At 49.7% G+C, this 60,948-nt stretch overlaps 3 protein-coding genes across 3 annotated transcripts; all 3 read left to right on the forward strand.

The window, feature by feature from the left end:
* The first annotated feature begins 7,982 nt into the window (after positions 1-7,982).
* RBBP8NL (RBBP8 N-terminal like) lies at positions 7,983-22,813 on the forward strand. Its single transcript, XM_059827359.1, has 13 exons — positions 7,983-8,049; positions 9,350-9,392; positions 9,907-10,002; positions 10,378-10,490; positions 11,577-11,649; positions 12,948-13,114; positions 13,617-13,699; positions 15,150-15,313; positions 16,378-17,191; positions 17,627-17,783; positions 19,822-19,883; positions 20,205-20,331; positions 22,695-22,813. Exons 1-13 carry the CDS (start codon positions 7,983-7,985, stop codon positions 22,811-22,813), a joined length of 2,085 nt encoding a protein of 694 aa, XP_059683342.1.
* An 8,771-nt stretch (positions 22,814-31,584) lies between these two features.
* Positions 31,585-56,295, forward strand: CABLES2 (Cdk5 and Abl enzyme substrate 2). The gene is made up of 10 exons (XM_059827071.1): positions 31,585-32,096; positions 46,270-46,341; positions 46,515-46,607; positions 47,316-47,393; positions 48,869-48,977; positions 49,623-49,788; positions 50,560-50,663; positions 51,065-51,171; positions 52,509-52,713; positions 53,170-56,295. The coding sequence occupies exons 1-10, from the start codon at positions 31,585-31,587 to the stop codon at positions 53,308-53,310; spliced, it is 1,587 nt and encodes a 528-aa protein (XP_059683054.1). The 3' UTR covers positions 53,311-56,295.
* Positions 56,296-56,672: 377 nt separating this feature from the next.
* RPS21 (ribosomal protein S21) lies at positions 56,673-60,716 on the forward strand. The gene is made up of 6 exons (XM_059827322.1): positions 56,673-56,701; positions 56,987-57,080; positions 58,042-58,105; positions 59,883-59,954; positions 60,421-60,476; positions 60,654-60,716. Exons 2-6 carry the CDS (start codon positions 57,031-57,033, stop codon positions 60,661-60,663), a joined length of 252 nt encoding a protein of 83 aa, XP_059683305.1. The 5' UTR covers positions 56,673-56,701; positions 56,987-57,030; the 3' UTR covers positions 60,664-60,716.
* Positions 60,717-60,948: the final 232 nt, after the last annotated feature.

Genomic DNA, 60,948 nt, shown 5'->3' on the forward strand with positions numbered 1-60,948 from the left:
TGGGACAAGCAGAGATGCCTTAGCCCATGAAAATGCCTGGCTGTGGCTGTCCCGCTTATTGGTCAGCACAGCGTGGGGCTGAGCTTGTAATAGAGGACCCATCCATGATGCCACAGTGGGCTAAAGCCCAGGTGGAGCAGAGCTGACCTGGAGAGGATCAAGTCACCACTTGATCTCGATCAGACGCAGGATGAAGTCGACAGAGATCTGCCCAGTAAGGTGGGGAAGCATGGTCCCGTGCAAGCCTGTCGAAGAAGCAGATATTTCCCAAATACGGCATCTCCTACTGAGCTTTGCCCTCGATCCACTCGGGAGCGGTGTGAGGGTGCACATGTCCCGGCTAGCCTGCAAATATGTGGTGCGTTAGGGGCTGTGCTCAGGAGCAGACTAGCTCTGCTTGGTAAACGCGCCTGCAGTTGGATGGACTGACGTATGGCTGCGAGGAAGGCAAAGCCATGCTGGGTGAGTTTTTCTTCCAAATTAGAGGTGTTGGGCACTTTCGCTCCCCAGAAGTGGGGAGGTAAGCAGAACCTCCCACCTGTTTTGATGTGAGCTGCAAGAATTCCCAAAGGATGGAGATTTGGTAGAATTAGTCCTTGGCATCTTTCGTCAAAGCTTCTCCGGGGCTTTTGGAGGCAGCTCATTTGTTCCAGCTGCCCAACACCATGAGCATGTTCCTGTACCACCTCAGCGATGGGAACCTGGCTCCCAAACCTCACCAGGAGCAGATGCCGAGGCTGGGAAGATAAAACACCCACCCTTCCAGGCGCCCCTGTGCTCAACCTGGGGATGCCTCAGCTGAATGATGCCTGAAACCCTGCCATTGCTCAAATTGCCCAAAAGGAGTCTTGAAACAGAGAAGCAGCATCCAGAGATTTGCTCCATCACTGCCTTAGAAGAGCCATGTGGGATGTTTGGGGAAACCCGAGGCACAAAGTCTTGCCCAAGACTGGAGCAGTGAGCGTAGTGAATGAAAGGGTCCCTCGCAGCCCCCCTGACCTCTTCTCACCCCAAACCAGGCACCACCATGGTCCCAGCAGCTCGCAGTAACCAATGGCCAAGGGGACTGTGTCCCATGCAGGTGTCTTGTGGGTGAGTGGGTGGGGAGCTTGTTTGGCAGAATAACAGCAAACACAGCAATGTTGCCCTGGGTCTTCAAAGCAAGAGGAGCCTTTCCTGCAGCTCCTGCTATTATAAAAGAGAAATATTTACTGACCACCGAGACTTCAGCCTTACATCAGTGGATAAAAGCCTGACGTGGTCTCCCAGCCCCCTGAAAACTGGGTCCCCAGGCATCCCCCATGGAGGCATCCCCATTGGCAGGGGGTCCCCAGGCATCCCCCATGGAGGCATCCCCATTGGCAGGGGGTCCCCAGGCATCCCCCATGGGGGCATCCCCATGGTCAGGGGGTCCCAACCCCCCAGTTCAGCTCTTGGACCTGCACCACCAGTGGCTTTAAACTGCCCTGGCCATGGGGGTAGGGCCAGATCCAGCACCCTGAGGCCCCGCGCGCTCCCACGGAGGAGAAGTGCCGCAGGCCATCCCACCCCCATCCGCCTGACCTGGTTCAACCAGTGGGGCCCAAGTACCCAGGATGGTTTTGCAGGACTGAATCTTCCTAGCACATAACCCCTTTTTTAAATAGTGCTGAAGAGAAAAGCTGATTCAGTTAATGACTTCATTACCTGCACTGTATCCAGGGGAGAGATTTATTCTTTTCATTTGCATGGCCATTAGCTTGACTCAGGATGCCCACGCACGCCCTAACACAGCAGGAACAGAGATGCCAGTTTGTGAGCGTGCCTACGATGGATCTTCATGCCCCTTACCCTACGTGAGACATTCTTGCCCATGCAAGACCACGAATGACGGATTCTCCATCCGTCAGGAGCAGCGTGGGCTCCGAGGCATGCTGCTGTCAAGGTCTTCTGCTATGGAGGAGGAGGCAGTGAGACCGAGATGCTCTCCAGGTGCCATGTGCAGCGTAACGGGATCACGACCGAAGCGTGAGGTGATACCGCCGTCTACCAGAGCTTCCCAGGGTATTTACCGCCCGCTTTTCCCAGCCACGGGCTCTGGGGATGCGGGAGGCAGAGGGACTGTGTTGGCTGGGCTGGGTGGAGGCGGCGACTGTGTGCCTCCGCTCCCGACGGGGCCTTGAGCTATTCCCTGAGCCTCACCACTTCTCAATTAAAACACCTGAAAAATGCGATAATGCTTCATTACCAACTTCCCAGAGCATTTTGAGGTGTTAATTAAGTAATGTTTATAGAAGCTGTGGTTACCCTGAGATGCACAGGCAGATAAGTGGCTACTTTCAATCATCTTCTGAATCCCCATGCGGGCACGCAGACCTGCCCGCACATCCAGCCAAAGCCCACCGCGCTCCAGGGAGCATCACGGCATGGCCAGCGGGTCCAAATGTGAGTGTGTCCCCCGAGCGCGGAACAGGACAAATATTTACCGCTAAACCTCAGCAAAGCAGCAGGGAGCTATTCATCGAAGGAACGGGGGAGCAGGAGGACAAAGCCTCTCTCCCAGCTGGGGACGGTGCAAGAACAGACCCTTAACTGCTCCCCCCGCTACATAAAAGCCGAACTCCGGTTCCCGGATATATTCAGGTGTTGCAGAGGACCAACTTCTCCTGCTTCAGTGGTCCTGCAACACCAGGGCAGCAAAGATTCTGTTCTGGGAGGATGGATGTCCCTGTGCCCAGGGGAGACAGGGACACTCTCCAGCTAGGGTCTCTTGAGCAGAAATAAGGTAATGGAAGAAAATCCCCGTTGCTTTGGTGATTGCCACGGCGGTTAGAGAAGCAGAAGCTGCCGCCAAAGGGCCAGGGTGGCGGGAGAGAAACTAAGATGCTGGTTTTGTGATAGCCGGGGCTGCGCCGTATTATGGCAACACACTTTGTAGGGTTGAAGTAAATAGGTGTGCAGGTTGGGACTTGAGGGTTGCGCTTTGTCTTGGAGGATTCGCTCTTGTTCTCCTCTCCCTGCAATGGGGCACGTCAGCACACACGTGAGCAGGGACAGCATCTCCCTGGTGCTGCTGGTCCTGTTTAGCTTGTTCAGGGGGCTGTGACCAACACCAGTCTCCAGCAAACCCAAAGGGCCATCAAGACAGCTCGTAGCCCCACTACGGCTCCGCACTGCCTGGGTGGGATCCCCATCCTAAGTCAGCAGAGGCAACCCAGGGGCAGCGAGGGCTCCTCAAACCAGCCCCCAGGCTGGCAGAGCAGCACAGAGCGGCTGCCCTGCTTCGGGGAGGATTTTCGGGTTGTGCGAGGTGGAGGAAGGCACCTTATCCTCCTCCCTGGCGAGGCGAGAGCCAAAGCTGCTCCTCCTGTCTCACCCGTTGGGGGGTAATTTTGCAATCTGCCAGCCCCTATCTAACACCCGGGTGCAACACCAGCGCGGTGGAGAGCAAGTGCTGGGCTCCATTTTGGGACAGCCTGTGCCGCATTAAGTCATACAAACAAATAAATGGCCAGCAAAAAAAGCCCACAACACACACAAAACACTCTCCGATCTGCCAAGTGCACAGTACATCAGCAAAACTGATCAGCTTCATGCTGGCCTGCAAAATACTCCTGGCACTGCAGATTTTCCATGAGTGATCAGGCAGCTTTTCTGGGTATAAATTTAATTTATAATTCTAAAATTAGACCAGGAACATAGTAGGGTAGCCAAGAAAAGAAAGTTTGGCTGGTGAAAGCAGCCCTGCCCGGCAATCACCCAGCGAAAGGTATATTACATAAATCCAGCCTGAAGCAGAACAACTCCAGTGCTGCTAATGGGGAAATATCTGGTTGTAAATCCATTAAGCTCCGCTGATCCGACAGCATCAGAACTTCAGAGTCCTGCCATTTTTATTTTTTTTTTAACGTCTTAAGCTTGTTTAGCTAATGAGCTGCTTTATTCTTCTGAAAGGAAGCAGTGCTGAGGGTGAGGATGTGCTGTGGCTGGATGCAAGCATGGCCAGCAGCACTGGGAATGGTAACGAGAGGCCAGAAACTCCCCAGGGACCGGGGAAGGGGGATGGCTGTGCTGTCCCAGCCAGCAGTCCGAGTCAGTCCCTTCCCAAGCCCCCTGGCATGGGATAGGAAATAACCTCCCTGCTGCTTTTGCTTTCCACAGCCGCGGTCAGGAGCATCCCGCCCCGAGGAGCAATGCCATCGGTACCCAGGCGATGCCGGCGGCTGTCCCAGCCCCGTGCGTGAGAGCCGACGTGCCGGGGACCCCGTGCCCCAACCTGGACCCCGTGTCCCGCTCTGAGCTGAGCATCGGGGGATGCGGAGAGCAGGTGAGCAAATCCACAGCCGTCAGCAACTGCCCTGCCTCAGGGGCTGGGGCTTTCCAAACACACCAGATTTAGGGGCTGGATGAGGAGTTTGCCTTTGGTCCCCGACACTGGGGCTCTGTTTGCAGAGAGCACCTGTCACTTTGAAATACGTCCGGCCCCGCTGGCACGCCAAAGGGCTGCTCCCGGCCCCGCTGCGGGGCTGCATCCGGCCCCGCCGGGTGTATATTACAGTGACAGCTCTGGAAAGGGCTCAGGGCTGTAAATGAAATCCCTGTCTCAGGGAGCGAGCTCCACACTGAGGGACTCTGTGGTCTGGTCTTCATCAATAAATCTCCCTCAATAAATCCTCTCAAGTGGGGCGGAGGAACAGGGGTCTGTGGCTTCACGCCTTAGCCAGTCCACACCGGGCGAGAAGGGAGCAAAGCCAAACCCCTCGGAGAGCCTGGGCTGTCTGCGGGGTTGCTCTGCTGCAGCAAAAAGCCGAATCCTGGGTACAGATATGGGGGGGGGGAATGCTCATGCAACATCTCTGTAACCGTGTGTGCACAGACCAGAGACCCAAAGTCCTTGCCAGGTTTGCCGCAGAGTGGCAATCCCGTCTGCAGGCAGGGACGAATGCTGCCGTCTCAAAAAGCACCGAAAATGGCAATAGCTTTTCCCCGCTGATCAGATCAGCAGGTCGCAGATCCCCGCTGACCTGGGGGCTCTGAGGAAAAGAAAACCAGGAGCGAGCCCCAACGCTGGTGGCACCGCAGCCACAGCCGTGCACGGAAGGCAAAGCTGCTGCCCACACCCCAACCCCAAATCCTGATCTGCTGGGCTCTGCCCGCAGCGCTGACTCACAGCAGCAGGGATCCGGATCCGGCACTGGGGACCTGGGCTGCCCCTGCGCCCGCCGCCTCCCACCACATCCAAGCCCAGCCCTGCCTTCCTGAACCGCGGGCTGGCACGAGTCCCAGCCTGGATGTCACCTTCCTGGGATGGCCCAGCTGGAGCACCATGGCCCAAAGTGCCAAGTGCTGCTCAGCCCTCCGAGACCCCAGCCTTGGGGAGAGGGCAGCACCAAGGTGGGCAGGGGCTGATCCAGCAACAGCGAGCATCGTAGGGAGCTCACGCAGCTGCCGCCAGCTCTGCTCCCAGTTGCAATCCCTTCCCAGTTTGCAGCACTGGGGAATGCAATGGGAATTAGTGCCTGAGCACTTCAAAACCTTCCCAGCCGGCACTCAGGGTTTCAGCCCTGTGGTGTGTCTCACAACATCCCTTCGGCCCTGGGGAGGTGCTTTGCCCAGGGCAGAGTCGAATTCAGGACTCAGCAATGCCGGGAAGTGCTTCCCGTTAACATCAGGGGTTTGGGTTTTTTCTTTTTTGGAGTAGATCCGGTTATTATTTCCCGTGGCTCGTTATTCAGCTATGGCTCTTGGGGCTGAGCAGCAGAGATTGGTTCCTAATCCCATTTCACGGCAGCCGATCCCAAGCTGCGCGAGCCGCAACAAGCCGCACCGTGCCTCAGGTGGCTTTTACTTGCTGGGAGAGATCTCCCAGCCCTGGGAAAGGGTGGGTTCTGCCCAGGGAAGTGGGAGCAATGAATATTTTTTTTAATTGTTTCTCCAGACAGCGAGATCTCTGCTTGTTTGCTCAGAAGGCAAGGAAGCTGTTTTGCTGATCCAAGCGTGCTAAGAGAACACAAGCCGAGCTCGCTGATTGTTCTTGCCGGCGCGTGCCTAATTTCTTTTGAAAATCAGACGCTTTAGGGGAAAGTTTCTTCTTCCAGCTCTGTGTGCCCACATCTTGCATATGCAGACGATCCGGCACACCTCTGCTCTGCATGCAGATAAAGGCACAGGCGGGCTGCCGGCAGGGAGCCGGGCTGGGAGCGTGCCGGAGCACAGCAGAATCCTCCCCATGCCGCCGTGGGGCTGCAAAACCCGGGTCCCACCCGGCCTTTCACCTTCGAACCACGGAGAGGAGATTTTCTCCCTGGTCACCTCTGCATGGTTGAAGGCTGAGTGCCCAGGTGCTTTGTTGGGATCGGGATTACTGACAGTGACTCAGTAACCCGGCGTGACTTTTAGGGGAGAAGCTCCCATGTGGCGGTGCTGAATGCCCTCACGTGGAAGTCCCTCTTCTCCCAGCATGGTTTTGGTGGTCCTGGAGGACACCCTGGGGAGGGCAGGGCTTTGCTGTCCTGCTCAGGGGGGCAGGGAGGTTGCACACCCCTCTTGCCCAAACCCCAGGGGACCCTCCACGATGCTCTGCATGGATGCTCGGACACACGCTCCTCCCCGGTACCACCATGGTCCAGGAGGGACCTGGGCCCACAGCTATGCCGGGGGATCTGAGACTCCCCGAGGCTTTGGCTGATGGAAAGGAAAGAGTTTATCCCAACATCAGCACCCATCAGGAATGAGGTCATCACTGATGTAATGAGCTTTCTCATCTCCAGAGTTGCTGCTTTCCATTCCTGCTAGTAATTTCAAAATTTATGATCACTGGGATTAGGGCAAAAGTCTTAAAATTAGGGCAAAACTCTTAAAAAACATAGATTTTACTTTCAGGCTGTTTGTTTACTTCCTGCCTTTCCCAGCTTACTGAGCTGGGGGTGTCATGGGCTGTTCTCCACCTCTCCTGTTTTTTGGGGGAGTTTTCAACCAAAAAAGGAAAAAGCAAGGGTTTTTTGGAAAGCAGAGCACTTTATCTGTTCTCGGGGATTATAGAACACTACTGCCAGCACTAAGTGATGGCACTCAGCATGATGGAGCATTAATAACCCCGTAACATCAATGGGGAAACTGAGGCAGGGGCAGGCTGAGCAGAGACCTGAGCCTGAGGCAGGAGCTGGGACACTGCTCCCAGTACGGAGGGGCTGGGGGCAGCCAGCACACCCCGGGGTGCCCCAGCTTACCTCCAGCCCCATGGGTGCTGTGCCTACACCCGCTCTGCACCCGCCAGGCTTCCTGCAGGGCTCGGCTCTGCGCATCACTCTCCAGGTTTCTCTGTAAAATGGGGTGAATAACACTCAGTTTGGTGTCTCCCAAGGGTTCAGAGAGGCCACGCAGGGAGCCTGGGCGATGACAGCAGGGTGGCTGGGTGGTACGCGTTGCCTCCATAGAAGCTGTGCATGGTGCCAAAGGGTGGAGGGGTGCACAGGAGCATCTCAGGACACAGCAGGAGATGGGTCTATCAGGCTCGAGCACCAAAACTGCTGCGAGTTTTCCCACCATCAGTCCCCAGCAATGAGGTCCCATCACGAGCCCTGCACTCCCTTCCTCAAGGGGATGCCCTGCCCCACGTCATCCCAGAGAAATGCAGTTTAATCAACTCAAAAAGTAGAGGAAAAGCCTGATTTTTCAGCTGGGCTTTCAGTTCTTCCATTTTCCGAGCCATCGCTCCCTGCTTTGCCCGTGCCCCCAGCCTGGGGCTGAGGCAGGGCGGACAGGTCTGAAAATGCCTCCCCGGATGAGCCTGCTGCTGTGTGCATGTCCGTGGTTTAGCAAATGATTTCACTTTCTAAGTTTGGGTTTTGTCCTGTTTCTAAGACTTTCCGGAACACCACGTACACAAGACACTTCTCTTTTATTGGACTTTTTGTTTCTATTTTAGGCTGAAACCTGAATAATTTGAAACGAAAGGACATCCTCGCGCTGCAAGCAGCCCGGCGTGCGGCACAGCCCTGAACATGACCACGGAGAGTTTTGCAGAGTTCCTGAATAAGCTCAAGGAAATCCATGAGAAAGAGGTCCAAGGTAAGGAGACACGAGAAGCCTTAGTAAAAATTAGCGGAGGTCCATTTCTTTGTGATGCCACCTTGATCTGTTTGGTTTGAAATAACCCGAAGGAAGGAGGAGCGGGTGTGGATTAGGGAGCTTTGGGAATTAGGGCTCAGCAAGGACAACTCACGGGGACAGATGGGGACGCAGGGTCACAGCCTGGCCCTCAGGGGACCACACCATCCGATGGCACCTTGATATGATTTATCCATCTTATCCTGATGGAGAAAATCAATAACTTCTCGGACGATGAGGAGGAGTGGGAGAGAGAGGGCATTTCTGCATCCGATATCCCTGGAGATATCCCACCTGCGGGAATCCCACTTGCTCCAAGCATTAAACATGGGGGATTTGGCTCTTTTCCTGCTCCTGCTGCTGTGGCCGATGATAAAGCTGAACTGGGAGGTTTGCAGCAGTGACATGCACACCCGCTGGGCATCTTCTCTGAGCGACGTGGATTGGAGTATATTTGGATACTGAGGGATCAAAGGGAAAGTGGAAAGATGCAATAATCTGTAAGGCTGAAGCAGCAGGACTATGAGGCTCTGTTAAAGAAAACCTTTGAGTCAGGTTAGATAGTTTATTCCTCTAGGGAATAAATTATTCCTTGGGTCATACATTATTAAAAAAAGAACCATTAGGTTAAGCAACCAAACGCCAAATCCAATTGTTTTCCTATTAGAATAATTCCCAGTATCAATATTACAAACAAAACAACAGCGCTTTTGGAGGATTCTGGCTTATGAATTCATTCTTCTCTTGTGTAATTTCAAGCCATGTGAGAGTTAGAGGAAACTCTTGAGCAATTTAAACCACATGTTTACATCTACTTTGCATAAAATGGATTTGACAAGATGTAATGTCTGCAGATCCATCAACGAAAGCCGTTCTTGCTGAGCTGTAAATATCCTCCAAGATGCTTTGCAGCCCTGAGAGTTATAAAATACTGCCCACCTGGGAAATGCGTGCTGTAACGAGAAATAAGTAGAAACAAAATGAAAACAGACTTTTTGGGGGTGGGGGGGAAATGCGGACTCATTAAATAGTGGAAGTACAAAAAGCGCTCACATTTTGTACAACTTTTCCAGCTATATTAAACTGTGATAATGTTTAACACAGGCAATGTGTTATTCTTTCTTGGAAATAACATTTGTAAATTGATGAGGTTTCTGCAAAGCCAGGCACCCTCCTGAAGTTCCATCATTGCATTTTGTTTCCTAAGTGCCGGGCAATTGGCAATAAATACCCACCTCTCCATCTCTGTTAATTATTCCAGGTCTGCAAAGCAAGCTGACGGAGCTGACGACAGAGAAGTGCCGGTGAGCAACACCACGTCTGCTCTACCCACGCTGTGGCGGGACGGGGGGCGGAGGAGAGGTTACGCCACTTCATTTTCAGACCTCCCGGGCACTCCTCTGAGGCTGTCTGACTTAGACAGCACAGTTCACCTTTCCGGCTCTGCCAAATTGAAACCTTTTGGTGACTTTTTCACCATGCAAGTCCCCAGCACAGGCAGGGCTTGGGGTGAGCCCAGCCCACCTCCAGTTTACCTTCCCACTGGCAAGTGATGCTCGTGCCGGCAGGCACTTGCTCTCCTGGGAAGCAATAAAACGGGATGAAACAAGCTGCTAATTCCAAGGGCGGGTGTCGCAGGGCAGCGTCTGGGCTCAAACACATTTGTTTCCCCTCCTGCCACACAAGCCATACCGGTGTGAGCAGAACGGCGGGCTCAGGACAGAAATCCTTCCCCTTGACAGGGCACTGCAGACAAAGGCATGGATTTTGGGGAGAAATCTAGTAAATCTCTTTTCTTTATTCTGTGTCTTCAATTAGTGATGCTCAGAGAATTGAAGAGTTGTTTGCTAAAAATCACCAATTAAGAGAACAACAGAAGGTCCTTAAAGAAAATGTAAAGGTGTTGGAAAATAGGTAAGCTTTATTTTTCAATAGGGTGCTGTTCGGTGGCAGCGAGTACACCCTCCTAGGGGGAGAGTTTGGGGTTTGCTCTCTTCCCAGGAGTGGGCTGTAGCACATGAACCTCTTTTTCGCTCACACTCGGCTGCTGGGAGAGCTGGGGGAGCCCGGGCAAGCACAGAGGAGCTTTCCTAAGTTGACGGTGGCGGGACTGGATCCGGGGGGGGGTGGAAGGGCTGGGGCTGGGGCTGGGCTGCAGAGGTGATAACCCCTCTCATCAATTCTGGGTGATGGGCTGGGTGCTCACGCTTCTCTGTGGAGAGGGCAGGAGCTTATTTTCCCTATGGGAACCGTGTGGTAACAAGCTGTCGGCCGGGGGTTTTCCTCCAGGCTGCGAGCGGGTCTCTGTGACAGATGCATGGTCACCCAGGAGCTGGCGAAAAAGAAGCAGAATGAGTATGAGACCTCCCATTTCCAGAGCCTGCAGCACATCTTCATCCTCAGTACGTACTGCTGCCTGCTGTAAGCTTGGCTTTGGCTGGCTGGGTCTTTGCTCCGTTAATGCCTCTCCCAGATATTTGCACATGAGCCCCCCGCGCTGACCGGGCACCCAGGAGGGGTTTGGGGATGGGGAGAAGGGAGGCAGCCAATGCAAGTATGGGGGCCTTGAAAAACCAGATCTGACCAGGACTGTGGATGGCAGCCCACATCTCCCTCAAGCAGAGGTAACCACTTGCACAAAGCAGCGGAGCTGGAGGGTTGCAGCCCTCCTTACCTCCAGAAAAATGAGAGATGCTCATGCCGAGAGCAGCCCGGGGCTGGCCAGGCCATGTCAGCTGCCTGGAAAAAAGTCGCATTTAGCGCTGCAGAAGCAACACTCTGGCAAAGACAAGAAAGTCACAGCAGCAGCTCGGCACGGGTAAATGGAAATCAGGCAACACGTGTGATGGATCTTCTCCCGAGCCTTTGGCAGAGCTCCCAGCACCGCTCAGGCTCAGGGTGATTTTCTCTGGGGATCTGGCTGGCCCAGGGAGGGTCATGGGGATAAAGGAGATAAGGAATTAGGAGGGACGGAGAGGTGCCAGCAGCCCTTGCTTTATCTCCCCTGTTACACCGTTGCTCCCTGAGCGTAGCTTTTGAGCAGGAGCCAGCCAAGGCGGCAGCCCACCCCGCCTGGGAGCCTGCCTGCTCTCACTCGCTGCCTCCTCGCTGCGGCGCCCGGCTGCTGGGTGCTCACAGCTCCCCCCAGCCTTCACCTGATCCCCCCTGAGGCCCCCAGCCCTCCCTCTAACACAGCACCCGCTCATCAGAGTCCCACTGTCCTGCAGCCACTGCCCCGTCTGCGTCACGCTCTCCCCTCAAGCTGGATGGGCTGCAAGCAGACCCAATCCTGACCAAACCTAGGTTGGAAAGTTGCTCCCTTTTATCGCTTAGTCCCCAGGGTGTTTTCAGAGAAGGAAGGAAATTTGGCATCCCTCCGAAACCTGGTGCCGTTCCTTCCTCCTCTCCCGTGCACCCAGCAAGCTGTGAGGAGCATCAGCGCTCTGCTTGCAGTGCCTGAATCCACAGCACAACTCGTGTCTCTGCAGCTAACGAGACGAACCGCCTGAGGGAAGAGAACAAAACTCTCAAGGAAGAACTGAAGAGGCTCCAGAACCTGGAGTAAGTGCTTTCCTGGGTTTCATTCATTACGAGGGGTGTTGGTAAGAACAGAGGCATCCCTGCAGCTGAGCAGGGCTACGTCCAGACCGCGGTATCCTCAGGGGTATTTTAGCATCTAATTCCTATGGATTCCTGTAGATATTAGACACTGAAACACCCGTAATGGTCTCTAAGTTCTTGTTGACCTTTGCTCACTCCCCTGTTCACCTGCATCCAAGGGTTCAGTTTTTGGGGAACAAGGGTATTCAACACCCCACCACGGGATTCAGGGGAAGCAAAGCCCTGGGCTGCTCGCCTTGGCCATGGACCTCAGCCTGGGCTTCCGTAGATTTTCCATGGCACAAGCTCCCCTCCTGCAGCAGCCAGAGAGGGTCTGCAGGAAGCAGGCTGTGTTTTGGGGAAAGGAGAGCGACATGCAAGGGACTGAGCCAGGGTTGGGAGGGAGAAGCGATCTGCACCAACAGGTTCATATCCCAGCAAAGCGCTGTGCTGAAAGCCAAGTAACCTGCCAGGCTGGCCAATATATACAAATCAGCTCATTCCTCAAGGGTTTAAGGTCCAGAGGAATTAGCACAGAGGGATTAGTTTAGAAATGTGTTTTGTTTGGAACACAGAAGCACCATCCACTTAAAGAGAAACTATTGCTTTTACTCCCTGATTCTTCCCAAGGCCTGAGGAGTTTTGGAGCTGTAGGTTGGGCTGGGTTTGCTGAGCACCGAGTTCTCCTTTTCTGCTTTTCTGCTCTTCCCTGGGCTGCTGGATAGGAAGATTTCCAGCCAAACACCCATGTCTTGGCACCAGGGTCCAGCCAGGACGTGATCCATGACATAACCAAGATTCACATTGCCTCCCTCGTAGTGACCAAGAGCATCATCCCCACCAGCTCGATATGGTGAAGGGTGACAGCCGCCACATCCCCATGCTGAATCCACCCCTACATCAGGCTGAAAGCCCAGCCAGGGACATACAGATTCTCACAGACCTTTTGCAATAGCCGCAGTTGGGTTTTGGCTTACCCAACGTCGTGGCTTCCTGCAACGTTACCCACGGCCAGGTGGGGAAATCAGACCTTGAGCTGTTGTCCTGGCTCTGTCCCATGCTCCAGACTGCAGCTGAGCTAGCGATAAGCTGCAATGGAAGGAGATGAGTCTGAGGATCCGGTATATCCACATACATGTGTATATAAATATTTATATATCAGCCTCTATAACTCAGAGCTCCCAGCACAGTGGCTCTCAAACTGGTGATTTCCTTCTTCTACCACTTCTCATTCATTCCTGTCTTTCTCCTTTCAACAGGGACAGGACAAAGCACCCAGGAGTCACCTCCAGAGAAAGCAGCTCCACTCCCAGCTCCCCCTTGCCTTTACTGTCCCCAGCAAGCAGGAATGCCGGCAGCGAGAAAGGAGCTCACAGGGGAGCAGAAGCAGCCCACCACGACGTGCCAGGCCTCGAGCTGGGAGAAGGTGGGTGCTGCTGGCTCCCGCCACCCTCAGGGGACCTGGGGATGGGAAGAGTGACTTGAGCTGTGGTGCAAAGCTGCTCTGGGAAAGGGTCTGGAGAGCAAAGACCAAGCTATTGGCAGCTCAGATGGACACTGCCATGGCCAGAATAGCTGCTGGGGGGGAAACTGCATGTCAAGGGAGAAACACATTGCTCTGCGCTAGAGCAAAAGAGTGCTTGGGTGCCCTTACTGTAAGATGAGTGCTGTGCAGGTGTGGACCCGCCACCCATTTCATGTGGAGACCATGTCGTTGCCTTGCTGCCACCCTCATATGCAATGGAGCATACATTCAATCAGGTGGTGGCTTGAGACAGACAGAAATTTTGGCTCAAAATCCTCAATAGGAGGTGGTTGGTGCCAGCCAGCGGCGTGCTCGGGAGCCTGCGAGACTCCAGCACGCGGCAGGGCAGCCTGCAACAGCTCTGTGGGACCGTCACGGTGGCTGGTTGCGTCTTTTTTTGCAGAAAAGCCTGCAAGACAGACAAGCTCTCCAAGCAGCAGAACTTCCCCGAGCCCTGTCCTGCAAGAAGTCAGCCTCGCAGAAATGGTGAGTTGCCAGAGGCAGCCTGATGTCCTCAGGCCTTCTCCCCACCACTGTGATCATTTGAGCTGGATCAAAGGGGGTGGACTAGTATAGAGAATGAGCAGAAGGCACTTAGGGGGTAAAATAATTAGCCGGACTTGGGCAGTTTGTGATTGCCAGAGCCAAAGAGGACACTTAGCAAATGTTAGATGCATCGTCTCCGCAGAAATTGCCACTCACTGCAAGCAAAGCATTTGGAGTTTGGCACAGGCTCCTCTCCCCGCTGTGAGCATGCACATCTTTGTTTGCTCCTGTGTTTATCCTCCACGATGACATGTCTAGCATCCTTGAGTCCTCTGCCCATCGCTCTGGTGCCTCTCCCAGATGTCTTGCTGGGGAAAGGTCTGAGGAGTGAAGGACCTCGGGAGATTGTGCTGAGCTACATTTCAGTGCAGCTTATTCTGAGTTATAGAGTCAGGTCTCCATTTTCCGGGCGAGCAAGAAGTTGGAGCACTATGAATGATGGAAAAGCCAGGAGGACATGTAAACTGTGGGAGTTGTGGGTACTGAGAACAAATACACCACAGCAGCCCTGCCCAAGAGCATCACAGATGTCTCTCCATCTGCAGCATAATGAATACTGGTATTTTCAGAGGGCCTGGCATTCAGTGGTTGCCATTTTGTGCATTGATGCAAGCCTGCCATGCCTTTAAAACACAGAGAGTGTGTGTCAGCCGAGGGATGCTGAGTGATATGGTGATATTGGGCACTGGGAGATGAGACTGCAGGACCTGGAGCCCTGTTCCGGGTCGTGGGAACTCCAGCCCACATACACACCCACATAGATGCTTCTGTTTTGGCACAGCTTTGGCTTACCTGAACACCACAGAAAACTTGAAAGGGCAGGTGAAAAGGGGTTTTGGTAAGGCTGCAGGCAGGCTGTGAAGATAATTAATAGGGATCGCAGGAAGGGATGGTGACATCTGCAGATGGGCAGGGAAAAGTCAAGTCAGAACACGTGGTGAGTCTTTCATGACAGCAGATGGAGATGATGATGTCCTGGCCTCACAGCCAGGTACTCCGCTGGAAATACACCCATCAAATTAGTGCACACCAGGAGCTTGCATGAATAAAGTCTAGTGGCCTGACTAGGGGTCAGGGAATTTGCAGGGTCAAGCCACTGAATCATGGCTTGACTTGAGAGGAGACACAAGACCTCTTGGGCTACAAATCAGTGCAACCAGAAAATAAAGAGTGCTGTAGATCCCGTGAGAATACACGAAGGGGAAATTTCCTGGGAAAACCAATAAAAATATGGTTGAGCTCTTGACCAGAATCATGTCAAACAGAGCACTTAGGAGCTGTCTGTCTTGCTCACATGGGTGAAGAGCTTCCTCTCTGCTCGGCGGGGCTCCCCTTAGCCATGCGCTGCCTGGGGTGCACGGCAGAACGGACTTTCTCCCCTCTGCTGCAGGCATCCCAGAGGATCGCCAACCAGCTGCATGGAACCATTGCCCTGGTGAGACCCGGCTCCAGACCCTGCCTCCTGGAGAAAAGTCCTTCGGGGGCAGCAGTGTCCCCACCAGCAAGGAAAACTCCTCTCCCACCGGAGCGCGAGCACAGCCCCAGCCTTGAGGCGTGAGTTACCTGCTCATGGGTTGCGGTGTGGGCCTGATCCATGGCCTGTTGCAGCTGTCCCATGGGGCAGACTGCGATGAGATGGCCGGTATTCACTGCATCTGCCCACCTTCTCCTCCAGACTTCTCCCTCTCTTGGGGGGGGGGGTCTCCCAGTTTACACCAGCAAAAAAATTGCTGGAATCCAGCACGATGAGATCAGCCTCTCGTTACTCCAGCTTCATCAGACAGACCCATAAAGCAAACCAGGTGCCCCCAGCTCCAGCTGGGAGGAGAAGGACTTGCCTCATGGCAGGCAGCAATCCCTGCTCCTCCTTATCTATTCTAATGGGCTTTTCTGCAGGGCTCAGCACTTCCCTGGGGATTATCCTCCCCATTGATTTCAGAAGCGCAGAGAGCTGAGCAAAGCCAGTGAGTTCACCTGTAGAGACAGCGAATTTCCCAGAGTGGGAGTAGATCTGGGGAGCATTCCCGGGAAAAGCTCGCACACTCAGAAGCTGCCAAATAACCAGCGATAGCAGGGACTCAGTTTGCAGGGCAGGCTCATGCACCATACCAACCGTCTTAGCGTGGCTGTAAAAATCTCCCATTGAGTGAGATTAAGGGAGGGTGTGCTGTTCCTCCGTCCTGGAGGTCTTCAGGCCCACCAAGGCGCTAAGAAAGCCCAATGGGGAGTAGTTAGGATGCTTCTGGCTGTAAGGCATGGTTTGAGAAGTGACTTCTCGGCAGCAGTGCTGACATGAGCGGTCACTGCATCCCCCACTTGCTCAATGCCCTGCCTGGAGCTGCCGTGGCCCAGGGACAGGAGAGCGCTGTTGGATGGTGGGATGGTGATGGCTTCCTGCGGTGTGCACAGTGCGGAGACCCGCTGCCGGCTGCCTGACCCCCACAGCCACCGGGACCCTCCTCCCCAGCACAGCGCCCGAAGGAACCATGGTGAACAGGCCAAGAGCTGCAACAGGACATGGAAAGGACAGGAGAGACCATGCACATCATCTGCAGGAGCTGGGAAATCACAGGAAAATTCTCTAATTAACATGGTTATTTTTTTCCTGCTTCTTTTAGTTATTTAACAGCAAGCAAACCGGACTCCAAGGTTGCTCCATCCTACGAAAACCTAAAACTGACCACCCGGAGAGAACAGCTCTGCCTCCTCCACAAGCACCTTTCTCTGCACCAGCTGGGGCTGGCGAGCAACTGTACCTCGGCCGACCGGGATGGCGGTAGCTTCTCCAGCCATTTGCTCAGGGCCAAAGATGCTGATGGCAGGACACGGTCGCGTGATGCCTGGGAAGATCGTGCAGCCTTGCTGAAGCTCCCTGCTGCCATGGTGTATGTGAGGGATCAGCACCTGGAGGAGAAGCTGCACCTCCTCAAGCACAGGGAGCGGCTGCAGCATTTCCTCATGCAGCAGTGCCAGCCAGGCCAGCGGGCAGATGGAGACCCAAAGCCTGCACCCAAGGAGCGGCCCCTCTCCCCATGGCCGAGCATCACACCAGGATGCAAGGAGGAAAGGTCCTTCCTGGAGGATGCTGCAGATGGGAAGGAAGAGAAGGAGCTTTGGCTGAGCCGGGACAGCTCCGAGCTCCGAGAAAAGGTGAAGGCCGCAAGGGACGATGGTGCAGACGCGCCGCTGGATCTGTCAGACTCCGGCCGTGGCAGGGAAACAGGCTGGCACAACCGCTGGGAGCCGCGGGGGGCTGGCAGCCCACGGCCGAGCCTCAGGGAGAACCCCGCTGTGCCAGCAGCCCACGGCCCCTGCGGGAGACATGGGGCAGAGCGGGACGACTTGCGCTTTCCCTACCACTGTCCCAATGCCACCCAGGCACTGCCTGGTGCTGTCGAGGAGGAGGAGGAGGAGGAGGAGGATGCAGCTGTGGTGAGTACAGCTCACGTTAGCATCAACCGTGGCCCCTTCCCTTCCCCAGGGTGTCCGACCCTGATGCTAGCAGCATTATGACCACCATTAATGTCCCATGGGAGGATGGCTTTGCTGCATGTGAAGCCTACGAGGACATATTTGCACATGGCAAAGCCACAGCCACTCAGCCCTGGCTCTCGTTCCCCACCTCCCCTCCCCTCCGGTGCCCATGGGGTTTCCATCCAGGTCCAAGGACAGGCAGGTCCAAGGACAGCCCCGTCCCACAGATTGGTGCAGGAGGTGTGCTGGGCCCCCCTGCAACACACCACCAGTGCATAGAAACACCTCTGCGATGCTCATCCCCACAGGGGTCACAGTCATCACGTAGGGGCTGGGGACGGCCCTTTCCCCCTGCCTGGCGAAAGCAGCATTTGTGCTCCCTGTATCCTACAGCTCGCGCTCGCACGGGCACATCCGGCAAACAACTCCACACCGAGCGACACGGAGGCCCTTCCAGAGACTGGGGTGAGACCGGCTGTCAGTGCACTGAAGGGAGAAGCAGGTAAAAAGCCCGAGGCAAACATGACATTTGAGAAAGCAAGAGCAAAAGGTGCGTTTTGGTGAAGGTACAGCCGGGAGCTCTCTGTGCTGGGCTCTGCACACACCTGCAATCCCCGCCGACCGAAGCAGTAGCTAACCAGGACGGGAAACCCTTCCAGGGACCCAGGTACTCCTGGCTCTCAGCTCGTTTGGACCATCAGGGGAAATTCAGGTTTCACATTTCTGTCCTTGAGGGCTCAATTTTCAACCCTAGGGATGCGCAAAATCCAGGCTCAGTATCTATAGGGAGAAAGTAACCCCGGCTGTTCTGGAGAAAAGCCCAGTATCTCTGGCCAGCCCAGAGCAGGAGCCACCCGTGGGGTGCCCTTGCACCCCATGCAGAGCACCCTGCACTCGGCTGCTGGGTGGCACAGAGTTCTCCAGGAGCTAAAGAGGTCAGTTTAGCACCGACCCATTCACAAAACCCCCTCCACTGTGAGCCACGACAAGACAACATTGCTGCTCCAGCATTACCTGCCCCTCTCAGGGAAGCAGAAGCTCAGAAGTCACCCCAGCAAGAGGTTTGCAGAACTAGCAGTGGAAAAACCATCCCTGTCTGTGCCCCTTTGCTCCAAAGCGTGCCCCGTGCTGGTACAGCACGTAGGGTTGAGCATGGAGCAAGGGATGCTGGAACCTGCACCAGGTAGGACAGGGTGCTCTCCTCCCTTTCCCTGCTCCATTTCTCCTAAAAGCCCTTTCCATTCCCAAAACCAGCAGTGCCCTTAGTCTGGGGACACGCGGTTCTTTCTCCCTGGCCGACCGGCACGGGACATGGGTGCCAGGTTTGCCCGGCGGGTGGGAGGCAGCAGCCATGGGGAGCGGAGCGGGAAGCACGTCTGCCGAGAGCTGCTTGGTACCAGCCTTACTGGCTCGGCCAGAAAGTTGAGCTCGCCTGGATTAGTTGGTCTGGGCGTGTCGGAGCGGTTTGGGAACACTCTCCGGAGCAGGATTTTGCACGGTGGAAAAAAAAAAAAAAGGGGAGTCCTCTGTGATTTACATGCTAAGGAGATATCATCATAGCAGAAGAATTTCAGCTGATTACATTCTGGGTGTGGGAATACAGGACTTTCTTCAGTTCTCACCTTAAGGTTGACACAAAGCCTAGGAAACAATACACAAATACTTCTGCACTTTCTAGTGAACCTTAACCTGCAGAAGGATAAAATGAGGATGGGATCAGTCTACAGGGCTCTAGGAGTGCCTGAAAGCAGCACTGTCTGCTCTCCCACCTGGGCAGGGGCAGCAAGGGGGGCTGCCCTGCTGACAGTCCCCCTCTGACAAGACCTGGGTGTCAGGAGCAAGAAGTATTGAGGTCCTGGAATGCCCCTGCCCCTCAGAAGAGGGCACAGCTCCATCCCCAGCCCTTTCTGCCCCTCGACGGCCAGCACGGGTGTGCTGCTGTGGGTGCAGACAGGGTGATGCTACCGCTGGCAAGGCTCGGTCCCTGGTCCGGGCAGCCTCGCTCTGTGCAAAGTTCGGGTGCGTGTCTGGTGCGTGCAGATACGTGTCTGGGGTTGCGTAGCCTGGGGGCCTGTGTGCAGCAAAATCCTTTTGCTGGGCAGGAAAGCAGCTCTCCCACCTTTCCTTCCTCTGCAACTCGGCACCAGCAGCAAACTGGCCGAGAGCCACCAACCGGCACCAGCAGCAAACCTGACGATCGTGCATTTCGGCCTCTTTACCCAGACACATTTCTCCCCACCTGGGTCTCAAACGGGCAGGCGCAGTCTGGTGTTTGAAATACCCCTCAGCTTCCCGACCTGCACGTGGCCACAGACTTTGGGGCAGTGCTGGGAGCCTTGGGATAGCAAAGTCCTACAGATAGAGCTTTATTGGGAGCTGGTTCCCCAGCAGAGTCCTGTTGGATCTCCCATAAACATTAATTTCAAGCCACGTAGCTCGCAGTGCCTCTGCTTTGCAACACAGTTTGTTGCTGAATCTGTATTCTGCCTCGATGGCTCTCAGAGCCTGGGACATTAGCTCTGCATCTGCTCGGGAGCTTGTCGGGCCCCCCGCCAGCCAAAAAACCCCTTCCTTTTGTGTTTCCTTAGATGACGATGACGCTGAGTCTGGGAAGCAGGAATCTGATGAGCCAGACACGACAGACAGCGAGGTGTGTTTGCTCTCCTCAGCCATCAGCTTAGGCTGCCGGGTCCGAGAGGCATAAGACGCGTTGTCCCCGCCCGAGCTCACTCTGGGAGGTGATGGCTCTTCCTACATGAGGTGCCAAACCCCATTCCCACACTGTTACCCAACTTGTTGCTGAAGGATAGAGTTATCACTCTTTCCGGCTAGTCAAGAGGGTTTACGAACAACAGCGTTTGTCACCACTCCATAGCAATAGTCACAAAGGTCCCCAGCAATGCCGCTGGGCCATCAGCTCCCTGGGAAAGCAGGGTAGTTTGTAGACTGACTGCTCTTGTTATTGGTGTAGGTTGCTGCCCCGTATGAAGATGACATCCTACAAGAAGCGCAGGCTGAAGGGAAATATTTTTGCACCAAAGACAAAGCTCATGTACTGCAGAAGAAGAGAAAAAGAGGACAGGATCCCTGGACAAAAGGTAGGGAGGAGGAATTCCTTCTGGCATCAGCTAAGGGCTACAACTTCTGTTGCTTCCCAAGGGGCTCCTGTAAGAAACACCCGAGGGCACCAACTGCACTCCCTGCAGCGGAGAGGAGGGTGCTCCTCCGCTGAGTGCATGCCATGCTGCAAACAAATGTTTGCCCAAGGTGATACAGTGGAGTCTTTAGTTTCCCTGCAATAAGACATGCTGCACCGTGTTTTGGCAACGGTTGTGTCTCCAGGCAGGGGAGCCCCCGCTAATGGTTAGCCAGGGGAGCCTGGGCAGGGTGGCCAGGAGAGCACTCCCGAGCACCTAAGCTAACAGGGCTAAGTCCCTCGTGTTTGCTTAGCCGGTCGGGGAGGTGGTGATTGGAGAAGGCCAAATTCCCAGGGGTGAGTTATTGACATTCAGAGAAAGGTTTCTGCCAAGTCTGTTGATCTTCCAGTGTGGCTGTGGAGGTTTCCCTGCTGACGGAGGAATGTGTTGTACCCCTGTTTCCTAGAGGTGAATAAGCAGAAAACTGCTCCTGATAAGGGCAAGGGTAGGACAGCGTGCCTGTCAAGCCTTAAAAAGCGTTCTGTCAGAAATACCCTGCTACTAACCCCCTTTGTACTGTCAGTAAAGACATGGAAGTGTTGACCCCATTATAAATGTAGAGAGGGCTGTTGCTTAAGCATGAAGGGAGCTTGTTTAACAGGCAAGCACTGCCCCTTGCTCTGTGCCTGACCTTCGGAGGTGCCTGTTTGCTCGGGGGACACCACCGCAGCTGAGTAAGGATCACAGAACCACAGAATCATTAAGGTTGGAAAAGACCTGTAAGATTACCAAGTCCAACCACCACCCCAACCCCACCATGCCCACTGAACCATGTCCCGCAGTGCCACGTCCACACATTCTTGAACACCTCCAGGGATGGTGACTCCACCACCTCCCTGGGCAGCCTCTGCCAGTGCTTCACCGCTCTCTCAGGAAAGACATTTTTCCTAAGATCCAGCCTGAACCTCCCCTGGTGCAACTTGAGGCCATTTCCTCTTGTCCTGTCGCTTGTCACTTGGGAGAAGAGACCAACATCCCCCTCACCACAACCCCCTTTCAGGCAGTTGTAGAGAGCGATGAGGTCTCCCCTCAGCCTCCTCTTCTCCAGACTGAACAACCCCAGTTCCCTCAGCCGCTCCTCATCAGACTTGTGCTCCAGACCCCTCACCAGCTCCGTCGCCCTTCTCTGGACACGCTCCAGCACCTCAATGTCTTTCTTGGAGTGAGGGGCCCAAAACTGAACACAGGATTCGAGGTGCGGCCTCACCAGCGCCGAGTACAGGGGCACGATCCCCTCCCTGCTCCTGCTGCCCACACCATTTCTGACACAGGCCAGGATGGCGTTGGCCTTCTTGGCCACCTGGGCACACTGCTGGCTCATCTTCAGCCGACTGTTGACCAACACCCCCAGGTCCTTTTCTGTGGGGGAGCTTTCCAGCCACTCGTCCCCAAGTCTGTAGCGTTGCCTGGGGTTGTTGTGACCCAAGTGCAGGACCCGGCACTTGGCCTTGTTGAACCTCATACAATTGGCCTGGGCCCATCGATCCAGCCTGTCCAGATCCCTCTGCAGAGCCTTCCGACCCTCCAGCAGACCAACACTCCTGCCCAACTTGGTGTCATCTGCAAACTTGCTGAGGGAGCACTCGATCCCCTCATCGAGATCATCGGTAAATATATTAAACAAGACCGGTCCCAAAACTGAGCCCTGGGGGACTCCGCTTGTGACTGGCTGCCAACTGGATTTAACTCTACTCACCACAACTCTCTGGGCTCAGCCACCCAGCCAGTTTTTTATGCAGTGAGGATTTTTTTTTTTAACCAGAAGAGGATTTGCTCTACAAAACCAGCTGCTCAGAGCAATGGGGAGGGAGCTGCCCTGTGCTCCCCACGGCGGACACCATCCAACCCTCCGGGACTGGATGTGCATGTCCCAAGTGAGGGCTGGATGCCCCTGTGGCAGGAATGGGGTGATGGAGGGGCATAACCCCTCTCTCAGCATGTGGTGTGTGCCATGTACCACACTGGGAGGGGGAGAAATCCAAGAAATGCATCCCGCTGGTCTGGGTACCCTCTCAGGCACACTCCTGCCTCAGGTGGTTCTCTGCCTATTTCTGCTTCACATCTTGTTTCTGTTGCCAGGGTCACAACAGCCTCCCCCAGGCACCCATGCATCTCACGTATGAGAGAGGTTTCTCTTCATCTTTCCTTTGCGGAGTTTTGCTTCTTCCCGCGCTGTCCCTATTTTGGGATGAGGCCATGCTGACCTCGTACATGTAAATCCATTACTCTGTAGTTAACTCCTGTGGTCATCTTGCTGTTTACAGGAGCTAAGAAGTCAATGAGAGGAAGAAAGAAAGTCAAAGTGGAGCAGTGCTCAGCAGGGATCGTGAAGGAACCAGAGAACTGCTCCGCTTCCCACAATGATACCTCCAAGGAGAGCTAACAGCAGGGCAGGATGAGAAGCGTCACAGATGCTGCAGACCAAAGGAGAGGGCTCGGAGACCTCAGCATCCCACCCACGCTGGGAGAGCAGCTCCTCCTGCCGTGCTGGGCGGTAGGGAATTCGTAAGGACACATTAATGAGTAGAGCACCCTGAAAATCCTCACGCGGTGCCCTGGGAGAGGCTGGGCAAGGAAGAGCCGTGCAGGTGATACCTGGAGCAGCCAGATCACTGCTGGTGGAGCAGCGCATTCAGTGACCCCCAGCCCTGTGCCGTAGCAGACTGGTGTGAGGAAGAGGAGACGCCCTCTTTGCAGTGCTCACCCTGGATCAGGACCATGTTCTTCCCTGGGATTTCATGCAAGGAGAACGGACTACCCGGAACCCGCTCCCCATGTACGACGTCCCGGCGGCTGGCTGAAGCGTGGTGACCAAGCCGAACATCGCAGGGCCCCATGCACAAACCTGCATTGATTAAATCCCTACCCAGGTTTCATACATGTGTGGATCTCGTTTGAGCTGGAGAAAGCCCATGGTTTTCTTTTCTAGTTAAGTGAGGAGCAAGCACATGGGTGGGCAGGTGGGACATGTCCCTGGAGAGCGCAGGGAGAAGAGCATGGGAAGGGAGGGCTCGTGTGCTCCTTCTCCCCAAGGTGTCCTGCGCGCCTGGAAAAGGCAGGTGTGTGAGACCCAGCTGCGGCTCACAGCAGAGCGCCAGCTCTGCAGTTCACACTGACCTTGGCAGGATTGCTGGGAGCTTGTTTTCACATGGATAAACTGTTCGTAAACAATTTTTTCTGATGTGTTAAGCATGGGCAAGTTTTCCTTCAGCATCAAGTGACTGGGCTCTCTAGCCGGGGATGGGATGAGAAGGGCTGCCGCGAGGATCCCTGCAGCCATGACATTGCACCAGGAGCCAGGCTGGGTTGGGGGTGGATGTTTCGGGCTCAGCCCCGCGGGAACGGTTGCGGGTGGCGGGTCCAGTCGGTGTTGCGGGCCGGGCTGCTCCCAGGGTGGGGGGGATGCTGTTCAGCCCCCGGGGGGGGCACCACAGGGTCTGCCCCGGGCTGTGGAGCCAGGGGAAGGGGACTGGGGGGGCCCCGCCAGCTCCGGGAGCAGGGAAGGAGCAGGGAGGGTGTGGGGGGGTCCCGCCGGGACAGTTGCTGCCAGAATAATTCAGAGCAGCTAAACTTCCCGAGCTGAAAAATTCTTCAGACAGCTCCCGTCTTCCTTCCATCTCCACGGTTGTGCAGAGCTCGTTGGATGCCACGGGGTGTCTTCATCAGCGGCAGGGTGGCTGTGGAAGCACAGCCTCCAAATAACCCTTGGCAGAGCAGCGGGGCAGGACGGGGTGTTATATCTTGTGCAGAGCACGTGGGTTAACGCGCTCCTACCTTCACCGCGTCCCAGGTGGACTGTAACCCTTTGCCAGAGTTCATGTCCCTCGCTGATGGGTTTTTCCTCCTTGCGTTCAATCACATCTCTAAGCAGCTTCTGCTTGACACCAGGCCAGACCCCGAAAAACAGAGCGAGGGTTGACAGGTTGGGGTCACAGCAGGAATTTGTATCTCACTTGAACTGCTGTGGCAATCACTTCCCCCCGAAAAAGCCATGCAGTAGAGGCTGTGCTCGGCAGGAGAAGATCCTCTGGGCTCAACCCTTCAGTCATGGTCTGCGCCGAGGAGCAAAGTCCCAGCTTGTGAGTTATCCACTAGCAGTGGCTATTCTGGGAATCAATGTCCTGGAGGTCTGTGCTCAGAAATGCTTGAGATGTCCAGGTTATAAAGTGGTAATGGGTCGAACGGAGAAAGCAGCACCTCCATCCCCAGGACCAGCTGCGCTGGCGATGCCCCATGTCCAGGTGAAGCAGAGGAAGGCGGGTGGGCAGCGCAGGAGGGACCCTGGGGCTCTCAATGCACGACCACCCGATAGGCAGACCCCAAATTACACAGCACCTTCTCCTGGGGATCAGCTCAGCCCAGGTAACGCCCATCTCTCATTTTGCATCTCAGTGCTGTGACGTGGACACAGCGCACAGGCGCTGGCACGAAGAGGGGATGGGCAGCTGGGGGGCTGGTGGGGTTGCAGGGCTGATTCATCCCAGCTCAAAGCGTTCATCGGATCACGGCCGTGGAAAGTGGATCAGGGCCACAACTGGCACCTTCTCCTTTCGGTCCCGGGCAGCCAGCACTGCATCTGTCCCTTGCTCAGACTGACTTGCAGGGGGCAGCAATACCCGGAGCACTGGAACCCGCGTGATGAACTGGATAAATCTGTCTTTTAAAAATACCTCATCCAGAAAAAAAAAAAAGAAGTTGAAATGTAATCCCGTAAAGAGGCCCCTCAGACTGCAGGGAGGCAGCCTGGGACCAGGAGAACTGAAGGAGGGAGGGAACTTTTATGCAACTTAAAATAATCCTCTCCCTATGACAATCCCTTGATAAGCAAAACGTGCAGAAGTCCTGCCAAAAATAATGAACTCTTCAATCTCTTTTTTTTCCACAGAGATTCTTTTCCTCACATTGCACAAGACCACCACAGAATTCACCTTCATTTATTGGACCTTTATTTTCTTTTATGTTGCTTCTTGCCTTTTTCCAGCAGGCATTTTCAGCTGATGCCCCGTATCGCTGTGCAGGATGTGTTTGAGGGGCTGGCAGGGACACATAGTTCATAGTTAGGGCAATCCCGTAACTGTAAAAACAAAAAGTAGTTTTCTCAGCTCTGAGCAAAGTGCTCATCCGAGCAACCTGCTGAAATGAAATAAAACTTTATACGCTGCACTTGATCTGGCCCTGGAAACTCTGCTCCTACCCAGCCCCTGCCTTGCTGTTACACCCCACACACGTTGCAGAAACACAGATAATTGCTGAAGTCCATTAATTCTTGTAATTATGCCTGTCAGTCTCTTGTTCAAGTCATTCTTGACAGATACATGTATGTATTGATTTGGTGATATGCAGGCAGCCTCAGACTTGAACTATTCTGCTCTAAGGAAGAAATCTGAGACCTGCAAGGAAGCCCGGAGCTTCTCAAGAGATTTTCCGTATGCAGGTTCAGTTCTGCTGAAGATAACGTGTTTGCAGGAGCACACTGGGCAGCGCTCAGCCCGAGGGGCCGATCCTGCCTTTCCTGAGAGCACAGCAGCCGCTTAACAACTTCACTGGAGTTTGGCTAATGACTCCAAGGGGCATCTGTGTACCAGACCCAGCGATCTATGCTTTTTGCAGAGTTAAACCACTTTTGTTGCCACATTTCCGTTCAGCACAAGAAGGACCGTTTTACACAATGATCCCCAAAAGTCACTGAAATTACCCTTAGAGTTACAACCCACAGAGCAATAAAGCAGAAGAGAAGCTGTCCCGTGAACAGACTAGTCCTTCTGGGAGGCTGGCAGTTCCCGTTTGTTTTGTTCAGACAAATTATAGCTCTGATGTCACCAGTGACGCGATGTAGGTAGGACGCCTGGGCTGGTGAGCTGATTTCCCAGAGGACCAGGCTCAGTGCACAGCTTGGGTTCACTCGGGTCAGGGGCTGGATTTGAAACTGCACACAGTGTAAGTATTTCCGTTCACTTTTAGTCCATCCGAAATAGCAACGACTGGCTCCCTCATTGTCTGTCATGCAAAACAGTTCCAGTAACAGACTATTGCAACTCTTTTGCTTGCTGATCCTTAAGCATCTGTAGATGCTGAATCATTCTCACAGCACAGATAGCTGCTCTCAGCTTGCAGACCCCCCTCATCCTCCCTGTGCATCAGCCTCCCACTAAACTCAGCAGCAAACTGCCATTTTCAGATACTCGCTAGTCCTGATTTGTAAAATTTCATAAGAAGTAAGTTTGGGCAAGTCTACCCATGAGTAAAAATCTCCATCTCGGGAAAAAAAAATCGCCAGTGCACAAAGGTTCCTCTGTTGCACGTGTGACGGAGACGGTGCTGCGCAGGACAGTAGGAAGTCCAACGAGCTCAAAGCAAAAGGGAACTGTGCTGGGGACACAGCCAGCTGCAAGTCAGGAACCAAAAGCACCAAAAATAGAGAAATGCACACCAGATTCTTTCCTCTTACGATCTTCTGCGGTGGTATTGCCTCTATGGCGATAGGTATTTTAAAGGTGTCTTAATTCACGTCCTTTTTTTGAGGCTGAGCACCACCTTCTCTGTAGTGAAACGCTTTTAACTGAGATCTGATCAGTAAGTAATGCCCATTTATAGCGCTGGCTTTGGAAACACAGCTTCACTCCTCAGTTCACCGCAGGAAAACTCATTCCAGGCACTACTGAAGTCTTGCTTAAGTCCCGTTTTGGGGATTTAAGTGGGCTGGGCATTTTGTGTAGGTCCTTCCCAAGGTCAGATGCACCCTGCACGTGTGAAAAAGGGAGCCCGCACCCGGGCAGCCTCACGTGCAGCTCTGCGGTGCGCAGCTGGGAGCTCGGAGGGGACAGGGACAACTCGGGTGCCCAGAACAGAGCACAAGGGCAAGGATGACGCTTTTGAAAGGAGGCTGTGAAGTCATGGATAGGTTTCAGCAAGTCCAGCATGCAGTGGTGGTTCTTGGAAGGGACAGATTTGGGGAGTTCCTTTGCTCCTTTAACTTGAGCAAAGTTTATTGTAGGAATTTTTGAGCCAAAGTGCATGTTCTTCCCACATCCCTTGGGCATCACGGCTTGCTGCTCTTTCTCTGGCAGGGCTGTGCTCTTACCAAACTCGCTGCTAGATGTGCTGGTCTCCAGTGGGACCTCTCCAGAAAACACATTTTACAAGATCCTCCCATGAAAATTATTGATCCATTAATAACGGCACGTAGTGCAGCGCCGCGTGGTTCAGGGGAGTGGGTTTGATTCATTCATTCACGAATCCTCATGTAAACACGACATACATTTTTCATGAAGCGAGCACACAGCCCTCCCGAGTGCAGAGCTATATGATTAAATCAATCAGCTCCCTGTTTTTTCAATACTTTGTGTCACGCAGGAGAGCCTGAGTCATTTTCCAAGGCACACAGTTATCAGCACAGAGGTCTGTTGGCAGCATTTGCCTCCTGGGGCTCAGCATGTTATTTTGCTGTAACTGGAAATCTGCAGCGAGAGCTGAGGATTGCGTCACGCGCCGCGGGTGAGCAGCCGGGAATCCCGAGGCCACGGCCACTCCTCTCCAGCAGTGGCCAAGAGAAACCAGGACTCCCAACTGGAACAGACTGGAGGTGGATTAAAACCAGTGCAGGTTGCTCGGCTAATGTACCGGTGGGGCCAACAGCTTGAGTCACACCTCGCTCGCGGGTTTGGGATGCAGGAGGAGAGCGATGGGGATGGATGTGCCAGTGGAGAGCAGGAGTGGTCCAACATGTGAGTGCAGTTAGGAAGGGTTTCATAATTTCTTACATACATAAGATATGTAGGGAACGGTACTTCCAGGCATTTTCTGAGACTTATTAAATAGGAGGGGGAGGACATGCTCAGGAAAGCGCGTAGTCCCAAAAACACGGTGGCTGATCCTTAAATGGATGTGGTGAGTGTGAAGCTCAGCTCTAAAGAGTGCTGCTCTCCCTGGGTGTGCTGATTTAAGGAGAGGATTTAACAGGGGTGAACTGTGATAGGATCCTTGGGATAAGGACCTTGGATTAGAGCCTGCTCAGGAGAGAGGGAACAGTAAGCTCTGGGTGCACGTTGCACTTACTCGTCACCCTCCCAAGCTTCCAGAGACCACCCTGGTCCCCTGTGAGGCCTCTTGGATCCTCACCCACTCCCTCCGTAGGCTGGAAAAAAGGGTACAGAAATTTCTGGTGCCCTATCTTAATACTAGCAGTTCCTCCAACTGGAAGACTGTTCTTCTGGTTCCCAGCCTAAATATATTCATGACCTGTTTATCTTTGCCTGATTTTGGGCCATGATTTTGCAAAAAATGTAACACCCAGCCCACATATGTACTTTAAAATGCTGTCTCATATCAGATGCTTAGACCAAATCCTGCAGTTCTTGCATGCAGAAGAATCCTGGTGACTTTGGTGACTCTATTCCCCACATAATATTGGAAAAAGGGCTTGCAAGCTTGGCCCGCTCCAGACCAGCTCCTTATTCCAGCAACCCCTGACTGCTCAGACATGTATCCAGACAGCCCAGGGCCTCCTTTAAGGTAGAGCAGGGGCTCCAGGAGCAAAATGAGCGTGAGTTAGGTATTGGAGGTTCAGAGTAACGCTTTACATTTGTGCAATAACGCTGCTGTAAATGCAAAACTACCTGCCTTCCCTTTTGGCTGGGGGTTTTGCAGAAATGAAGATTGGAGCGCGCTTCAGCCCAGAACTGGAAGCTGCTGTGCAGCAGCACCGTGCAAGTCCAGCCTTTCTCCGAAACAGCATCCCTGCGTATGACTTAGGAGCATCTTCAGCCGAAACGAAGCTCAGGCCCCCTCCACCCCCCCGCTGCGGGGATTCTCTCGTTGCAGGAAACAGGGAGCAAAGATTGCTCGGGGTTGTACCCAGCCCCTGCTATTTGTGGAAATCACGCTGATGTGCCACCCATCTGTTTTAGCGGCAGATTCCTTGAAACACAGCAACATGCCCACTGTACTCACACACAGTGAGCTAGTTTGCTTGTCAGATGTAGATGAAAGCTCCCCAGCATTAACAGCAGCAACACTCAAACCGCTAAATTCAGCTTTGAAGTTAGCAACCCACTACGCTATGGAGGCTGGCTTCTTGCTGCTTCATCCTGCGCTGACTCAGTGGGACGATTTACATCCTACCGCTCTTTTTACAAGGAAAGAATGAAAAGCAAAATTTATTTTTTAAAATCCAATCTTGGGTTCTAGAGAATTGTTTGCAGCAAGCCTAGCTAGGTTTCCATGCCCATTTATTCCTCAGCTTATTTGATGAGCTTGCCAGCAAGAAGGATTTTAATTCCTTTTTATCCCAAATTATTTTTTCCGCAGCTGTGATATAAGATTATTCTGCCACATAATTTAGGCTCAAAATCTGACCTATATTGAATAGCATAAGATACGGAGGATGTTCTTGGGATTTTAAGCGGAGTTTATATTTCACTGTAGGCTTTTTAATGGAAGCCTACAAGAAAACATTGTCTTATGTTTCCTATCCTAATCCTATTATTATTATTATTATTATTAAATACTATTAATACTATAAGACAAGTGTTGATGTCCCAGTTGCAACAGTATGCAAAAAAGGATCTTGGGAAACAGCCATACGAAAAGACGCAGAACCTGTATGTGTTCTATGGGACAGTTTCAAAAGCTATCTTTTATTCAGTGCCCGTATTTCAGGTCATATCATCAGACATCAGTTTGATTGCTGGTGTAAACCGCAAGCAGTATTAGGAGTCGTCATGTAGCTTCTTTAAATGTATTTGGCAAAAGCTTTTACATACATTAATACCTGCTTAATTGTAAACATCTCCGTAGTCTCTTGTTAATGGCAAATTTGGTCTGATATGTCCGTGTCTATGGGCAAAATCCTGCTCGGGAGCACAAGCTGCTTCGGAGCATGTGAGGTGGGAAGTACAGGACTGCACAAGGGCTGTTTCGGTTTAAGAGGAACACGGAGGCCACCAGACCCACACCCCGCTGTTCACAGTGCCAGAGGCTTCATCACGCCCAGCGAAGCCCCCAAACCTCCTCTGCCAGGCCCAGTGGCACGGGCATCGTCAGTGCACATCAACATCCTCAGAGGCTGGCGGAAAGGGCAGAGCTTTCTTCCTTGGCGAGCCGTCAGAGCATCATCCCGGGATGTGGCAGACACCAGTTCAAGTGCCTAAGGGGTATGTTTATTCTGTGCAGTATAAACACACCAGTCCGGGAAGCCACGTGCTGCGCAGAAATGCCTTGAGTCACTTTGTGGAGATAAATACTAAATTCATGCTCTCCCAGATCCAGGTCTGCCTTGCCCATATACGACCCACGATCAGCGCTGCCTCAGCTTTGCTTCAGGGGCCGGGAGGCATTGGGATTCATCCCTCCGCACGGGTTCTGGGGGCTGCCGGTGAGTCTCCGGGCCGTGCAGGGTATCCACGCCATGCACGGGGATCTGCGCCCTTGGGACCAGTGGGTTGGGGTCCACCCCAGCCCCGCAAGCCGGAGGGCTGGATCCCAGGCTGCCAGGCTGGAGCGAGAGGAGTAACTGCCTTCATCTGCTTTTGTGGCAGCGGTCTGATGCGCACAGCCCATGGTTTTAGCAGATGTGTCGTCCCTGCCCGCAGGAAGGCCAGGAGACCTTGGGAACAGGCAACTGTCAGAGTCACAGGGCGTTTGGGTGGGGAGATGGAGGGAGGAGAAGTTTTAAAAAATTCATACAAAGGGACACGGCGGGTCTTCGCGTGGGGACACGGTGAGCGTTTGCGTGGGGACGTGGTGGGTGGTTGGGTGGGGACACGGTGGGCTCGGGGCTGTGGTAAGGGAGTACCCGAGGGAGGAAGGGGCTGCCTGCGTGATGGCCCCGGGGAGAAGGCCAGGGAAGGGGGTGTGCCGGGCCGCGGACGGCTCGGTTGTCGGGGCAGCCCCTGCCCAGCCGGCGGGGGCACCACCGAGCTGCCAGGGCCGGCGGAGCCGTTGCGCTCCGGCGCTAGGACCCGGCGGAGCCCCACCGGCCGGCGAGGGGAGGCCGGGGCTCCCCGTGATGAGAAGCCGAGCCAATGAGCGCGGGGCCGCTGCCGGATTCATTTACATTCCGGCGCGACGCATCCAATGAGCGTGCGAGCTGCCGGCCGCGCTGCGCTCCCAGCGGCCCCGCCCGGGCGGCCGAGGCGGTCGCGGCTCATTCGGAGAATGGCCGCGGCCACGGCGTGCGGCTCCCCGCCTCCCCGCCCGCCCCGCGAGCAGCCGCCGCCGCGGAAGCGGGGCGACTCCCGGCGGCGGCAGGCCGCCCTCTTCTTCCTCAACAACATCTCCCTGGACGGCCGACCGCCCTGCCCGCCCGCCGAGAAGCCGCCGCCGCCGCCCGCCGGCCCGGGCGAGGGGGAGGAGGCGGCGGCGGAACCGGCCGGAGCCCCCCCGCGCCTGCTGCCCCCGCCGCCCGCCTGCCAGCCGCCGCCCGCCCTGCTGCTGCCCGGCGTCGCCCCCCTCGCCGCCGCCGCCGGAGCCAAGGGGGAGGCGGACCCCCCCCGCGGCGGCATCTTCCTGCCGGGGCTGCTGCTGGGCGGCCCGCTCTGCCCGCCGCCCCCGGCGCCGCCCGCCCTGCCGGGGATGCTGGCGGCCGCCAAGCCGGGCGCCCCGGGGCTGCTGAGCCCCACGCAGAGCGCGGCGGGCGGCGGCTTCGCGCTGGAGGCGCAGCGGCAGAGGTGAGTGCGGGGACGGGGCGCGCCGGGCCAGCCCGCGCACACGGACCTCCCCCCGCGCCGGCGGCGGGGCCGCCCCGACCCCGCGGGGCGTGGGAAGCGGCGGCATCCCCCGGGGCCCTGGGAAGAGCCGGACTTTCCCAGGGCCCTCGGCCGGCCGGCGGCCCCCGGGGGGTGGGGAGCGGGGCATGGGAAGCGGCCGCCCCCGGGGAGAGCGGCCGTGGGAGGCGGCGCCGGCCCCGCCGCCGCCTGGCCCCGGGAGGGAGCACCTGCCGCGGGGCAGCCCTGCCGGAGGTGTCCCGGGGGCCTCGCAGGCAGGCGGGGAGCGCTGCCGGCTCTGCTCCGCCCGGCCCGCCGCCCCTGGGAGCGCTGGGGCTGCCGGTGCGGAGGGTGCCCCAGCTTGCGGGGGGGATTTGCGGAGTATTTCACCCGCTGAGTCTCTGGCTGCGGTTCTGCGGTATCCTGGACCCTGCCTCCCGCTTCTCCCTGGCCCGCTTTTTTGCGTTTTTCTGTTTCCAGACGAAGCGGACAGAGTCGTTGCTAGGTAGGACTCTTCCTCCGTGCGACGGCCACACTGCTGATGTAGTGCCTCCTCCTAATCTCTGCTGCTTGTCCATGCGGTAACTCCGTATATTAATAAACGCTTGTACGCTGGGAGCCTTGAGTCAGCCTCAGGGGAGGATGTTCTGGCCTTCAGTGCAGGATTACCATTGCATTTCCAAGGGAATTCTATCAGCCTGAAAGTGTTGGTTTTCTAATCAGCTGGAAGGCGGGCTCTTGCTCAGATCTGGGGGATTTGAGCTCTGAAGGAGCTCTTTTCAGGCTGTTTCTTGCGTAGACAGCTTTGTAAAGTGAGCCGGCCCTCCAAGCCTGCAGATAGGCAAAGCGGTATCAAAGGCTTTAAGTCTCTGTGGTCTTCATAGTGCCTTCCAGAGCTTTGTTAGCAAGCTGAAATAGAGGCGTTGTCTGTGCTTTAAAACTGGGGAGCTTTGCTGATGCAGTTGATGGCTGTTCCCTTTCAGTGTACGTCTTGCGATGGAGGTGTCCCGTTCATCCCCAGGGAACAGCTCCTTGGAGGTTCAAGTGAATTTGGAGAGAAGTAGCTGTTTGTCAGTAAGGTGTGGGGGTCCTCTTGTGTGTTGCCCCTTCGGGGGGTTGGACTAGATGACCTTTAAAGGTCCCTTCCAACCCAAACTATTCTATGATTCTGGGTTTTTTCCTTCTTGAACTGTTGTTTGCCACCTTTGCTTTCCTTCTTGTAATGGAAGAGACCTTTCTTCCTCACTTCTTGGAGAAATTGAAGCTGGACCTGCTACGGGGATGTCCCTTATGCTCAGATTGTAGTGTTGTATGCTGCTTGTTGAGCAGGAAAGCCTGAAGTGGGGGTGTTGCTGTGGCAGAGCTCCTTCCTAGCACTCGTGGTCCATGAAAGCCAGCACGCTGGCTGCTGTGCGATTCATTTCATTGCTTTTAATATTGTAGGTAAAGCTCTTGAGGGCAGATCTTGCATCAAGAGCTTTACGAGCACAGTTACCTCTGTGGGTGTGATGTTCGGTGTGCCTGTGCATACTGAGTTCTGGGCTGATGGAGTGCGTGTAAATGATTCAGTCCTTCCCCTTCCCACGCCAAGTCAAGAGGACACTAAGAAAACACTCTTTAATACATATTCCTGGGATCTTCTCATCTGATGTCCTTCCCACCTTTCTACTTGGCATCTGATTCTAGATGTTATGTTCTATTGTAATTCTAATCAATGCACCTGAAAAGAATGATAAATCAGAAATAAAAGGCAGGGAGAAACATGAGGAGGATAATCGGGGGAATGACAGGGCTTCTATGTGAGTGATGACAAAACAGACCATGATTTTTCAGCTTGGAAAAGAGATGGCTGAAAGGGTATATGTTACTGCATTAATCACTTTATATACTACTTATGAGGGTGATTTGGAGTGAGAATTCATCTATTTTTTGTATTTAAAGAAGAAAAGAGTGGTTGGAGAACATCCGCTGAAACTATCAGGCAGAAGATCCTCATCTTCACATAGTGATACATAACATTTTTCTGACGAAAGGACAGTTTTGCGCTGCCTGGGGGGATGTGTTAGACCCAGCGTATCTACTCCTAGTCACGCTGGGCCCAGGCGTGGGTGAGATGGACCATCCCTTTGTACTTACAGTTTCACCTGCGTCTGGCAGGGTGGGGGACTTGGAGCACTTTATTTTTCGCTGGACGGTTCCATGGTTTGCTCTGCGACAGAGCATCCCTTCATCCCTGCGGAATGGCGGCATCTCCTCTTGTTTCAAATACACGAGGAGTGATTTGGGGACTTTCTTTCCTGCAGGACGGTGGTGGTTATGCTTCTTCCCCTTCTGTCTGTGGCGTGCTGTTTGCAAAATAAGATTCAGAAATCGACAACCAATTGCGAAATGGGTTTTCTTTTACTGGGACTCGGGAATCTGGGTATCGTTGTGCCATCCGGTAATGTTGCTACTCTAGATAGGTTAACTGCGTGCATCATGCGAATGTACAGGCGTATGAAGTGATCAGAGGGAAGGGGGAGGTGGAATCTGTGCTGCCACTCTGGATATCTAATCTTTGGTGCCCACTTAAGGCAGCTGCTCTCCTCGGAGTCCTTTTTTAGTCACTGTCAAGAGCTGCTTTGAATTGCCCCCGGTGGAACCTCCCTTAAATGCACCAGGAGCACAGGGCTGAAGGGTCTCCGGATTTGCTCCGTCCCTGTTTGGTGACCGGTGCCGCTGCGGTCCTGTGCCATGCCCAGGGATTTCATCGCGCTGGAGCTTGCCCCAATCTGAGGAGATCACTTTATCTAGAACCGGCAGAGTTTTATTACAAAACTTGATCTTGTTTGACTTGGTCGAGAAGTTGCGAGATGCTGATGAGACTGACCAGCGTAGGTCAGGGCAGGTTGTGACAGCACCTCTGTTAGAATTGGTGCTTATTTATTATTATTTATTAGCAACAGGCAGGATCGTCAGTACAGCCCAAGGAATAAGTGATCTGCTCAGCTGATGTAACGTGGAGTTTCTCTGAGTTGCTCAGTAGCCATCAGGTCCTTTAGGATGGAAACTTCAGCGGTGCGCGCTCCCTCGGAGGCACCGTTCGGTCTGGATGCTTGGTTTCATTGCGCTGCTGGCTGAGCATTATCAACTTAACAGCTTTAACCTGCCACTTTTGTTTTCCTAAGGAATCTTCTGTTTACAGGATCTTAAATTACAATGCTGTGTTATACCAGCTTGCTTAACCTGCTTGCCATCCCTCCTCTCTTCTCCTTTTCCACCTTGCTCGGTTCTTTTGTTCTTTCACAAAAAGCAGCGGAGGGAGGCAGCAAACAGCGAACAAATCGGCATTCACAGATTTTTAATGAATTTCTGCAGCTGGGTCTGAAACTGGCAGAGCTTTCTGGGGAAACACAGATAACAGAGGGCCCTGAAAATAGCCAGGTTACAAAAGCATGAAGAATGGGAACAACAGCCCTGAATGTCAATGCTTGTTGTGCTTCTGAGGTTTCAGTATAGTGTAATGTAAAGCAGCTGGTTTTGTCATACATTCGCTGCATTTTGCTGGGCCTAAGAATAAATACGGAGACTAAATTACTTGCAACTGATGCTTGAATGTCCTTGGTGTTCAGTGGTCAGGGAGCTGAACTGAATGTTCATGGTTGCTGATAAATCAGAAATGACTGAGCTAATTTAGGTCATTTTAAAGAGGGGAGTTTAAACAGTAGTTGATAACAGCAGCACTTCGGACCAACTCTGCTTTTAAGTGTTAATTGGATGCCGGATTGCTGACATAGGTGTGATCAAATTAGTTCCTTGGGTGGAATGGCAGAAAGGCTTGGTCAGGCTTTTATGCTTGTGATGGTTAATGCGTTGTTTTTGTCCTACTGTCAGCTTAGCTGTTGTTTTCACTTCGAGAAGTATAAATACTAAAAAAAAGAACCAACCCTCTGCTAATAAACAGATTTGGTTGAGGTGGATGAAATATAATGTTTAAAAGTCTTAGTTTTCATTTCGAAGCCTTATTTGGAATAGCCCGAGCACACATGGTGCTTCTCAGGAAGCAGCAAGAGCTGTCCGAGCCTGCAAGCTTTGACCTTTCAGAGGTGAACAGTAGGCTGGGATGTGCTGCTCGGGGCTGAAAATGAACATATTCTAAACCTGAACTTTGCTTAAAAGTCAGCTGAAAAGTTAAGGCTGCAGTCTCCTCCTTGGCAAGCACAGTTTGCTTCGGCAGTTTGCTCTCGTATTTGCAAATGCACATGAATTGTGTGTGTCCAATATTAAATGTTTATAATTTATAGCTTTCTGTAGTATTCATTATCTGACATTCCTGGCCAGCTATATGAATCAGAAGTAAGTTGTACGCTTAGCAGGAAACTTGGAGATCAGAAAATCCATGTCCTTGTATCCTGCGCACCTCTGCAAATGGGTCTGGGTCAAACAATCCTAAACACTGCTAGCACCAAGGTTATTTGACCTCTTCATTTAAGAGTCCAGAGGCTTTTAAAGTAACTTTGATCTCCAGGCAGGAGTAGTCTGTACAGAATTAACTGTACCTGCAGCTGATTTTCCCTGCGGATGGATTCAAAGCGCTTGGGCAGGAGCCCTGGCAGCGGGTTTCGGAATGCTGGGGGAAAGTGGATGCTCTGGAAGCGCTGTTTCCACCTTTCCTTTTCCCTCGCTGCCAGCTCGTAGTTCCTCTATGCAGGAGGTGATGAGGGTGGTCGGAATGATGTTGTCTTCAAGTCAAGAAGTCATCAGCTGAGAGGGAAGATGCTACCAAATGAAATGTAAAAAGCTGAATAGCTTAACTTTGGGGAGGAATTGGTGGGACCTCCAGTAAGCAAGTCCTATAGGAGTGTTACGGCTGGAGCTTCTTTATCCTGGTGCTTCTCTGCTGCGGACTTGAATGTACTGCCAAAGCCTTATATAGCAGCAAAGCATTTGTGTCTGTTTTCTAACGTTTTACTTGCAAGATTGACTTTACAAGCTTCCTTCGAGTTAGGAAAAAATAATGCAAGCTTTATTGAACCATTATTTTCAAATGTAACTCTTGACTCTGAAGTCTGCAGGATCTTGGTGTACTGGCTTAAAACATCGTTTCTTTGATTCACAGTCTAAAATAGTTATCTGCTCTCTCCTCCTTGCCTTCCTCCCCCCAGATCTCAGCCGGCGAACACGTGCCTCCTTCTCAGATTGAGCACTCAGAGCTCCCAAAGCTCATGTTGAGCAGCAGCTGTATGCTGAGCACCGTGGGTGTCGGCGAAAAGGACGTGTTCAGGTTGTCGGGGCTCCTCACCATAACTTTGCGTAGCCCCAAAGTCCTTGTTGATAATTGCAGAGAGGTGGGCTGCCCAAACTTGCATCTGCTTTGCTGACCAACCAGACAGCTATCTCACCTGGCTCTGGGTGAAGCTGCTTCATCAGGGCTGTTGTGGGCTCATGGCACTGTGGCTGAACCAGTTCAGAAGAGTTGTTAGCGGTGGTTCTTGGGTTTTTGCGATTTACTGTGAACTGTGGGATGAGGCAGGGAGGGAAGGATCTCTGCTTTCAGTTTTCAAGAGTAGTTCTGAGCTACAGACAAGCTCTTCTGCTCTGGGTTTGGGTGTGGTTGGTTTGGTTTAGAAGAAAAGAAAAAAAGGTGGAGGGAGGGGAAGTGACTCTCAAAATTCTCTATTAATTCTTTTTTAATTTCCCACAGTATGTGTGTTAGTTATATTAAATCTTGAAGACTTAACTTCAGCTGTCTTGTGTTCCTCCTTTTTTCCATCTGTCAACCAGTTAAAGCTGTGAGGCTGTCAGGCTGAGCGAGCTTGAAGATGCTATTGAGCCTTCTTTGGAAGAGTGTTCCAAAGTCTTCTGGCTCTGTAGTTTGAGTTTAAAAATGCATAATCTGTTGTGCACACAAGAATAATGAAATTTGGATTCTTTAATGAGCACGAGGTATTGTTGATAAAGCAGGTGACTGCAGATGGAGGGTGCTCAGCTAAAGCCACTCTGTCACGCTAGCTCTTCAAATGCAGAGCTTTAAACTCCTAACCTTTGGTTTACAGCTGTTGTGTATATAACACACTGTAAATTGTTATAGTCTAACCTCTGAAAAAGATGTTAAATGAAGAACCTTTAACTGGTTTCATAAGTGCAAGCGAAGCCAAAGTGTTTCACGAGATAGCCCTCTGATTCGTGAGATGTATTGAGTCCTTAAAAGCTTGCTGCCAGCTGACCCCGCTGCCTGAGGCTGTGATCCAGCAGCCCTTCCCCTGGGAGCTCTGGACTCTGTGCAGCCCCCTTCTCCAGGGAGCGCTGCTCCTGCGCCAGCTCTCGCTCAGCGCGGCGGTGGTGGTACCCAAGCTCGGCGTAGCCTGCTGGGTAGCCGTTTCGTTTGCTAGCCAGCCACGGCGCAGGCTGAGCTGCTGCTGGTCGAAGCTGCTTGCTGTACAGCATGGACAGATTTGCACTTGCTCTGTTGTGGTCACTGCAATTTAAGCATAAAATTTTGCCCTGGTGAAGCTACAATCTCCTGATTGTGGGTTGGAGGGGATGACAGATGTTGTGGTGGGAAGAACCACATGGCAATAAAAACACTGGGAGACCTCTCTAAGCCTTCTTTGGCTGGGCTTCCTCCAGTTGCCTGTTTGAAATTCTTTCTTCTTCCCAGTTAAAAGCTTCTTTTTTCTTTTTTTTTTTTTAACTTGGGAGTTCTATTGTGCTGAAGGCTTCTATTTTAACCAGGCACATGATGAAATAGCAGCGTCATCTCTCAGGGAAGTGCATGAATATTTCTAGCATAATGCCCACAGCGTTATCAAGGACAGACTTCGCATTTCACTTGCCTGTTTTGGTCAGCGGTTGAGTGCTTAGTGAGCAGAGCACAAAGCACAGAGGGAACCAGGTTGGTGAGCTAGGAACACCTCCAGAAACTGGTAGAAATTTGGGGAAATGGAGTTACGGGTTGTGTCCTGGCCAGCACATCCAGTTTGCTTGGCGAGAAGCAGCAGGGATTTTAAGAGTGGGCTTTAGAAGTGGGCTCTGGGCATGGCAAACCTTGCGTCTGGCTTGGTGGTTCTGTTGCAACAGATGGCTTTCATAATACTTACTGGAAGGCATTATTTGATCCTTGGATTGTCTAAACACTCTTAGGACCAAAACAATGTGATTTATGAAACACAATGAATACAAAGCTCGTTTCTTAGTAGTGTTAGGTCTTAATCATCTGTGGTTGTGAATCAGCAGTGAAGTAGCAGCCGCTGTGAAGAGTATCCAATTTCTCTCCCTGTTAGTATTTAAAACTCTTCAGGCTTAGTGAGCTTCCCACTTACTCTGCCTCCACCTTCATTCAAATTATACTTCATTTTTGTTCCTTCTCGCCTGTCCCGTAGGCTGCATGACATATTCTTTTCCTTGCATGTGGCTTTACTGGTGTTTGAGGAGAGCAGGATTTTTCTCTTGGCTGTTTGGGACCAGGAAAACCGAAGGGTTTTGCAGGCAAACCTCAAATAAGAACACAAAGGTGTAGGAATTGGGCCTCCCCCCTCATCCTGAGGTCTCGCAGAGGGACCCGCTCTGAAGCATAAAAGTACTTTCCATGCTCATGTAGCCAGTTTGGGGTTACTCGTTAAAATGAAGATTACCGGAGGAATAACTTAAACTAGCCCTGCTGTGAGACTTGTGTTTATTCTCTGGCAGTCTGATACTTAAACAAATGTCAGAACGAGCTCCTGCGACACTGGCCTGCAGTCCAAACTGCACGTTTGTGGTGCCATAGAACAGTGAGGAGCTGACTTTGTGAAGAAGGAGCACTTAGCTATATGCTTACTATCGGTTGTGCAGGGTGGCTTCTCTGCCGCTGCCTCTCCAACATCAGAGCTGAAACGCTCTATCCATGAAAATGGCTTGCTCGGTGCTGGGCACTTCATGGTGTAGATTCTTCATTAAAGTAATTTATTTTGCCAAATATGTGGTTTTGAAGGTGATTCGGTATAAATGTGGTCCCTGACTTCTTTTGGCTTTAATTACTGAGAACTTGTTGCTACTGGTGAGCTGTACTCGATCTGCTTTTGAGCAGGAAACTCATTAATGTAAGCGCCGAGGGTGGTAAGGGATGGGGCGCTGGTACGAGAATAGGGATGCTCATACCTGTACGCTCTCAAATGCAAGCCTGAAAACAGTAAATGTCTCCTGGGCTGCGTAAGTAATGGCAGTTGCGAAAAATTAAGCTTAAAAACTGGAACTGGTTTTCTTAATCCCTTGATGCCAGTATTTTTTACCTAGTCAAACCGAAGCACAGTTCAGATCGGGTTGTTGGCTCGCCCGTAAGGAAGGAAAATGATACAGCTTAATCTTTAAAATATGTCTTGGCAAAACAAATCTGACAGGTATGTCTTCCTATTGTAAACAGGATTTGGGATCTGGATTTCTTGTGCAAATTACCTTTGACAGTCGTTACTAAGCTAGTGCTTCCAAAAACCAGTAAATGATTTTTGTTCTTGTTATATTAATAACTCAGTCCCTTGACAGCTGTGATAATACTGAGGCCTGTAAAGGACCTTACAGAGGGACATCCGTATTAAAATAAAACTCTTTCAAGTGAGAAATAGGAAACCAAATTCTATTAGGCCCTAATTTTACACAGCAATTAAAAATCCTTGACCTCCCACGTTCCACCCATCTATTAGCAGTACGTATGGCTAAAGAGCAACAGAGGATATAAGCCTGGCTGCTAATTTTAGCCCAGTGCCTGGGGGTGCGTGCCTGCCTGGGCGCCTGCAGCGTGGCATCCTTCCCCCGGCAGAAGGGCGATGGATGTGACTCCATCTGAAACAAATCCGCCCCGCTCGTCCCTTTGGCTGGAGGAGGTCTCAAGTCACGTTACTGTCTGGCTTTTGCAGCATCTTTGAACGCTTGTGTCGCAGGGCTTGGCGATCCTGGGAGCGATGAGGATAAGTCACGGCAGAAGATGAACTCGAGGTGCTGCGTTGGTGAAAATCGCTGATTGAACTCTGGCTGCGTGGTTGGCTCCGAGTGCAAACCCGTCCGTGCGAGAGGTGGGGGTTAATTGGGATGGGAGGAGAATCCCAGTAAGATTTTAGAAACTTCTGATTCAGCCCTTCAGGAAGGAGCGAGACCAGCCTGTCCGCTCACCTGCTCTGGCAGACATGCAGGAACCAGAAGGGCAAAACAGGGAGAAGCTTCAAAACGGCCAAATGGCAGCTGCGTGCAGAGGCTTAAGTAAGATCATTGGCCCCTGTAAGGCCCAATATTAGGGGATAAAATGAGATTCATGAGGGCTGTTTGTTTCCAAGCCTGGAAGCGGAGCCTGGGAGTGTTGAGCAGGGGCATGGGTGCCCCAAGGGCTGCCCCACTGTCCCTTAGAGGACGCAGTGGCCCAGGAGCCACGTGGCAGAGGCTTGCGTGTGCCTGAAGCCACGTCCGACAGCACAGGGTTAGTATCTCTTTTGCATTCAACTACCTCTGCTGAAGAATGGGCATCTTGGACATTTCCAACTGCCTTCAGACTTTACCCTTGTCCTCTTGGGTGCCTGCAGGTAGCCCAGCCCGTAGGTGGGAAGGGGGAAATACTCTTGGCAAGCCATCGGGAAGGTCAGTGTTCTTTAATCTGGAGCTGTGACTTAACCAGCTTTTTCCTTTCAATTCGTAAGACGGGACATGTAGGGATTACCCATGCTATACATAGATTGCTCTTCGCTGTGTCCTGTTCTGCTGGGGACACTTAAGAGCTGTGTCAACCTCGGGGCCAGGGATCCTGCGTGCTGTTTGTCTGTTGTTTGCCCTCTGCGGAGGGTTTCTCTGCCAGCGCTCGGGGGGGCACCGGCAGGACCAGAAGAGGACAAGTCTGAAGCTGGAAGCACTCAGAAGTTGGGTTTCCTCAGTGGGAGATCATCCGAAAGGATGAATGTGTGGGCTAGCTACTGCTTCCCAGGATGGGAGTCAAAATGCAACTCTGAACTTAATTTGATGGGGTTTTATCTGAACACAAGGGGTTTTGTGGGGTTTTTTTAAGTGCGTGTTTAGCTCATTGGGGATTCGGCAGCGGTGTTGGATTGTGTGTGTCCATGTGTGCACATGGAGATAAGCTAAGGCGTAATCCAGAATTCCTCTGCTTGATAGCCCCTTATCTCTCAGCATGTGCTGCGCGTGTTTTCTCTCTTGGTGGGTCCCCTCGGAGGTGCTGGCTGTGTAAACACAGTTGCTGGTTTTAATGTTGAAGTTCTGGGAGGGTCCTGCTTTATTGGCTCCTGAAATAGTGTGGGAGGGGAAGCACCCGAAAGTGAGCTCCTGGCCAAGGACATACAAATGAGCAGACCCCTCTATAGCTCGTCAGGGAAATAGCTGGTATCAGTGAACAGGCATGTTTCAACTTTCTTTAGGATACTGTTGAAATTACAGCCTGCTCCACGGAACTCCTTGACATTTTAATACTGGATACTTTGATTTCTAATAGTCAGGTAGCACGTCGGTAAGGGTGTGTGTAAGGTAACTTGCAGTGCGTGTGTATCTGTTGGTATTCTATCGTAGTATTTTGGTTGCATTTGGCAACAAACGTTCTGTGTGAACTACTTAAAATCCTTTGAATTCCAGTGGATCAGAGCACAAGCAAGAAGTGTTATCCTAGTGAAGCTGCTTAGCACAGGGTATGTGACTCAACGTATTTTCATGGAAGCTAGCAGCCGCTGAAGCGATCCTGGGCTGCCGATTGAAGTGTGGATTGGCTGCATCAGATGAGCACTCAAACTAAAGAAAATATATATGTGTGTGTATACATAACAAGTGCAGACTAGTCAAAAGGTGTTAAATTTTGCAGCATACTCCAAGTACTGCACTACCTAATAAAGAAGTTCTGTACAGTAGTGGTACTGAGGAATCTAGCAAGTCTCTCTTGGATTGCGGCGAGGGGGCTGTGTTGCTGTAAAACGCTGGCTTGAGCATGCAAAGTATTTCGGGTACTCTAACTGGATTAGTGAGACCTCTTTCTGCACACCCTCTTTTGAGATCTGAGGGAGAGTGTCTTGCTTAGCATCTGGGACTCCTCCAAGGTGGCAGCTTCACTTGAGGACAGAAAATATTATTTACAAGCGTAGCTAAAAGCAGAGTTTCCTGTTGGCAGAGTGGGGATGAGTCATTGTGGTTTTGAGTCAAGGGGCAGGATCTTCCCTTCACTGCAGCAGGTTTTTACTTCCAGATATGCTCTTACAGAGCAGCAGGTTTAGGTGTTTGTCACTTTTGTCCCTGTTACTGAGAAAACGAGGTGGTGTTCAGAAGGTGTAACGCTCCGGATGGGTCTCCACCATCGTTGTGCTAGTTGACCCTGAGGACAGTTGCACCTACAGCACTGCGGAGTCACTAGTGAGGTCTAGCCGTGGCTCTCCCAATCCGTCCAGTTACTTACCCTGGCATCCTTTTACAGAAGTACGTGGGGGTTTTGTACCATTGCCTATTGTCATTGGCATCAGCTGTGTTTCTCCTTTGCTCACAGCACACGGTGTCTTTGTCTGCGGCCAGCCAGGTCTCCCACGGGAGGGGAGGAAGACTGGGGATGTTACCAACTGCATTCATGCCAGGAGGTTTGAGATTGGCCTCCACATTTCACGAAGGGTTTTTTTATTGCAGGTTAGATGCCAAAGTAGACTGGAACACCATGTATATGTGAAAGCATTAAACTTTCCTGTGTAGTTCTCATTGAAAAGCAAAAAAATCATAATTTTAAAACTGGAGTGCTGGTGAAGGGTGTTAAAGCTGTGCCAGGAACGTTCTTCAGTAGCACCCTTAATAGCCATTGACTTGTAGGAGGCAGTCTCTAGCAATACTGAAGGTGTTAGTCCTGTGGGAGGATTGACCTCTCTTCTGCTTACAGAAAGGGACACTAATTTTTCATCCTCCTACTTGTTTGAGTTGTGGTCTTTTTTTCTTTTAAGAATGCCTGAACGCTGCTGCTGAGAATCTGAAGACAATTTCCTTCTAGGGGGAAAAATAAAGTTTTATATAGGAGTATAAGTTATTACAAATTCACAGAGAAAGGGCACTAGTTATATTTTATTAAGGAGATTGTAAGCAGGCTTTGGGAAGAAGAAAAATGATCATTAGTTTGGTGTTCATTCTTTTTATGTACTTGAGAATACAGAGAAAATGGTAAATTGTTTCTCTTGAACTTGTAGTGAGGAATGAGGGACTAACCTGGTTTCAGGAATACTCAGACCGAAGTGTCATTTTGCAAAACCTCTAGATAATCGTTGGTGTGTACATCTATGGGAATGACTTCAGAGACCTTATTGCAGGGGCTTGCCTGCAGATCAGCAGTTTTAAGTAACATTTATGTGAATGTATAAGGAAGAATACCAGAACGCCATCTTTTCTGAAGTGCTGTTTTAGATTGAAGCAAAGTATAGATTGAAGCAGGAGAGGCAAATGCTCCTGTTGCTGGTGATCTGCTTGTGGAATCCGTAATTTTATATCAAGTCCAATGCATTGACGAGGCTGCCTGTGACGGCGATGTGCCATGCAGAGGGAAACTGCCGCATCTCACTGGCACACTTCTTGGCAGGCAGCTCTAGCAATAGCTCCAAGTAGCTCAGAAGAGAAGAAATAACTTGCAAGAAGGGGGAAAAGAGGTGATAGCACGCGTTTTGTCACTCACGCGATTTGTGTTTCTAGACACCATGAGTAAGAAAAAGCGTACAGATTTTGTTCGTGTCCAGAACTCCAGTGTATCTCTTCTGTAGCAACAAAATAGTGTGGTTTGGTTTCGAACCCAGCTCAGGCTGGAGAGGAGGAAAGGTGAAGTCACCAAGAAGAGCAGATTGTCCAGCTTTCTCAAAATCTTGAAGTGCTGGGCTTCAAGACCAGACTTAATCCCAAGTAGCTATTTTTGGTATTTAACTTCGATCAACTGAAGCTGCAAATGGCTTTGCTGTGTAAAAACTTTCATAGCTGTTAATTATTAATAAATCCCATTTTTCCTGACCTCTCCCCCTCTGCCCCTTGCACCCACCCAAGGTGCCATGCTTTTGCTTTGGTGTTGGATGTTAACTTCCAGGTGTGAGAGCGTGGCCTTGGTCTGTCTGAGCGGTTTGGCTGCTCGTGGGTGCCAGAGCTCTGATGCAGTTTAAAGCTTGAATTTTTCCCAAAAGCGGATCTTGTCAAACCAGAGTCCTGCAACTTTTGTCTTATATGCTGCTTCTACATTGACTTCCATGGCAGTATTGTTCATTAGTTGAGTTACTACATCACCGTGGAAGAAAACCTTGGACTTGAATGCATATGGCTTGTGCTAAAAATGTAACACAATGTATGCTTAAACAAAAGCAGAAAATACGGAATCTGATAGTTGTAGTGTCAGCGTTTTGCTGATGGCAGTTGAATCTGAGTGCATTGCTCCTATGGAAATTGCAGTCATAGTTTCACAATTCATTTGTAAATCTTTACCAACAAAGACTGACTTGACTTTGACAATAGTAATGTATCTTACTTTGGCAAAGTCTATTTTTTTTTCTTAAATGTAATATCCTATTACTGTTACACTAACTCATATGATTCCTACTATTATTCTCCTTGCATCTTCCATTCTGGGATTTTACATGGGTATGGAATACTCTTTGCTTCCTCTAATAGCGCTCTCTTGTTTTCCGGAGAGATCTGTCAATTTTATTGAGCTACAATCATAGCCTCTCAGTCTGCTGACTCCTACAGCTGGGGACAACTGTGTTCTGAATCAAGAATACACACAGATGTTCGGTCATCATACAGATATATCTGTATCTGTCCATAGATTGATATAAAATTACTTATTTCCTTGCCTTGATGGAGGGGGTGTGATATTTGTTGTAGGATTTTAAATGAGTATTTGCAAGCATTTTAGGTGTTTAACATATAGGTAGGTGTTCTTATGTGTTGAAGATAGTGAATGCTCTTGTTAATGACGTTGGTGTGAATATGTACGTCAAGGGTCCTGGAGGGGGACACAAGTTCTTGGCCTTTTTAGGAAGTTGAAACTCTTAGTTAAGCACTCTTCCAACACAAAAAAAGAACAATCCAAAAAACCTGCCATTTGTCCTAAGAGCTCATAGATCTGTTGCAGTTCATAAACTCAGAGGCCATGAACTAATATTGTTCACTCTTCGTGGTGTTGTACATTTTACAGAAGGCGTTTTATCTCCCAGCGCTGCTCTCTAGACTTTTTAGAAGACATAGTGGAATATGCCAGTGTACGAAGGTACTTTTTTCAAAAGCAGCATTAATCTCAACTCGTTGCATGCAGTCCTCTCCTCCCTCCACCCTCTTCCACGCCAGTATCTGAGGTCCTGCATGCTAGTGCTGCCATCTGATCATACAACTGGCATGACTTTTTTCAGACTACTTAACAGGTGTTGTTTTTTATAATTGCAGAACCAAGCATATATCTGGGTCTCCAAGACACAAAAGTTTGAAGAAGATGCACTTCATCAAGAACATGAGGCAGTATGACACAAAGAACAGCAGGTAACTTCGGGAGATCAAGGTGCCTCCTGTACTCAGGTGTAGACTCCAGTTCGATGCAGTTAGCCATTTAATATCAGTGGGAATAAGGTGATGTCCCTGGGCTCTTGTTAGTTTTATACATACTTCTATCGAAGGCAGTAGGTGCTCATATCTGCTACATCTGCAGCAATATTCTGATGGTTCTGCCATCCTACTTTGAGGAGGTTAAATGATTCTCTTCTAACACCCTCCTTATCTCTAGCACCCAGAGAAGTCAGAGCTGAGGAGGATTTGAGGAGAATGGCTCGGTTTAGCCAAATTCTTGGCTCATAGTTGCTGGGCAAAAGAGAAAGGGGAGGCTGCATTCATATTTATTATTAATAGAGGTGTGAGATTTCATCTAAATGTAAAATATTATCTACATCTTTTCACAAGGTTTATGTAAAAATTACATAAATATAGATCTATACTTAAAGACTAGGATCTCCTCTGAGGAGCTCCCAAGGTGATGGCAGCTGGGTTTTGATACAGAGCTTGCCTCTAAGGACCTACAGGGTCAGGATGAAACCTCTGCTTTTGTGCTACTTTCTGAAAACATAAAATCCATGGCAGTATCTGTGTGACTTGCAGAGCAATGTAAGAAGAGTCTTGTGTTAGTGTTCCATAAAAAGCTGCTTTGTAACTTAGGAATCTTAATTCATATCCTGATCTCTTCCCATCTGCTTACAGGATAGTGTTAATCTGTGCTAAACGAACACTGTGTGTGGCTTTTTCTATCCTACCTTACGGGGAGAGTTTACGGATCAGGTGAGTCATCTTCAACTGCTTTGTGAAATGTCTGGTCTATTGTTTGCAAAAGATCTTTTTAAATGAGTATGGTTGGGGTAGGTCTCCTGTTTTAAAGCAGGTGAACTTATTTAACATACCATTTATGTGTAAGGACAAGAGCTTGCTATCAGAGCAGTAAAATCGGACATCACCACGGTGTCAAAGTGTTCATTCAAACTCCAAGAGAAAAATAGTGGAAAAGGTAGCCTTTCTTCAGGTGTTTATTCACATTTAAAGCACTCCAGTCCTGTGAAATCCCTGAAACCAACTTTGAACAGATGATGTGATTTGTTGCTGTGTAGGATTTCCCTGTACTCTTAAAGTGGTCAGAAATCAACTGTCTTCAGTGCAACAAACAACTGTGTCAGCAAAAAAGCATACAGAGCATCAGGGAAGGATGCTGCTGCCTTTACTGGAAACCTTCAAGGTTTTATAGTCAAGTTACATCTAAAGTTTAAGATGCTCTTCTGTTTTTCAGCTTTAAGCCATGAACGTCACTATTTGCAATCTAAGAAAAATAGAAACAGTTTAGACTGAAACTGCTTTTAGTGTTTGTACCACATTTTTGTCTAGAACTGTCAATATGATCACTTATGAGAAACAAAACCTGCTAACTGGATTTCCCTGCAGCTTTGCTCAGTCCCTTGTGAAGTCTAAGCTGATTCTGTGAAGGCCTGTGATCTACAAATACACCACAGAAAATACTAATTTTTTTTCTAATCCACTTTTGGCAAAACAATTGTGTTGTCACTTCTGTCCCGTACATAACTTATGGATGAAGGAAACGGATGTTTAGTGGTGGGAATTGTATTGTATGCAAATATACTTGCCATAAAAATAGTTGATGGGAAAATATTCTCTCACTTAATAGAAAAGCAGCAAAGTCCCTGGAGCTATTTTAGAGCAGTTCTGAGCGCTGTGTTGTAAGCTGGCAATGCAGTTCTTCAGCTGAAAGCTGCTTTTTCGCATTGGAATATAGGTGGCAAAGCTGCATTCTGTCATCGCTGAAGCAGAGTTCTGCTAGCAGCCTTAATTCTTAATTTGAGCTTGTGTGCACAGTGGTTGGAAAATTGCAATTGAAAGGCAAGTTTCTAATCCTGGAATACTAGTAATATAAATCATGTTTGATGTTAAGTGTTTGAGCATTAGTGTGTTAGGAATCATATGGTGTTATGCAGAAGGACCATGTTAAAAAAACAGTTTACTTTTGATAGGTATTTGAGTTAAAATGAGATTAAATCTGATTCTTCAGTTAATGAACATCTCCACATTTTGAAAAGAGTAGTTAAAAATAAATGCTTTCTTGGAGGTGGGCTTGAGGGATTGCCCTGTTCCCACATAGAACTCTGACGTGGTGGTGGTGGCCATAGCTAGTGGATGGACCTGGTGTTCACCGTAGAGCAGCTGGGCTTGTGCTGCATTTTATAATAGTGCACTTTCTTATCTGCATTTAGTGATCTAAAAATGGAAGGACAGAAGCAGCGACATCCTTCTGGGGGAGTTTCAGTCTCCACTGAGATGGTGCTTGGACTGGAAGGAGTAGAGCTGGGTGCTGATGGCAAGGTAAGGAAATACTTTCTGGGGTTTTTTGTCTCTTGATTTGTAATGCCAGTGACCAAACCAGTGACCGGAGCAGGGGACAGCGGGTGGGTAAGCTGGCTGCTTTCACCCTGGGACGGACCATTTCATGCTGGGGCAAATCACTTAATTTATGCACTGCTTAGCTCTCACGTTCTGGATGGCAGTGACTTTTGAGAGCAGTGGAAATTTGCTTAGATCCTTAATTTGAAATGTTTGGCTTGTGATAATGCTTCTTCTGAGGAGGCTGTTGAAGCCTGTGATCACTTCTGCCTCCATTTCTGGAGAATTGATTTGACTCTGATATCTCAGGCAACATGGGAGTGATGTTTCACTAGAAATATGGGCAAATTTTATACCCCTTTAGTTAAATTTATATACTGCCAGAATTTTACTGATGTGATTCTCCCCTTTGCCACTCCACCAAATCTTCTACACTTCCATACTGAAGTTGTGGAAGCAAGGCATTCCTCATCCAACTTTTCCCTTTCTTCCTGTCCCACAATTTCAAGGTCCCCACTCCCAAATACAAACTCCAGGGGACTCCAAGTTGGAAAATCTGAGAAGTTTGGAAATAAGCTTTTCAATAATTTTTCCCCTATAACTGCTACAACTTTTCTCTTCTTTAAGGTTGTGTCCTATGCAAAATTCTTGTATCCGACCAACGCCCTAGTTGTTCGCAAAGCTGACAGCCATAGTGCTGTTCCCTCATGTCGAGCTAGTGCTTCACGGAGTCTTCCTGGATCAAGATACAAACCTGTGACAGCAAAAACGATACCAGCAGGAACAGAGATTGGTAAGTACAGCTGCCAGATTTGTCACCATTTGTGACACACAGCAGAAAAGCATAAAAGGAATATATTTGTCTGAAACAATTGCAAGTGGTAGAGTGCGTTCTTAGGAAGGGTGTGCTGCAGCTGGAAGGAGACTGGTTTTAGCACAGCATAACAAAGAAGGCTCCTTAATGAAGTATAAACGATGAGCCTTAAGACTGAGACTTACGCACATTCTTTACGTCTTCTGTATATCTGGCCTGGTTCTGTTTATGCAATCCAAGGAGTGCAAAGCCGTTTCCTTGGAAATGCAAAGTTTTGTATTACTCGACAAGAAACATACAGTGTACGTGGATACAGGTGGTCCTCCTTGCCTTCTAGCACAGTAACGATGCGTAAGCCAAAGAGTTTGTGATAAGAATCCCTTCTCTTGTGTAAAAGAGCAAACCTGACAACTGTGCTGTCTGTTAGATTAGAGTATACACAAAGGAATTCAGTCTTGTGCAGTTGTTTTCTGTGCATATTTGTGGATGACGAACTTAGTTTGCACTGAGTCTAAAATGGTGCGCCAGGCACATGCTGGAGAAAGAGCTTGTGTGGTGTGTTAATAATTCTAATACCTGACTGGTGCATTTATGAAATGCAAACAGCTGACTGTAGCTGCAGTTTGCCTGTACTATGGGATCTTCCGACACTTTTAATGTTTGCTGTTTGAAAACTTTTTAAAGGAGGAAACAGGGAATTTAAAGCTCTGCATCTTGTGGCCCAGTGTTGTGCTTTCCTCATTCCCTCAGGAAGTGAAGCTGGGGAAGCTGCGGAGTATGATCCAAATCTTCTGGACGATCCTCAATGGCCCTGTGGAAAACATAAACGTGTTCTCATCTTTGCCTCTTACATGGTAAGTGACTGGCATACCTGAACAGAGGAATGGGTGAGTGCCTGGAAGATCCTCCTGTAAAGAAGGCTTCCTTCCTCCCTCGACGAAGAGGGTTTCCTTGTGGCTTTTTGGGAATTGATTAGGAAAAATACCAAGAGTTGAGTTTGCATGCTCAGCTTGCTGAGGACCATGTATCTCCATGTTGTCATTTGCTTCTTTTAACCATTTGCTTACTATTTTTTTAAGACTTTGTGGTTGAGATTCAACATGGTCTATTACTTAGGACATTACAGTAATGTTAAATTGTGAGTAATAAGATAACAGAACTCGGGTTTGCCATTGCATTAGTGTCTTCGGAAGGCTCGTTTGGCTTTCAGTACTGTTCGCAAGAGAAATGATAAATTCTGCCTCTTGCGTTTCAGACTACAGTCATAGAATACGTAAAACCCTCGGACCTTAAAAAGGATATGAATGAAACCTTTAGAGAGAAGTTTCCTCATATCAAGTTGACCCTGAGCAAAATCAGGAGGTAAGAAACAAGCATTGAATCATGAGAACATCTATGCTGTACAAGGCTACTTTTATCTTACACTTGTATGGAGCAAATACTAGGTCTATTAATAGTATATATGATTAAACACTAATCTCTTGTTGCCAGTTGAGCTGACTGTAGGATGACAGCCCTGTACAGGAATGTTTAGGATGCTGAGAAAGGGTAACAGTTGGCTTTCGTAGTTCAGCCTAAAAGGGTTTTGTTTCACCAACTGCGGTGTACTAACACTCATAGCCAATTAACAGTGAAGCAACATTAGCCTTGAAACAAATACTTGTAACCTGATTGTTTGGCTGTAGTGCAGTCCTGCTCTAACTGGATTGTCTTTCTGGACCCTCTGGCTGTTTTCGCCTTTCAGTTACCAGACTCGCTGATGATCGTGGACTCTAAGAAGAAGATTCTAGGATAAAGAAAGGCGTTAGGTCTGGGGAGTCTCGATAAAGAAAAGCATTTCGTGAAGGCAGGACTATGTCACACAGAATTCCTCATCTTCCAAGAAATGCATCTGGCTGCTCATCAGCGAGATGTACTGTTGCGCCTTCTGAGAGCTGTAATCTTGCCGGTATTCCATGGTGGTTAATGCAATCAGGGCCTTCCGAAATAGCCGGCTTAAACACGATTCTGCTGAATCACCAGGGCTATGTGTAACTCCCAGCTCTGAGTGGAAGGCATGCTCAGGCAGAGTCTGTGTTCTGCCAGCATCCTGCATACTCCTCTTCGTAGCTGTTTTGAGTAGTGTGCTTGCACAGGGATCTTCTTGCAGGTGTACCATGGACGGCAGCCATGAGAGGTAGCATCCACCATAAAGTCTGCCTTAATGCTGAAGTGAAGGGCCAGCCGTTGTGGGAAGGGTGTAAGCCAGTCCGCCTTCCCCCTCAGACCCGATTCTTCCATGAGGTGTGTAGTAGACAGGTCTCCATGCAGCAGCTGCCATGATCCGCACGGCTTTGATGTGGTGTTCTGTGGGTCTGGGTTGTTCAGTCTTATGATATGAATCACGAACCAGTTTGGGAGCCTGGAGGCAACCTTACAGCAATAGCCTGTGTGTCAGTGGGGCAGCTAAGCCCCTGGTGTTTATGGGCAGATGTGGAACTGTTCTTCCATGGTAGATGCTGTCAGCCAGGTTAAATCAGTTCGTGCATCAGCTCCAGCTTGCTGCTGGCTGGGCTTCTCCAGTCGGGGATAATATGCATCATGGTTTTCCAAATAGGAGTCTTGCCCGTATGCTCTTCTGAGTTCCCATGCTGCAGTGTTTCTACAGCATTTCATAAAAGCTGTCATGTTTGAGAGGGTGTCTTTTTTCCTATTCCCAGTTTAAAAAGAGAGATGCGGAACCTGAGTGAAGAGTGCAATCTGGAGCCGGTTACTGTCTCCATGGCTTATGTTTACTTTGAGAAGCTCGTCCTCCAAGGCAAACTCAACAAACAGAACCGCAAACTGTGCGCTGGTGCTTGCGTTCTGCTTGCAGCCAAGATCAGCAGTGATCTCAGGAAACATGAAGTTAAACACCTTATAGATGTAAGTACTATGAAACTTGTTTGGGTGTTGTCAAAACCCTCTATTGCATAGAACAAGACAAAGATTAAAGCCAAGATTTTCAGCAGTGCATGCTTGCATTTAAGACCAGATCTTTCAGTCAGTTTTATGTCTCATTAGGGCTCTTCCTTGATGTGGGTTTTTTTTTAATTCATTAAAACTACCTGACTGGTGCAGTCTAATGTTCTACTGATGCTACAGTGGGGTTATTTTTGCACTTACTGCTTCTCAGGCAAACATACGTAGCTGTTGTGTGGGTGTCACAGCTGAGCTGATAAGCTGGTTTGCTTGTTTGATCCCTGGCCACACTTCTGATTCTGTAGGTACAGCTCTGGCCATGCATCACTGACTCCTGTTTTATGCTGACTAATCTAACAATGCATTGGTATCTTGTGGATTCTTTCTCCCCCTCTCACTTTTTTTTTATTACTATCATAGAAACTAGAAGAGAGATTCAGATTCAACAGAAGAGATCTCATCGGTTTTGAGTTCACTGTCCTTGTAGCTTTGGAACTGGCTCTCTATCTTCCTGAAAACCAAGTTTTACCTCATTACAGACGGCTCACACAACAGTCTTAACCAAAGCTACGTTCCAGCTGACAGCCAGTGGCGCTGGGGATCGCATCACTGAACGCTGCCGGTGAAGTTGCCACTGGCCTACTGTGCCGCTGTGTGCATCCTGCCACGGCTACAGCTAGTTTTGAAGTCTGCAGTGTGTTATTAAACTATCGAGGTGTGCATTATGGACACGTATGCCAAGTCTGGGGGATGGTACGAGAAGAGTTATTGAACTTCACTTTCTTTTGGACCTTTAAAGCACAAATATTCACCAGTCAGCTGTCATGGCTGCTTATTATTCCTTATTTATCTTTTTGGTTTTACTAAAACTGTTCTTCCCTATGAAGAATACTATGGTATTGTTTTGGTTTTTTTAAACTTTTATTGTATTCCTTGAAACTTCCATTCCAGTGCACCATAAGGTTCAGATGTTTCTAAGAATCTTCTTGCATTTTTACATTAATGAAATGCATACTTTATTTTTTTAAAGATGTGCCTAAAACTGGCTGGTCTGGTACCAGTGCTTTTTAAGTTACTTATGTTATTTAGTAGGGAATCCTGAATTTGTATAGCCATTTATTCTTTACCTGCATTGGCCTTGCATATAAGGAAAACAATTCCAGTATATCTGCACTAATGATACACAGGGCATCTATTCTCTACTATACTGTAGGTCTGTGAGTAGCAAGATTGAAATTACTCCGTTCCAATTTACTTAACTACTAATACCTTAGGAATATACATTTTATTTAAAAAGGGAAAGATTGAGAACTTGTCATGAAATACCATGTGTTGAACAAAGTAGCTGTGGCAAAGCAATTGCCATCCTAATTCACTCTTCAATGGAAGATGAGCGCTTGACTAAGAGCAATTTGCTGTCAAACGTATCATTTGTGATTTTTATTTGTTTCAATGTTTCCTAGCGTGAAATAAGCACCTTTTTAGTACGACTGTATTATATATGGTCTTACATGCTCTGAGCAAATACTTAAGTCAGTAGAGCTCCTGCTGCCAAACTAAGCCAATGAAACAAAGCATGCTCAATATTTAAAATGCTACTTTTTTTTACTCTGTTCTTCCAAGCATTGCATCACTGTGATGGTCCTCACAAAACCGGTATTTGTTGCACATCTGAACAGCCACTTAACAGCTGGTGCCCAGCAGCACTCTGATGCTTATGCAGAGGTTAAATAACTTCTCTGACCATTGGCTATTCCTTCATTTATTCTTTTAAATATCCAGGTTGGGAATGAACTCTTGATTATATGTGGAACCTTCTGTGATACTGGCTCTTGGTTTTATTTTCTGAAGCAATATTATGATGCAAGTAACTGTGTCCATTTGCAAGGAACAAAACTGATGCTTGGCTATCACGACTGAGAAATTTGTAATTTAAGTTTAAATCCTAAATGAAATACTAGACCTCAGACTGAGGTAAGGGACCTGCTATCTAATATGTAAAGTAATGTAAATTCCTGTTCCTTGTATTAAATGTTGGTTGTAGCCAAAAACAAAGCTGAATCTTTGCGCTTCAGCTGTGTTTTGTTGAAGCTAATTTGGCTTCATTAGGATTGCAGCAAACTTTACTGGAGCCCCTTCCTCTCTAAGTAGGGCTCAATGTATTTTTCATATATAATAATTACAGTGACTATCAAATCTTTTGTAACTGTGTTCAACTGTATGTAGCTTCAAGTTATTTGTGTAAAATTTAATATGCTTGTGACTTCTCTCTAACGTAGAAGAACTTTCCAGTCTCCATAAGTGAGATGGTAGCTAATAAGTTAGATGATAAGCTTGCCAGTTATCTTTCAAAAGGTTTAAAAAAAAAATTGCTTACTAGTTAAACTTTCTACTGAATATAACTGTCCTTGCATGCAAGAAATAGTGATGTACTAAGCATCTAGCATACAATGAGCCTTCAAATTAACAAACGGTGGTGAAGGCAACTGAAGTGGTCCACTGCTTCCTAAACTCATTAGGGGAGGGGAAAGAGGTAGAACTGAGCAAAGAAACTTCTTACACAGTATCTCCAGAAACAGTAAAACGCTTCAGTTAGTATAAATGAAGTTAGAACATGCCTTTCTCCAGGAACTTCTTTGTTTAGTGTATAAAGAGTTTTCTATAACAAAATTAACTTTCCTTTCTGACCATCTAAGGAAAAAAATGCACTTTAGTTTGCAACACTTTGCAGTCTCTATTCAGTGGAAGTTTGTCTAGTTGCAGTGGGTGTTTGGGCTGGAGTTACACTCCCAGAAGCTATGGTTTCATGTCATAAACCAGCAAACTTTTGTTTTTCTCATTCAGAAGAACAAGTTAGGATAAGGAGCATTAAATTAAAGAATGCTGAATCTTGCCTAAAGGTTACTCTAAACATTGACACATGCAGTGTTCTTGCGCTCAAAAGCCGTTTGGAGCACAGGCCAAAAACAACGCTGCACCGAAGTCTCTGGTAGAGCGTGGCTTTGGGGCCGATGCCGTCCAGAGCCGTAGTCTGGGGCTTGTACATCGGTACCTCTGGTGTGGTATCTGTGCAGAAACAGTCCTTCTGCAGAGATACGGTAACGTGTGTATGTACATGTGTTGATTTTTCTGTTTCTAGAGTGTAGCTTGCAGTCCTCTGTGGGAATATTTATCTTTTCACCTAAAAGCTGCCACCATGTGGCAAAGGACTATTACTACATTATCCATTAATAAACTGAAGGTGGGACCCAAAACAACCCCTGGCTCTGCCGGCTTTGCATTTTCACAGCCCTGCTCCTCTTGCTGTGCAGAGAAGGGCTGGTTTACGCCGAGGGGTGGTCTGGCGCCGTGTAGAGATGCTGCTGGGTCGGTTCAGCGCGGAGAGCTCTCTTGATAAGAGGCTGTACATTCTTCTGTAAACAATACTGCTCTCTTTTTGTCTTACCCCCTTATTTAAAGTCTGAGTCGTAGCCTGTTCCATATTTTTTTCCCCATGAACTTGTGAAATTACTATGCTGTGAAATAAAAACGGTTTTGATACATGTTTTGTAACCAAACGTCCTGTTCTGGAATGGTCCTTTGCTTTCCCTGAGGGTCGCTCCTGCGGCGGGCTCCCGCCCGCTCCGGGGCCGGGCACCTCCCCTCCGCTTCACGGCGCCGTGACCCCCGTTCAACGACTGGTGGCCCGCGGGGGGGTGGGACCCCCCCGGCCCCTGAGGAGACGGCGCCCCGCCCCGTGACTCCCCGCCGCCGGGACGCAGGCCGAGCGGCGGCGGCGCCTCCGCCCTTCCCCGGGGCCGCCTCAGCGCGGGGGCGGTGCCCCCTCACGAGCATTTAACGGCCGCGCGCCCGCGCTGGTGACGTAGTGCCGGCACGCCGGAAGTATTCCCCTCCCTCTGGCGTGTTTCCGCTTCCGCTGCCGCCCCGTCTTTTCCGCCGCGGCGCACGCGAGGTAGGAGTGGAGTCGCGGCGCTGCTCCGGAGGGAGCGGCCGGGGCGGCCCGAGCCGGCGGCGCGCAGGCACCGTGGGGGCTGGCGGGGTCCCAGGGGGCCGGCGGCTGGTGAGGGGGTGCTGGTTCCTGGGTTTCCGGGCTGCCGTGAGGGCGGGGGAGGGGACGGTGTGCTCCGGGCCGGGCCCGCTCCCCGCGGGGCTGGTCGGCTGTAGGGACCGGGGGTAGCGCTCTGCGCCAGCCGGGCCTTGCGGGGACGGCCCCTGAGCCCTGCCTTGCGCCTTCTAGGTATTACCGCTTGGTGCCTGTGCCTCAGCGGCAAGTCGAAGGAGATGCAGAACGACGCCGGGGAGTTTGTGGACCTCTACGTCCCTCGGAAATGGTGAGCGGGGCCCTCCAGCGGCGGGGGGCATGGCGGGGCTGCAGCGCGTGTGCCCCGAGGAGCTGCGCCCTCGGCAGTGAACCGGACCAGAGGCCGATACGGTCTGTGCAAAAGCGGGTTATTGTGTAGTGGCAAATATCTGTGGAAAAACAACCACAAATCTGTTTCTTGTCTGTTTCTGTATTTGTAAATATCTTATGTGAAATACGTGAAGCAAAGACTAAAGTTGAGGAGGATACTGTGCATCTTCTTTTGCACAACTGTCAGCGTTACAGTGGCAGTGACAGCTCCCGTCGGGTTCATTTCAGAAGTAAACGTGCGTTTAGTATGCTCGTGTTTCTGTGCCACAAGCTCTCTTAGTGAACCCGTTAAGTGATTGCTTGTTGCTTTGGTAGCACGCTTTACATACAGTTTTGAGATTATAGTAAATGGACAGTGAGAAACTCTTTATAAATGTGTGTGTTAAAAAAAATCACTAGGAGAGACATCATTTGTATGTATTTTATTAGATTTAAGTTAAACATTTTTTACGATCTGTGATTTCTGAGGGTTTGCAGCCTGAGTGTCTTTTGGCAGCTGTAATGGCTCCCAAGGAAAAAGGCATAGAAGCTGCATTCTCATGAATTACCTCGATTGCTGTATTTTTTGCACTTTAGAAAATAAATACTTGATATTCTGTGTGTTTTGAAGGCATGTGCTGCTGTGTGCACTGTATAGGGGTGAACTGGGCATATAAAAACTGAAGCGAAGGGATAGTTGGCAACTTAGCGTGATGCTACAAAGTGAAAGTCTCCTTTAAATGTACTTAAAACTGCATGTTAATTTTCTGACCACTGAAAGCTTGAACTGTTACTGTCTAAACTTCTTGTGCAGCTTTAATTTGCATGTAGATTTGATTTTTTTTTCATTGTCGCTGTCTGTTTCCTCTTGTTTAAATGCATATTGTTATTTTATTCCTTAGCTCTGCTAGCAACCGAATAATTGGTGCTAAGGATCATGCTTCTATTCAGATAAATATTTCTGAGGTAAGTTTCATAACAACTATGTGATGACAGAGCTACACCTTTAAACTTTTGATAGAAGTTAAGAAATGCAACAGCTTGTGATGCATCTCCAAATAATTGACTAGAGGCCATATAATTGTAGAGTTTGAGGGCTTTCAAACACACGAGTATATTATGTTACCCCTGGTTATTTTTCAACCTATTGGAAAACACTAATTAGAGGGAAATTCATAAAGCTCTGTACAGTCTGTTCCAGTGTTTAACTGTTTGACTACATACAACTTCCTAACTCTAGGTATTTAGATTTAAAAATCAGGGAATTCCTTGTCCTGAAGGAAAGAAGAAGAAATGCTTCTTTCTGAGAGATTCTTACCTCTTCTACCTTCACCTGTCTGTAAGAAAGTACCATTCTTCAGTCTGTCCTTGTCCACCCTATTTTTTAATTTTTTTATTCTTGTTGATCTTCTCTGTGCTTTTTCTAGTTTGTCCAAACTTTAAGATACAGTTTCCAGAGCAGAACTCTCTTTCTCTTCTACTTTGCTTAACTAAAATGCCATCTTCCGTGTTTTGCTTGAATAATTTCTGTTAATACTTGACACTGCTGCTCTTGATAGGTGACGAATAAGATTGCTCGTGTGTTTTATGTGCAGCATTATCATTTCATTAACTCAGTGCTTGGGGTATTACATGCTTAGAATTTTTCCTGAGGCATGCTGGTTATTTGTATTGACTTGGTGTTGTACATTTAGTTTTCTTTCTGCAACGTAAGGAATTTGTTCTTGTGTAAGTTTAATTTCATCTTCTCAAGGTGGCATTATTGCGAATCCCTCCAAGCTTAACATATATGCTGAGAAAACCACAGTAGACCTTGACTCCTGCAGGATCCCAGTTAATGCATGTGGGGTCCAGTTAAGTTAAACTCCTTTTAGAATGTTTTTTTTCCCCCATTTGCTTATTGGTATTCACCTTGCCAGAATTCTGTGGACACAATGATTCTATAGCTTATGAGCTATATAGCTTGATTTATTTCTTCTTGAATGGAAGACCACAAGACTACATTCCCATATTTTTAATCAACTGAGTCTCTTGTGTTATCTGTCTGACTAAAGAAATAATTTTTTAAAAATGCTCTGTTTGCAATTTCCTGTATGTGTTAAGGCAAATACTTTTCTTGTTCACTGTGTTTCATTCCTTCAGTGATCCTATTTCTTGTTTTCAAAGGATCAGGGATTAGCAGAACTCGAAAACAAACCCACACGGTATTGCAGGGTTCACTGCACTTTAATTTCATGGTTTATATTGTTTAGTCTCTTTTCCTGTTAAATTCCTCAGCAACTGAAGGAAATGAGACCATTTGTGTCTCTCAGCTTGGGCATTTTTGTACCTGTGTAACAAGACTGTCCCCTTCCCCCCTTCACTTCAATTTTCCATAATACTGACTGTAATTTAAAGAAACATGAAAAAAATAGCAAAGGCAGTAAAATCCACAAGTAAATTTTTCCATTTTTTCAGAACTCAAATATTTTCTTCTTTTAGCCACCATTTTGTATTGTGTTCTTGTTATACTGTGCAATCCATTGAATTTTATAGCTGCAGTATGTAATTAACTATAAATTTGCTGTGAAAAGATACGCTATAGTTGCCTAACTTCAGTATTTGCCTTGGGTTTTTGTAGTTCACAGAAAAATATTTGCAGTATTTTAAGAAGTAATTTTTTTCTTTGGGTGCTTGGCAAGTGTGATGTAAGAGCATAAAATGTTATAAGAATCTGTTTGGAGTAACTTGCTTGTAATTACAGGTTGACAAGGTAACAGGCAGAGTAAATGGCCAGTTCAAAACATACGCCATTTGTGGACCAATTCGTAGAATGGTAAGTACTTTCTTGACCTACAAAATGATTGTGCTCCCCTTTATATAGATGGGTAATTTTTTAGATTTATGTTCGGCCCTGAAATCACGATGTGCCTTCAGCTTATTCTAGAGGAAGAGCTTTTGTGGGGATTATGAAGAAAGAGTGAAGACGTGAACAAATTCACTTGCAAGAATTAAACATGGTGTGGAGCTTCCTAGAGTTCATCAGAAGTCTGCTTATCCAGAAATATATCTTGTTAATGCAAGTGTATATTTTATCAAGTTAAAACTATTTCTTACCCTAAGGGATGACAAATAATTTAACAGCTTGTTTTAAAAACGGTAATCTGTGCATATAAAATGTAGTGATCTGTGGAAAGCATTGTGCATTTCATTACCAGCATTAAATGCTGCAGCTGCCTCTCTTTTCAATGTGTATCAGCAATTATTTGGTCACTTCAGAATCATCTTTTATTTTTTTAAAGGGTGAATCAGATGACTCCATTCTGCGTCTGGCAAAAAATGATGGAATTGTTTCCAAGTACGTATGTTTATCTTATCCTCTAACTCTTGCAGGGGTAACTTCCGTATCCAAATTCAGCTTTTAGGATGAAAATGTATACACTGAATTTACAGGATGATTACACAGTTGGTCAAAAATATTTACTTGAGCTGTTGAAGCAAACTGATTTGTAACAATGTTTTTTTTTTTTTCTAGGAACTTCTAACTGAAGAAACTTTGGTATGGAACATCTGACGTAAAATAAACAGTTCAAACGTATATTGTGCTGCGTCTTTTGTTCAAGTCATAAACATCGGTGGATTTATTATAGCTAGTCTTAAAAGACTTAGAAATGTGTGTCTTCAAAAGTTATGCAGATTCTGATTATGAATTCTTAAAACAAATCAGCTTGTAAAGCAGTGCCAGAGTTGAAAATCAAGAATGTCCACTTCACTCTTTGGTTCACTATCATCTTTCTTTTCCAGATTGAATAAGTTTTGCAGTTGTAGCT

The sequence above is a fragment of the Gavia stellata genome, chromosome 20 (assembly GCF_030936135.1).
Source record: "Gavia stellata isolate bGavSte3 chromosome 20, bGavSte3.hap2, whole genome shotgun sequence".
NCBI lineage: Eukaryota > Metazoa > Chordata > Aves > Gaviiformes > Gaviidae > Gavia > Gavia stellata.

Coding starts and splice junctions, on each gene's coding strand:
- RBBP8NL (XM_059827359.1), top strand. CDS start 7,983: ATGACCACGGAGAGTTTTGCAGAGTTCCTGAATAAGCTCAAGGAAATC. Junction 8,050..9,349: donor CCATGAGAAAGAGGTCCAAG/GTAAGGAGACAC, acceptor TAATTATTCCAG/GTCTGCAAAGCAAGCTGACG. Junction 17,784..19,821: donor TGAGAAAGCAAGAGCAAAAG/GTGCGTTTTGGT, acceptor GTGTTTCCTTAG/ATGACGATGACGCTGAGTCT.
- CABLES2 (XM_059827071.1), top strand. CDS start 31,585: ATGGCCGCGGCCACGGCGTGCGGCTCCCCGCCTCCCCGCCCGCCCCGC. Junction 32,097..46,269: donor CTGGAGGCGCAGCGGCAGAG/GTGAGTGCGGGG, acceptor TACATTTTACAG/AAGGCGTTTTATCTCCCAGC. Junction 49,789..50,559: donor ACCAGCAGGAACAGAGATTG/GTAAGTACAGCT, acceptor TCATTCCCTCAG/GAAGTGAAGCTGGGGAAGCT.
- RPS21 (XM_059827322.1), top strand. CDS start 57,031: ATGCAGAACGACGCCGGGGAGTTTGTGGACCTCTACGTCCCTCGGAAA. Junction 57,081..58,041: donor CTCTACGTCCCTCGGAAATG/GTGAGCGGGGCC, acceptor TTTATTCCTTAG/CTCTGCTAGCAACCGAATAA. Junction 58,106..59,882: donor TTCAGATAAATATTTCTGAG/GTAAGTTTCATA, acceptor TTGTAATTACAG/GTTGACAAGGTAACAGGCAG.